Here is a 71,163-nt window from a genome sequence, read left to right on the forward strand (position 1 = left end):
CATTCACTGTGGGGCTAATTTGGTTTAAAATGCAGACAGCCTATTTATGGGACAATTTTTTGTTCCTGCTCTAAATTCTTATGTTCAATCAACAGCCTGTAAACCGGGTCAAGCCAACACATGACCCATTAGCATAGGCAGTTGGGGCTTACAGCCCTAAAGAGCTGTATTTGTGCTGTGCTTCCTCACAAGTGCAATATATCCCCCGCTTAGCTAATGGACCTGGTTGTAAGGGAAAATTATAGAAACCCTTTTCCTGCACTGGAAAGCAATTTCATACAATTGCAGGGTTGAGTTTGACCTCACACTCACCCACTCAATTAGCCACTGCCTTTTGTAACCAATGCTGGCCTTCCAAAATGAAGCAGCACCACTTCCCCTCTGTGTGGGAAGAGCACAAAATGGAGGTAAGAAAAAGAGCTTCATCCTGTTGAGATGAAGACTATCCTCCCACCATTTATGCTGCCAGGAGAGGGATTTCCAGGAACACAGGGAAAGGCTTTACTTCTGGGGAGGCTCCACATGAGCACAGGGCTATTAACAAAGCCCAGGTTCCTTAATAAGCCTAAAAGAAGATTAAGAAGTAGCTTATTCTCAAGTTTTGAAACACAACCTGCAATGTGCAAGACCAGGCAGGGGTTAAGACATGCCCATATCCAGCAAGGAAGCAGGCTGCAAGGCAGATGTCTTAGGTCCTTACACAGGACAAATTCCCTGATTTAAATACCTTTCTTTTTTCTCTAGGGTTATTTTTAAGATTGCTGCCTGACTTCAGCAGCGCTCCTTACCAAAAGCTTTGGTGGGGCAGCCTGATACTGCATGAAGGGAGGGGAAGGGTTGAAACAGAAAAAGAAAGGAGCAAGGTGAGAAATGCTTTTTAGGACAGCTTCCCCGGGTGTGGGGAGCTGTGGCCTTAGGGGCCAGATTTACTTGGACAAGGGAGGCTGTCCTGGAAGAGCTGGTGAAAGGAGTAATAAACACTCCAGGTGGGAAACAAAGGCAGGGCAACCGCCCACCCATAAATATGGGAAGGGCAGACCTACATCTACATTGCCTACAGCTGGGGCCATCTGTCTAGAGGCAGGGATGGGTGTCAGGAGAGGAGGGCCTGCGCCAGGTTAGCAAGGTTAAGTGTGAAGCAGGTGATGCTGACTCTGGGGCAAGTGATAGCCTGTCTGCATTTGCATGCCATATTTTTCCAGTGACACTTTGCACACAGAGTGTGTGTGTTTTCAGCATAGCTCCAAATAAACACCACGCCCCTGAGACATGCACATCTCTTACATGTTTTGAAATAAGTGCCTACAGCTGGACGACAGGAAAGGGGGAAAAGACTTAGGAGACTCATTTCTGCATAGCCCATTTATAGCGGGACCTGTGACAGAGTAAATCTCAAAACTGAGGCTGGTTGGGTTTCCTTCCTCTCTGTCCAGCTGTCTCACCCTTAGGCAACTCGCTTAATTCCTTTGTGTCCCAGTTATCTTGAAGATACAGGATAAATAATACCATCTACCTCACCAAAAATAAATTACAGTTTGTCTCAGGATTTTCCTAAGTTTTTATACTGAACTTTCTCTGCTTGTGCCTTCACCTTAGAAGAACACAGAGGCTTATAGTGCAATCCTGATGGAGACATACAGATGTGTATTTCTCACAAGTACCATATTGCCTGTCTGATTTGTAAATCTCACTCCTTGAGTGCCTAAAATACTTCAAATGCTTTATTTTTGTTTCTTGTCTTCAAGGTTCTTTACAGTCTGCACCTCATGCATACTGGGAGATACAGGGATGTAGAAAAGATTATGATAAACACCATGACTCCAGGAAGTGGTGCTTTAAAAACATTAATCACTTCGGATAAAGTTGCCTAAGAGGGCGATTCCAGCATATAAAAGGAGTATAGGTGAGGAGTGGAAATCGCAGAGCTCAAATTAGGGTCAGGCTGTTGGGCAGTGCTGTCCAGTGCAGAGCTCCACCACGTTCAAGCACAGCCTTTCTGGTGCTAGAGGAATAAAGTCTGAGGTTGTTCTGCCGCTGAGTTTCCCCAAAAGAAGACACGCAGGGGCGCCAAAGACTGAGGAAAAGACATAACAAGGCTGAGCCTTTCGCTGCAGAGCTCCTGTCTGTTCTGGCTCCCACTCCGTGTAGTCAGAGAGCTCTGCTCCGGGGTGGGTGGTGTTAAGGGAGCAGCTTACCAGCCCAGGCCTAATTTCATTTGCAAAAGCGCTGGGGCTTTGCAATCGCTTACACTTGAATGGTGTAAGCGGGGTAGGTGGCTGCTGGTGACCCTGCACCTCTCCCAAGGGGACATCAGAGGAGTGGTCACGGAAGGAGGGAGGGATGGATGGTGTGTGCCCAGGTGTGGGGACCTAACCACTATGGATGCTTTGCTTTGTCCTTTTTATGCCACATTTGCAAGTATGACCTCAAGCTTCCTCTGCACAAATTTCCTAGCTGAAGGTGGAAAAGTGCCATTGCACCAGTATGGTAATACCACCCTTTGGAAAATAGAAAGTTTGCTGTCTGTTGTCTGAGTAACTGTTAGCTTTCCTAGGTGCGATGGCAACAGTCTGGATGTCTGTGTGAGCTGACTTTGGTGTGGAGGTGTCTGCAGCTGAAAACACCCGGCTGAAGATCCCTAGGATGGATGAAATGTGGATGCACATCACCCACAACCTCCATCCTCCAGCCGCACCCTCATTTCCCTTTGACATAGGGAGGAGGCTAGCACAAAAGCGATTGCATCAGCTCTTGACTGCCATCAGATTATACATATAGCGGGCTGGTACCTCTGCAATGGCTACATGGAATGATTATGCTGGATTATCCAGTGCATGGCCTGCTCTTTCACTCACCTCCAGAGGTGTTACTCCATAGCTGTCAGGGAGGCAGGTAAGACACCAAATAAACACAACTGAGCCAAGCAAACCATAGTATAGGCTATCACGGAAAAAAACCCATCCTGTTCACTATTTTGTTTTGGTTTGCTCTCCACTGGGTCATATGTCTTATTCACAAGTTGCTCTAGCCATAATGCATTGCTGTTAATACCGTGAAGTGCTGTGGGGTGTAGGCATGTGCTAGGACAATGGCTAGAGCTGATGTTAAAGGCTAAATGTATTGCAGCTGCGTGCAAGCTGGGCTAGATTAAAGATTACAGAGCTTTGGAAGTTTCTTGTTTAAAAAAAAAAAAAATCACTTAAAGGGGGGTTTTGTGCAGATTAATTTTGTTTTGGACATCAGAGCCTCCAACAGTCATTTTCCAGTAATACGGCTTTTTGTAATTAGTCAACACTTTAAAATATATGCCTTGCAGACAGCAGTTCCAGTGTTAGCCTAGACATATCAAAGTAGATGTTATTTAAACCCTGCTGTGGGTAATACCAGGCTTTGTTTTTTAAACATGTTTGGAATTATTAGGATGGAATCAACACCAAAGTATCATTAGTGCAACAGAGAGTTTCAAATGTGGATGCTGAAGTTTAGGTACCGAAGAGCACAGTTAGGCACCTGATTGGAAATGATCTGTTTTATAGAGATCCTGATCACCTGCTGCTCCTCTTAATATCGCTTTCCTGACTATAGGACATGTTGTCTTCAGCAGTAGGAGGAGCAGATACTGGTCTGGTGGTAAGTTCAGTCACAAAAGGGAAGTTTCCTTTCCTTTCCTTCCCTTGAGCTCCAGCAAGCCAGCTGCAAGACCTTGGAGAAATTCCTTATTTTCACCTTGCATCAGTTTACTTATCTGTAAAGCAGATAAACTAACAACACTGTACCTCTCGAAGGTTTGTTGAAGCTTATTATACAGTAGCGAGTGTTCTAAGAGGGAAGTCATTATAAAAAAGACAACGTTAATATGACATGAAGGTAGCAGGAAGGAGCCCCATTCTGCTCCATGCAAGTCAGTAGAGCTGCTGTTTGCTTTAGCAGAACCAGGGATTTGGCCTATGCTTAAATGACTTGCATTTGTTTTTCTTCTTGAATGTTAATATATAGTTAAGAGATAGCATTACAAGGAAAGCTCATTCCTGCCTATGTGTAAATATTTAGCAGCTGAATAGGCATTATTTAGCAGGGCACAGTTTCTGTTTCTCTACAGTTTCTAAGGATGTTAGTACAGGCTTATTCTAAGCTGCCACAGATCAGAAGATACACCAAATTACCAGATCAAAATCCTTTCCAAAATGTACACATACAGAATTTATTTTGCTGGGCAATTAAACGTGTAAGATAAATATCCCTGGGGGAGGAAGGTTGTTTGAGGTTTTATGGCATATCTTATTATGGGCTCAGTTTCGAAATTTTAATTCAAGCAAAACTCCCCATGTAGAGACTTAATGCCAGAGTGTAAGTTTGTGTTTTGTACTCAGGGTACGTGCTGTTGCATCAGTGTATTTGAGGGCAGGAGATGGAGTGAAGGCAGTGAATCTTTGTCTAAAGAAAAGCAACCTTTCCTAGAACAAATATGCTAGCTCTAATGTTTGATCAGGCAGGTCACGGTGAAGGACCTTAGGCAGCATACTGTTTTCTGGATTTCATCTGACAATGTTATTGATGAAAAAATAATAATAAATGTGAATTTAAACTTATTTGCATTTATTTTTTGGTAGCACAGTAAAACTGCAACCTACTGCAGCTGTGGGATTGTTGGAAAAATACTTGCCAATGTTTCAGATGCAAAAGCTTTTTCATATGACATGTGAGCAGTCAGAATTGCCCAGAAAATACTCCAGTTATATGACTGAGTTGCAAATGCAACTATTTCTTTAAAATTCAGTGGGTTTTTTCTGTTCAGGAAATGAAATGTACAATAGAAAAAGTGGGCAGGTTGTAGTCAACACTCAGATCTTGACATGCTTATAGTGGATAGATTTCTTTTTCTAAATACAATGGTGCTGTGTGGCTTCAGCGTGGGTTTATTGAGCTTTAAAAAAGAATCCTCACAGACATTTGTATTTGAGACCATTCAACTGCTCCCTGAGTAATCCAAAAAAGCTGAAGCACACTTTTACCACACCAATGCTTTATTCATAGGGGTGATCTCAGGAGCTCCAGCAATGACAGTACCTAGCCCTAAAGGCCCTAGATTGAGAGAAGAATCACCTGGTGAAGCAGAATGTACCTGTTCCATTTTCCTAGGTCGTCTACAGCATGGGAACTTGTGCCATATGGTTGCTCATGCAAACACCACCCAGCCCTCAGTGACTTGATTGTGTCGGTACCGCAGTTTTCGCTCAGTTTTAACTCTCAATTACTTCTCGGTTTTGCTCGTTTAGTTGCTTTAGCGGATAAATATTAAAGTTAGTTTAGCAAATTAATGTTAAAGGAGCAGGTGAGACCCGTGTGCTCCTTGGAAAAACTTCTCTTGCCTCTCTAAAACCCAAGTTTTCCTCTCACTTCCAAGAAGCTGCGCTAGGACACTCTCCTACCCCTTCATTCGATATCGGGGGGAAAAAAAGGCTATTTATACGCAAGCTGATTTCCAGAGTGATCAGCCGCTGGCAACACTCCGGGGCTTCAAACGCCGGGCTGGGGCCCGGGGGGTGGGAAGATGGGGGAAGCAGAAGTACCGCGGAGATGTACTCAGGGCACAGCATCCTCATTCTCCTGCCCATCCGCGAACGCTGCCCAGGGGCTCTACGCGTGACACTCCGCAGGCGAGACGCCCGCATCCCCATCCAAAGCGTGTCCTGGGGGGAATGCGAAGGGGAAAAGGACAACGGTTTCATGAGGTCCCGGGAGCGGCTGAAGCAACCTGTTGCTCCCGGTGGGCTTCGCTCCCGCCAGAAAAGGGCGTGAAGGAAAACAAACTCTGCTAAAATGAATGGCCGGGGACAGCACCTTTGGCAGGTGGACATGGGTGAATTTCTTCTCTTATCCTTTCTTTCCTCCACACCATCCCACCTCTCTCGTGGGAAGGGCTTCCCCGGCCCTACCGCCGGGAGGAATATTGCCGCTCCAGCCTGGAGCCAGCTACCCCTCAGCAGGGCACAAAAACGGGACACAAACCCCCAAATCAACCGAGGGAAAACTTGTGCTAACACCCGAGAGGCAGCACATCCTCTTCCCTGGCACCGGCCGCCAGAACCTCATTGAACCGTGTCGGACCGCAAAGTAAGAAGCAAGGAAGGGCGGGGAGTGTCTTTCCTTCCCACCCCCACCACCCCCTTTCTTTTTGTCTTTGTTATGTAAAGTTTGGGGTGTTGGGATTTTTCATGTCCTGCCGGGTTTTGCCTCTTTCCTTCTGCGCAAAGGTGCAGAACGCCACGTCCCCGGGGTGGACTCGACTCTTACATCCCGGGACAGCCGCTGCCCGCAAAGACGAGCCCAGGATCCCACTGGAGCCAGCCCAGCCCACCCTTCCTCAGCCCTATTCATTCAAAAATTAATTTAAAAAAGAGGAAAAAGTGATTTATGTGGCAGGGAGCCGGTGAAAATCAGCAGCTCTGAGCCTCTCCCCAGCGGGCGGCACTGGGGCAGGGAAAAGCAACAGAGTAACCAACCCTAAACTGTGCGCAGAGCTTCGAGAGCCGGCTATATCCCACCGCTCCTGCGAGCTCGCGTCGGGAGCAGGCAGCACAGGCAGGAGGGAGAAGGCAAGAGCTGGTTGGGGTAGGTGGGGATGCACCCGGCTCCGGGGTGCCAGGACCCGTCGGTAACTCTCACTGGCTGGGGATACTCGAAGCCAGGCAGGGGAATGTCCCACGAGAGCATCTCTTCTTCCCCTTTCCCTGGTTTGGAATACGTACGTGGGTCGGTTTAGGAAAAAGGGTGGTGGAACGTATGGAGCAGGCAGGGCTGCGCCCCGTCTGCTGCCCGCGCCGTGACACACGGGGAGGGATGCGGCGCGCCCGTCAGGAATAAGTCAGAGGGGATGGAACACCGCGGTGACTGTCTCCCATCCACCTGCCAAAAATCACAGCCGAGCTGTGACCCAGCCAAGTGTGATACAGAGAGTGGAGGGGGGAAGATGAAGAAGAAGAATAATTAAAAGAAAGAGGTTGCATCTGTCTTTGCTTTAAGAGAGACTGTTTTGTCTGGGAAAAGACGTTTCCTCAGGCTCATCTGCCCTTCGCAAGGGGAGGAGGCAGTGGCAGGGCAGGCAGGACAAGGAAGACACCCGGAGCTGGCACCTCAGGGATGACAGCAGCTCAGGAATTGGTGGCTTCAGTCCCCTGCAACTTTCGGTGACCGATTTGCCTTCAAGGCTGTGGGGGAAAGGAGTCCTCTAAACACCCGGGACAAGCAAGCCGAATTAACCCCCGAAGTGTGGTCACCAAACTCCCCGGGGAGGGGAAAAGTAGCGCCCGACAGCCCCCGGCTCTGCAGCACGCCCAGTCCATGCCCTTCTCCCCGGGCTAGAAAAAGTGGAGGGATGAGCCCGATGGGAGCCAGGGGTGCCCCGTAGCCCTAAAAACCCGACTCCCTCCTCGCAGAACCATAGGGCAGAGCCAGGTCCCGGCCAGGGAGATTTAACCCTGCGTGGGGAGCCATGGAGGCAGGGAGAAAGGAGACATCCCATCGTGAGTACAACAGAAAAATGGCACCCAAGTTTCCCGGGAACGTTTCGTCAAAAACCAACCTGAAATCGGATCAATCCCCCACCCGTACTCGCAAAATAATAACAATTTAAAGTATTTTAAATTATCTTTACGGGGCCAAAATTGCCGTCTCCAGGAGCGGGCTCGGAGGGGGCAGGACTCCCGGAAAGCTGGAACAGGAGGCGCGGCAGAGTCCTAAAGCTACGAAGTCTTCGCGCATCATTCCCATCTCTCTCCCATTTTGCCTTTGCTCCGCTTCTTCCCGGAGCAGCCTCCCCGGGACGATGAAGAGGGGGTACGTGTGGAAGGGGCAGGGCTGGGTAATTAAATTCCGGTACCCGGCTAATTGCTGTAATTTGACGCTAACTGTACACAGCGGCCCGGCGCTGGGAGCAGTAGTGGCAGCGCGCCCCACACGGCCCATTGACAGCGCTCCGCCCCGCCGGTCCCTGCGAAAGGGGCCTGGTCCCGCCAAGCCCTGGTCGTTGGAGCGAGGGGTGGGAATCGGAACCGCGTAGCAATAAAAGGGTTCAACTGCCAGCGGCCCCGGCTTTCCCCCGGGACAGAATGGCTGCGGGTGCCGGCTCCCGCCTCCTGCTTGCCACCTGCCTGGGAACACGGCCTGACCTCCCTCTGTAAGGTCCCTGTCCCCAGACTCTTAGGGTGGGGTGAGGCGTGTACTCCCCTTCCCTCCAATGGGGGCTGCGACCAGCCCAGGACCCCAGAGCCGGCCCAGCACAGGCTAATTGGTGGGGGGCAATGAGCTCCGGCTTTTGGGAAGCCTCAAAGTGACCCACACGTTGGACACAATGCCACATTCCCCTGTCCCTGAAATGCAAAGAGGCAATTTATTACATCCCTCCCCAAAATTCTGCAACTGGAGCGCTGCTTGACACCTCTCCCAATCACTGGAACTGAGGCAGGGGCTGCGCTCAGTCTCTTTTGGGGCGTGAAATCAGAGCTGCGCTGCCCCCTGGCAACTTTCCAGGGCACTTCGGCACCTGAAACCCCGAGGGGGGGAAAAAACACAGGCGGGGACAAGGGGTGCGGACACCGGGAGATCCAACAACGGCCACAGGCTGTCGCAGGCCACTCTTCCCCTGGGGGACTACAGCATCCCTCACTCCGAGCAGGGACCGGCATCCCCCCGGCCGCGGCTGCCAGCCCCCAGCAGAACACCGTCTGCATTTTGGGGGGCTCTTTGTTTCCCCCTGGGCTCCCCCAGCCACTTGCAGTGCCTCCGTCACCCACTTAGTCAAGTTCAGCTCCCCTGCTGCTTTGCCTTTTGGAGCTTACTACTATTATTATTCTTATTATTACTATTATTATTATTGCTCCGAGCACTCATTCGCTGGCAACCTGCCCCTAAGGAAACCTACCACCGCCCGGAGGGAGGAGGGGGGGGGGAGCTCGCCCGTCCCCACCCCGGCCGCAGGCACCAGGGCGAGCAGAGACCCCCCTTCCCCGCCCCGTTTTGGGGGAGCAGCGCAGGGGGCAGGGGACAGAGGAGCAGGCGGCTGCAGCGCGGCCGAGAGATGCCCGGTGGGTCCCGGGGGCCTGGTGGAGATACACCTCAGGGGGCCGCGGGGCCGGGCAGGCGCGGTGGGAGTGCGACGGCGGGGGGCAGCGCGTAAGCAGCGCGGGAGTAGCGCGCAGGCGCGGGTAGGGAGCACCCAGCTCTTTATGGCCAGGTGAGAGAGTCCTAGAGCAGGTAAGGGGAGGATTTACCCACAGGCGTCCCGGGCGGGTGGCTTGACCTCGCAGTCCATGACCAGCAGGGACCTGGGGATCCGGAGCTTGCAGCCAGGATGTCTATCCTTGCCAAAATGGGGGACTGGCAGGTAAGGTGACCCTCCTGCCCTGGGGGTGGTTATTGTTATTTTGGGACGGGAGACAGTGCTGAAGCGGGAAAGGTGACGGGCTAGCAGGAAGCGGGGGCAAACCTGACACCGGAGTTGGCGATTATGCGGCTGCTTGTGCTGGGAGCTGCCACCGGCGGGGCCCGGCCGCAACAGGTAGAGAGCGGCGGGCCGGGACCGAGACCGTGGCCGGAAGGGACGAGAGTTGCTCCACCGTCGTCGCTGGAGCCGGCCTGGCCCGGGTCTGAGCTGTCTGGCAGCGTGGGCCGGGGAAGGGTGGCGTGTGCCCGCCCGTCCTTCCGGCCGGGGCCGGCGGCCGCCGCCGTCCCGCCGCGGGGCCTGGGGCTACCCCCGGAGCGCGGCGGACTTTATCGAGGGGCAGAGCCCGGGGCCCGCGCTGCGGCGATTGAAACATCGCCGTGAGCTCCTACCCGAGCCCTTCCCGTGGATGAAGGACGCTGCCGGGTCCCACCTGGGTGCAGACGCGGCGGGTGCGCCCCTGGAAAGCAGTCCCGCGGGGTGAGCTGGAGGGAAAAGGAGCACCCAGTGGGAAAAACGAGGCCACGGCCCGGCCCTGCCGTGCTGGTCCCGCGGGCGAGTAGACACGCGTGGAGCTACGGCGGCTCCCAAACCCGGAGACATTTGGAAGTCCCTGCAGCGGCTTGGTATCTATTCCTTCGGGCCAGACCACCGCGGTTTGCCGGCTAATACAGGGGAAGAAGGACCGTCCTGTTCAAATACCCGGGCTGAATTATCGAAAACGATTGTTTTTTCCCCTGACATTCCAGCTGAAGGTGGGATCCTAGCTGCTTTTTCTGCTCCCAACCGTTCAGATCTCTCGGCTAAGTCTTTCTTCGCTTTGTCTTATTTAATTTTTGTTTAGAGTAGCAGGAAGTCTGTAGGGGAAAAAAAAAAAAAAAAGGAGGGGGAGTATGCAGTAAAGACAGATTTATTTTTAATTTATTATTTTTTACACTTAGAACTGGCCTCTTTTTATCAGTTTGATGCGGAAAAGTGATCAAAAGAGCGTTTTATTTTTTTTATCTATTTATTATTTTTACTGAAGCCAACTCGCACTTACAGTTTATCTGCCTTGAAATTTATTCCGACTTTTCCTTACACCTCGGCTGTTCGTGCTCCAGCTCCGCTGTACTGCTGCCCCCTCTGACCCACTGCACCCCCCGTGCCCGACGGAGGGTCCCCGCTGGGCAGACACGGTGAGGGGACAGCAGGAACCGCGTCCCAGTGCGGTTCTCCTGGAGGAAGCCGTCCTTTTCCCTATACCCGCGCACCCCGGGGCTGGCGGAGAGAAGGGGCAAGGGCTAGGCCTTTGGCCCAAGGGAGTCCCGAACGGCCGCGGGTGGGAGGCTGTCCCGGGTAGGAGGCTCCTCCGGCTCCGACAGGACGGCGCTAAGGGGCGATGGGCACCTTCGTTATCTGCCGCCCCTCCTCTTATTCCCATCTTCTCCCCCCCCCCGGGGCATTAACTAGGCTTAATCTGCCAGTTCTATTTGAAGCTCACGGGAGTAAAAACAACAATTTACTCTCCTGCCACTTGCAGACAAAAGCGCTAGTGAAAAAGAGCACCAGGGGGGAGGAGGAGGGGGCAAGGGGAAAAAGAATAAAAGAAAAAAACGATCCGTTTGGGGATGTAGATATGTGTGTGTGGAGGAGCAGGCCCGGAGCCTGCAGGCTTTGCCGGCCTTCCCGGTGTTGGAACGCATGTCCCGGCCCCCCAGGCCCAGCCGTGGCTCACCACGGAGCGGAGGAGCTGCTGGAAGCAGTGCATTATTCCCCAGGGTCGGGGCGGAGGGGCCGGCAGGGTCCCGCGGGCCCCCAGGCTGCCAGGTTCTGCGGTTGTCAGAGGGCAGTTTTGAGGAGTAGCAGGGCAGCCAGGTGCCTTGCCTCCCCTTTCCATGAGGATGTCCGACTCTGGGGAGTGCCCGGAGAGCCAGGCCCAGAGAGAGGGGAATGCCTTTGTCCCCGTTAGAAGCTGCGGTGGATCTACGAAAGGGGAAACCGAAGCCTTTTGGTTGGTGGATACAGGCTGGTCACCCCAGGACCTAAAAGAGAATGGTGGAAAAGCAGTCCCCCGGGAGAGCGGGCTGAGCGCCCGTTTAGCAAACGAAGTGCTTCACCTTAGAAAGTACCAAAGTTTTTTTATGGTCATTGTTTTGTCCCTTTGCTCAAGTGCTTGCAATAGACTTTCTGGCTCCTGCTGCATTCACATTACCGCTCGCCCATTTCTATCTGGGACAGTATGTTGGGTTTGTTCGGTTACCTTTTTTTCTTGAAGCCCAATAGCCAACAGATCCGAGAGAAACCAAATAGTTTGCAAATGAAAGAAGTTTTTCAAATAGCCACCAAAAAAGATCACATCCAGAAGGCAACAGGAGCCTTTGCAGACAATAACCTTGTTAGAGCAAGACCCGAGTCTCCTTTCTCCTCGCTTTGGTTTCTTTAAAACCCCTGGGGAAAAGAAAAGTTGGGGGGGGAAGTAAGTCAGAGGATGGCTCATGGCTAGCCCCAAACTCTGCAGATGAAGGGACGGTCGCCTCTTTGGCTGCTTTCCTTCCATCCTCCCTGGCAGGCAGTGGAGCGGGGGGAGCCGAGGCCGGCGAGCCCTGCTCGCCCGCAGGCAGGGATACAGATAGGGCCTGCTGCCCCCTGTGCAGGGGCTCGGCGGTTTGGAGAAAGCATTTTTTAATTATTATTATTATTATTTCTTAAAAAAAAAATCCTTTTTTTTTTTTTCTTTTTATTGTTGGTTTTGGGTGTTTTGTTGGTTTTGTTTTGTCTTTGTCCCCCGCCTCCCCCCTTTTGCTCGTGGGTCCTTGCTACCTGTGTCCATCGCTGCAGGTTGTTGTGCTGGCGAGCAATTGGGCTGTTGTTGATATGCTAATGAGGCGATTAGGTTGTGGGTAAAGAGCTGGAAAAGGGAAAAGTTTCCACCATTAGAGGGAGATCTCCGAGCGCGGACGGGAGCGCTGCGCAGCCTCCGCCAGCCGCGCTCCCCACGCCGCCACCGCAGGGAAAGACAGAACCAAACCCTCTCCCTCTCTCTCACGCCAATCCATGAAAATGCTTTGGAAACTGACGGATAATATCAAGTATGAGGAATGTGAGGTAAGCGCTTCACTTCGGCCGGGGCACAGCCCCGGTACCGCAGCTGTGAGCGGGAGCCTGCAGCATCCCTCCGTCTCCCAATTTCGTTTAGGAAAACTTCTGCTCCTTCGCCAGGCTTCCTTGCGGTCCTGCAGCTGGAGAGAGGCTGGGGTCCTTTCTCAGGAACTTCGGGGCTTGTAGAAAGCCGGCTTTGTCGGAAGTGTATGAGGAAAGGCAAGCAGGATCCAGCATCAGTCTGGGCTATAAGTAGATCCTCTGTAGATAAGGCTCTAGGATGCTACACTCACCCAGATGGATGGATGGATGGATAGGTGGATGGATGGCTGAATGAATGGACTGATGAATGAATGAAAGGGCAGAGACAAAGGGAAGAGAATTATTCCTACATGCCAGGTACCCGAGACATCCCAATAAATCGGCTCAGGATCGACGCTCCAATTCAGTCTTTTGGATGTAGCGGCATGTCGATTATACCGAGCTGCACAAATTTGCAGGGGTCAGCTGCTGAACTGAAATCCCAAGGTTGGGAACGGTGTTCCCCAACCCTCCTATTTTCAGGGCCACACTCCCAAGAGTTTGAGAAATAATATTTTTCAAAGTGGAAAATTAAAAGGAAAAAAAATCAAATCCACCTGATCTGGTTTTGGAGCCGTTCAGCACCGATTGTGTGCACGCATCTCTCAGTGTGTTTGTGTGTGCATTCATATATTTAGAAAGAGGGGAGTGTCTTTTTATCTGACAAAAAGGAGAAGAGGAGGAAAAAGAAGAGCGATGTCCAGGACCCATGCCTAGCCTCAAACCAACGAATATCATTGTCACCCGTTTCGCAAAACTTGCCTGTGCAGCGCGTTTACACCGCCCAATAAAGGACTCCACTTTGCAAATGAACGCAGTTATGTGGTCGTGACCCACGCGGAAAGGTGCCCCTAGCCTCGGCGGAGCCCTGCCGATGGGCACGCCTGGGGCAAATGGGGAGCCGTGATCCCAGCCGACCCTGCCGCTGCTTCGGGCGATGGAGCTTAGGAAAGGGATAGAGGTCCGGCCAGGCTCACCGGCAACTAGAAGGTGTGGTTTAGTCCCGGATCGAGGAGTTTGGGATAAAGCTGTCTCCATGTGAGGAAGCTGAGGTTTTAGATGCACTCGCTGGCGGATGCTTGATTTCTTTGATTTCTAGGAATGAAGTGTCAGGGGTCTGGTTTTATTTATTTATTTAAAACCTGGAGGGAAAAAAAATATATATATGTATGTATATATATTGTTCAGCTGGATTTCGGAAGGAAAGCGTGTTTCTCTCCCCCTTCGTCCCCCAGGCTCGGTGCTCAAGTATGCACACGTGCGAGCTTGTGGTATCATCGCCAATGGTTTTTGTTGCCTTGCGCTAACGGGACTTTGCACCGAGATGCTCCAGAGCGCGGCGGGAGCAGCGGTTGCTCCGCCGGAGCCCGCGGGCTGTTGTGCGGGAGGGCGCGGTACCGCTTGGCGTTCTGTTCGGGAGCGGCTGCGCGCTGACTTGCAGAGGGGATGGAAAAGCGGGTGGCTGTGCCCTGGCGGGGGTAGGACCTGCCTTTAAAAGGGAAAGAAGGGAAAAAAAAAAAGAGGAAGGAAAGCGGTGTGAAGCTCGGCCAGCAGCGCTCAGCCCCGGGGGCCGGAGCAGGCGGGCGGAGCGCGGGGCCGGGCGGCGGCGATGCGGCGACTGCGGTGGGGCAGCAGCGGCGGCGAGGAGGAGCGGTGCCTGTTTGAGGGAGTTGTTTGGGAGTTGCACAGCCAGTCCGACGGGTTGCGCCGGAGCCCCGGCTTGTCTGGGCCGGGAGAAGCGCTCGCCTTGCCTCTTTTCCCGGCTCCCTCTCCCGCTGGCGTCCCTCCCGCCCTCCTTCCCTCCCCGCCTCGCCGCCTCCTGCCTCTTCCCCCCGTCTTTTCCCGGATCCTCCGAGAGGGGGGCCGCGGGGAGCCCGGCGGATGCTCCTTGGGCTCCCCAGCCCCCCCGCCCTGGGCGCCCGCCGGCCTCGGCGCTGGGCTCGAACCGGAGGAAGAAGAGGAGGAGGAGGAGGGCTGACACCCAGAAGGGGAGACACCCAAAAAAGCTTTCCCAGCCGGTTTCTGGGACGCGGGGCACGGAGGCGAGCCGGCTCGGCGGCGTGGGGCGGCCGCCGCGGGGGCAGCGGCGCCGGGAGCCCCTCGGCGGGGCGCCGTCGAAGCATGGACGGGGCGGCGGGGGGCGGCCCCGTGGAGCCCACTCCGCGCAAAGGCGGCGGCGCGGCCGAAAGCGGCAAGAGCCAAGCGGGGAGCCAGCAGCCGCTCTTCTCCCTGGTCTTTGAAGCCGGCTACGCGCAGCAGCCGCAGCCCGAGGTGCGCTTGCGAAGGACAGCGGGGCTCGGGGCACAGGGAGGAAGGCGACGGCGGTGGGGGGAGAGGAATTGAGGGGAGGGGAAGAGAAGCGAAGGGGAGGAAGGGGTTATCCCACGCCCCCTCCCCTCTCTCCTGCTCGCACCCCACCCCCCTGCACCCCCCTCCTGGCTCCCACCCTCTCTCCGGATCTCTTTCTCTTTCACTTTTGCATGCCCTGCAACCTTTTAAAATGTTGCCCCTTCCCTGTGATTCGTCAGACGCAGCAGCATGTGCCCCCTCTCTCTCTCCCGCTCCCTCTCTCTCCCTTTTTGTCTCTCTCTCTCTCTCTCCCTCTCCCCCATCTCTGATTAGATACACTGATTCTTCATTCAATGGACGTCATTTAGAACAGGCTCTGCCTTGAGTTGCCTTCTCGCTTCACGCTCGATTTCCAGCCATTCTTCCCTTATTAAGTGTTCGTGTAATATTAATAGTCATGAATATCTGCTATTAGGAGTCTCCAGGAAGGCAGCAGATCTGTTATTAGGAGCTCAAGTGAAGCAGCAGCCTAAGTCAAAGGAGAAAAAGAAAGAGACAGAGGGGGGAAAAAAAAAAAAAAGAAAAAAAAGAAAAAAAAAAGGATTAAGAAACAAACACACACGCTAAAAACAAACAAAAAAAAAAAAAAAAAGGAAAAAAAAAAGCGCAAAACAAACAAAAAAAAAAAAGGAAAAAAACCAAAACAACCAACTTTGACTCCTCACACCACGCCAGGATAGAGAGCTCGCCTTGGCAACACCCGATGAAGGGCAGCAGAGATCGGTGCAAGTTCTGATGGATTATAGTGGCTCGCCCGCGGTGCAGGAGCAGCCCCGGCGTCCCGGTCCTGCCGCCCGCGCCTAGCGCCGGGCTCCGGCAGCGCTCCCTCCGCTCCCGCGCCGCGCCCGCACCCGCGGGGCTCTGCCGGGGGCTGCGCGCTCCGCCGGTCCCTTTCCTCTGCCTCTTCTGGGGTTTTGGTTTTGGCTTTTTTTCTACCTTGACTTGTAACCCCCGACTCTTCGCAGATGTTAGTGCACAGTTTTTCGGCTATGGTGAGTTGCTTCGCGTTTCTCTCGGAGAGGGTTCGGTGTGTGCTGGGTCTTGCTATTGTTGTCAGCGGTGGCGGTCGGGGTTTCGCACGCAGCTTTCCGGAGAGGGCTTTTTATCCTTCATTCATTTTTCTTCCTTTCATTTACTTCATTTTTATAAATTCGTTGGTTTAGCCCCCCCTCCCTTTTTTTTTATTCTCTCTTTTTTCCGTCCTTTTTTTTTTTTTTTTTTTGTCTGGTTCGAATGAACGGCAAAAAGCTTTCCTTGGACGCTACTGTTTCCATTTCCTCACCTTGCCACCTGAAAACGGGATATTTTCAGTTTTCTCGTTTTCGTTTTTCGGGATCATGGCTTTTTCTCCTTTACCCTCCTCCTCCTCCGAGAAGGAGGCCATGCCTTCTTCCCCGGACATACCTGGGAGCTGTTCTGCCCGGCTGCGGGAGCCGGCAGAGCCATGCCGAAGCGCTCGGGCTCATTTCAGTGATGTTCGCCCGTCGGGGCCCGGGCGGTGGGGCTGGGGGGGCAGCTTCCCCCCCGGCTGCCCGGCGCATTCCTCCGCTGCCCCGGCCACCGCCGCAGTTCTCTCTGCTCCCAAATGGCCCTCTGGCGAGTGGGGAGCTCGGCTGGGCACTGTGGCGGCTCTCCCCGTAGGTGGGGACTCGGAGCCGTACCTTTGCCCTGAAACGTGTAAAACTCGTGGGGGGAACGACCGGTTGGTTTAGAGCCTATTTTGGCGTCTTCTAGTAACAAAATGGCAGTGGGCTTGGATTTTCCAGGGTTTCCCGGGGATGCGTTACTGGTAATCCCAGCGATGGTATTTGTCTCAGTTCTGCCCAGGTCCAGTGGGAGGGTTTCGGGTCGTGGGAGAATTATTATTTTAATAATGCCGGCTTATGAATTATTCTTTCTTATTTGCGGGAAATACCTGCTCTTGAAATGCCGGGGCCCGATCGGGAGTCCACTCTGTATCGCAGCAATATTATGAGCAGTTCTGTTATAATTATTGCTATTACTGCTGCTATCGTTGTTGCCGGTATTATTATTATTATTATTTAAAAAGCGAGACTGCTTCTTAATTGCGTGCAAAGAAAAATCAGAGGCACAGAAACCCCCAGATCTGCTGTTCTCTGCCTCGGAGCGGACGAATTGCCCATCTTTGCCCGATAAGTAAAATTTGCAAGGCGATTTTGGGAAGAAACAGTTGGATATTATCTTTGTTTTTCTTTTCTCCTCCTCCCCCTCCCCCTCCCTTCGTCACCCCCCCTTCTCCCCAGGAGCGCCACGACAGTACCAGCAACGGGACAGCCCGGCTACCCCAGTTGGGGACCGTGGGTCAGTCTCCCTACACCAGCGCCCCGCCGCTCTCCCACACCCCCAACGCCGACTTCCAGCCCCCCTACTTCCCTCCGCCTTACCAGCCCATCTACCCCCAGTCTCAGGACCCCTACTCCCACGTGAACGACCCCTACAGCCTCAACCCCCTCCATGCCCAGCCGCAGCCCCAGCACCCGGGATGGCCGGGACAGAGGCAGAGCCAGGAGACGGGGCTGCTCCACACGCACAGGGGATTGCCCCACCAGCTCTCGGGGCTGGACCCACGCAGGGACTACCGGCGGCACGACGACCTGCTGCACGCCCCGCACGGGCTGGGCTCCGGGCTGGCCGACCTGCCCCTCCACTCCATCCCCCACGCCATCGAGGATGTGCCGGTAAGCAAAGATGCAGCCCCAGTGCCCGCTGCGCCTCTCCCCTGTCCCTCCACCCCGCGGGAACCCAGCTTCGGGGGGAGGGAGGGGGGCCCCCAAAAAAAGAGAAGAGGGAGGGAAGAAGAGACACCCCCCCCCCCCCCCCGGGAAGGGCGAAGCCCCCACCTAGAACAATAGGTTCTCACAGCCTGTCCCTGTGCGATGCCTCCCTGCTAAAGCGCCCGCTAAAATATAAATAAATCAAATTACTGTCATCGTTAACAATATCTTTCCTTCTCAATGACAATAAGCTGTTACGATTGGAAGAATATATAATATCACCACAGGGCCGTGCATTTGGGGATTTCTCACTGCCTTGGGAAAAACATGGATCTGAAACGCGAGATCTCATTAAATGTCCTCCCAGGCAAACGGAAAGGGGGAAGGAAAAAAAGAAAGCAAAAAAAAAAAAAAAAAAAAAAAGGGTGGGTGAAAGTGGACCAAGAAGGGAAAATCGGTGTCCTGTGATTACAGAATTGGCATACAGGATAACGCCATCCTAAGTTGTGAGAGGGTACGGGAGTCCTCTTCTCTAAAGGAATTGACAAATCAGGGACGAGGTATACTAAAATGCTGCTACCTTCTTCTAGCAGCGGTGTGATGGGATGACCTCGTAAATCATTAGCTATAGGTTATCAAATTCGAGCCAGACCTGCTACACCCTATATTAAATTAAACATTGGGAGTCCATTGGAGGATGCATTATTTGGGGGGCCTAATTCTGTTATCGATAAATACAGATTTTAAAAATGATTTCTAATTAAGCATGACATTATCACACAGGCTATTTACAAAGCAAGCCAGGGCTATTGTTCGGTTAGGCAAATGGCTTTCTGCAATATGATGGGTCCCGATCAAAGTTCATCTTTCAGGGTTTCCCCTGAAAATAGAATTAGAATATGGCAATAAATATATCAAAGCCCACAGAGCTCTTGCTGAGGGGCTGAAGCTGCTCGACTTGCAGGAGGAAACAGGGAGGGAGAGAAGTGTGGTATCTGGATGTGATTTTTGCTGAAATGCCATCCCAAATTACAGGATCAAATATTACAATAATATATTTGCTGACAGTTTAATGAGTACAGTTTTGTGTTGCAAGGATAATGTTCAGATGAACTTACCTATTTTGGGGGGTCATTTTGAAATATTCTGTAAATTATACTTGGGGAAAATAGTGAATTTATTACAGCCCTCATCTGGCTAAATTAGCCACAGAAAATTGCTGGTTATGTTTAGCAGTTTTGCAATAAACGCATGCATTTCCCAAAGTGGAGGATTTAGTCAGCAATTTGAATCCGTTAAAAGCGGGTCGATTCACTAAACCTGATATAAAATAACATGGAGGCAATAGTAAGAATAAACTAATTTGTTGACTGCAAACCCCTGATTGCTGTAAGGAGGAACATGGCCTAAAATGTTCTCTTGAATTCTCCCTCTCCTCCGTGGTGCTCCGTGGCAGTGGGCTGACTTGGGAAGCCTCCTCTCTCTGCAGTTCTATGAATTAATAGCATTGCTATACTTCGGGAAAACCAAATGCCATCTGGTTTAAATCCTTAAACCAGCCCAGCCAGTTTTTTTTCCTCTGTAAAACTGAATCAGCAGGCTGCATGAGGGAAGGCATAAAAATAAGAGGATGTATCTTTAAATAGTATTTTGTCTAGTTATTAAAAAAAAAAAAACAAAACACAAAAACAAACAAAAAAACCCTTTACTGAAATCTGGGTCGGGAAAGGGTCGTTTTTGAATTTTTCCATTGCTGCAAAAGTTAACCTTTAATAAAAACGACTACTAAATATTTAAGAAAATCAAGTAGACGTTGAAAATTATTTAATCATAAATATCTCTGTGGGATTTTAAACTTAACAGTCCTCTCTGTATGGAATACGTGTAGAAATAACACAAATAAAAGTATTATGCCACACTACATTTACTTTATGGGTTTAGGGTGCATGCATAAAGGGATCATATTTCCCCATATAGTTAAAACACAAGAACTGCAGCAGTAGTCATTTCTGAACATTTCTCAATTTAATTATACTTAAATCCAGAAGCACTTTAGGCAAGTTACAAATGAGAGCATTGAGTATAATAAAACCTGTAATAAAGCAACTTAGTACCATCCACCCGGAATCATTGAGATCAGGCACAATTAACAGGAGCATAAATCCAAGACAGAATGGAAAATGTTAGAATCAGTATTATTGTTGGACAAAGACTAGAGAAGGAAGTAATAGTTTTTTAAATGGTAATGCCTGGGTTTTGTAACGATTGCGAAATCTTCTATCTCAGCAGCACTGGTGTTAATTTGTAAACACAGCCAGACATTATATTGCCTGTCAGTTTTTGGAATTAGAAAACATGATTTCATTTGACTTTCTAATCACGTCGTGGCTCTGCCACGGGAACCCCAGCTGTAGCCGCCACAGCGGAACCTGCGAGGGGACAATAGTGGGGGAGCCCGGGGGTGTGTGGGACCCCCCTGGCAACCCACCGCTCCCAGCTCCTTTGTGCTTTCCCTCCCGTGGGTGCAGCGGTGGCGGGAAGGGCCGGGACTGCTTCCTAGGAAAGAGAGGAGAAGGAGGGAAGGGAAAAGAGGGGGGAAGAGGGAGCCGGCAGAAGCTGTGGAGGCCACTCGGGTGTCGGCATCGGCTGCTCAAGCCCCGGGGGCATGTGGGCGACTTATCATTTATTTCTATTTCTTGGGGAACTGAGGAAGAGCAGGGCGGGATGCAGGATTCCTCCCGATAAAGGAATTCCCTTCTAAATCCCATCTGCCTCCTGCCACAAGACCTGGTTTTTCCCTCCTTGCACCGTGCCCGGGGTGGGGGAATACAACTTCTACACCCCAGCCCCCCTCCGCCTTTTGTTGTGGTTGTACATTTACATGCTTGCCTGTTCCTTTTGTTACAGCACGTAGAAGACCCCGGTATTAACATCCCAGATCAAACTGTAATTAAGAAAGGTAAGCTGTTTCCTTGTGCATACCAAACATGTCGTCACAAGCTGGGGACTGCTGGCAGGGAGGACTTACCCGGCCTCTCCCCCCCCCCCCCCCCGGCCCCGGGCTCCTTCCTCTGGCACGTACTGTTGGCCAAGGGATTGGAGACAGAAAGAAAACGGGCGATGCTGGTTAAAATCCGCCCTCTTACGCGGCCACGTTTGCCGGGTCTTTTAATTATTGTTGTCGTTAACGAGGAAAAGCGATAGCAGATGATCTAGAAAATCAGAGCCGGTATTTTAGGGCATTAGGGAACAATTCGGTTCCTTGGTTTGCCCCACGCATCTGACTGAGCGGCTGGAGGGGTTTAATCGTTGTTGGTAAACCGGGCTGTGAATAAGAAAACAAAACATTGCTCCTCCTTCGGGTTTTCTTATTTAAATCGCGGCGGTGATGAGGTGGGCTGTTGGAGAGCAAGGGGCTAGTTTCTGGAAACTGGTGTTTGTCTGTCAGGCGGGCCTTTTGCTTTTCGTTGCCTTTGTGTGCTTGCTTCACTTGGAATGGAATTGCTTGGAAGCTGGTCCCCGAATCACGCAAAATATTTCTGGTGTGTTTCCACTCAGTTGTCTTTTCCTGTCTTTCTTCGGGTGACCGCAGCATTGGGGAAGGTGGCACAGGTCGTTTTGCAAAGGAGGGTCTCGGTGGAAAGCGAGTGGTTCGCGTCTGGATCCTGTGCAGGGAGCTGCTGGTGGAGCGGGGCTGGTGGTGTAGGCACTGCCCACTTCGAGGGGTGCCACGGCCGTGCACCCGCCTAGGATTCGGGTGCCCCGGCTGCCACCGGAGTGAGGTGCTGAGCAGAGCCGTTCTCTTCCCTCACCCTAACCGCTGCGCAGACAGCGAGCCTAAAGTTTAATCCCTCCCCTCCCCTCTGCAAAGCCTTTGTCACGTCAAATTAGATGTGCACGGGATAAATCTTAAGAGATGCTCTTTCCAAGTCGACATGATAATTGGCTCTTTTATTAGTAATCTCAAGAGTTCGTTTAACTCCTGTTGTATCTATTAGCCTTCCCAGAGCTATTAATGTCACAAGCGATCTATCCAAAACGGAGAGAGCCCCCCGCTTGGTTGGCCTGAGCCCGCGAAAGAGTACCGGGGTCGAGCGGCGTGGGGGGTTTGTGTGTGTGTGAAACGGGAAGGTGGCCGCACGCCCGGGGCTGGCGGGCACCGCAAACCCGAATGGCAGCACGGCTCGGCGCAGCCCGCCCCGGGGAAGGATCAGGCTTTTATATCTGGGAGAGAACGCGAGCCGGAGCACAAGCGTGCCGGATCCCCGCTGCGTTACGTGTTTTCCCACGTCAAAAGTTGCGCGCCGGGGAGGCGGGCGGGACGGCCCCCGGGGGAGCCAGTTCCGTGCCCATCTCCCGGCACGGGTCGAGGGCAAGGCAGTCGGCGGCTCCCCGCTGCGGGCCGGCCCTGCCCGTGACGTCTAACGCGGCCGGTACTGACGTGCTTTAACAACCAGCACTTGCCCCCCTCGACGGCGTGCCCCGCTCCGGGATTGGGGGGAAACGGGGTAGCGCGGGGCCGCCGCGTTCCTGTCCGATTTCTGTGCTGAGGGACGAGGGCTGCCCCACTCCCCTCCCCCGGCGAGCCGAGAGTGCCGCCGCCGCAGCCCTGCCCTCGCTCTCCCCGTGCGCGCAGGAGGTGCGGGGCCAGGGCTGGCCGCACCGAGCGGCCCCGGCGCCCGGCGGCGGTGTTCCGTCCCTTCCCTTTTCCCCATCTCCTGACCCTCATCTCCCTCCTCCTCCCTCCCTGCAGGCCCCGTGTCCCTCTCCAAGTCTAACAACAACGCCGTCTCCTCCATCCCCATCAACAAGGACACGCTCTTCGGCGGGGTGGTGAACCCCAACGAGGTCTTCTGCTCGGTGCCGGGCCGCCTCTCGCTGCTCAGCTCCACCTCCAAGTACAAGGTCACGGTGGCGGAAGTGCAGAGACGCCTCTCGCCGCCCGAGTGTCTCAACGCCTCCCTGCTGGGCGGAGTGCTACGGAGGTGAGGGGCGGAGGAACAGCGGGAGGCGGGCTGACGGTAGATAACGCCCGCTGCCACCGGGCCTTGCTGTGCCGTGCCGGGCGGGCGGAAGGGATGGAGGAAGGAGGGGGTTGATTGATGATGGTGATGATGATGATGATGATCATCATCATCATCATGATCATGAGGGTCCACACGGGGCGGCAGCGGCCGATTGGGGGGTGGGTTGCGGCGCCCACCGCTAGGGGTCGGGATGTGCGCGGCGTCTAGGGCAGTGCTTCCAGCTGGGGGGAGAGAACAGGGGACTGTAACCATGGCAACGCACAGCCTTCTGGGCCCCCCCCGTGTGTGTGTCCCGGGCACGGTGTGTCCCATCACGGCGATGAGCCCCAGCATCACCCTGTTTCCTTTGAAAGAGGGGGAGGTTGCCAGTGGGCCCCCACCCTGCTGTCCTGGGCCTGTGGCCTCACCTAGGCAATTCTGCAGTTCCCGAGCAGGGAGTAGCATCTAGGATTAACTAAGCCAGCTCCCACCTCCACAGCCTGGGTTGGTTTGGCTTGGCTGAAAAGCCACAAATGGGACATACGTGAATGCAGTGATGCTCCATGGCAGTAGTGGGGGCTGCTGGCGTATAAATCAGACACCTCCTGTGAGCTGCCTGGAGCTGGGGGAGAAGCTACCCCGGGGTCTATGTTACCCTGAAGCTCTGATAGCTGCCTTGGGTCAGGGCTCCCCCATGGCCTGGGGGCTGATCCAGACTTTAGTCAGGGCCCCTGTTCCTTAGACATGGAGCCACCCAAAGCCCCCATCCCTATGTCTGAGACTGCTTCAGCTGAGACTTTTTCAGCTCCCCATGACCATGCTCCTCCATTCCCTCACTTCTCTCCATGGGAAGGTGATGTCAGGGCAATCTGTGACCAGGACCCAAAGTGGGAGTGGGTGGCCCCCTTCAGACCCATTTCTTAATGCCTTTCTGTGCGGAGCAGGGCGAAGTCTAAAAACGGAGGGAGATCTCTGCGAGAGAAACTGGACAAAATAGGATTAAACCTGCCAGCCGGGAGACGTAAAGCTGCTAACGTTACCTTGCTCACGTCACTTGTGGAGGGTAAGTGACTGTGAGGGCTCCTTTGGAAAGTATGCCTGTTGCTTTTGCTTAATGGGAGGAGACTGGGTGTTGGGTTGTGTTTTGTTGTTTTTCGGTTTTTGTTGGGTTTTTCCACCCAGAGTCGGTGCTACTTGTTGGCAGTTGGAAAGGTGTTATTTTCTGTGCCTCAGACAAAAATGTTCATTGTGTGCCTTTCTTTTTGTTTTAACCTGAAGCGGGCTTGTGTGAGTCCTACAGACTCAGTGTTGCACTCTACCATTTATTTGCTTTTAAGTCTCTGAGCTAGATGTTTTCAGGGCCCTATTTTGCTTCCATATTCAAGTGAGTCATCCCTCCCCAAAGCAGAACTCACTGGGAGCAGCATGGGAAGGATCCCTCCCCCTGGGGGTTGTGGCCTCAACCTTGTAAGAGACCCCTGAGTGCTGAGTTGGAAGTTACACGTAGCAGAGCCTTTAATGCTTCGCTGCATTCGTTCTGCCACAGGTGGACAACCAAGCAATTTTAAATGTCAGAAACTGCAGCTACTTTAAGTTTATTCTCCCTCCCTGCCTGCAGCCACATAAAAGTAAATCATTTAAGTTTTCTGACATCTGCATTTGAGAAATGCGTGACCATTACTTCCTGAATTAATTTGGGGATCCTTGACCTCAGCCATGAATTAATGGTGTCCTGAAAGCCTCAAAGTTGCACCACCACCACCAGCCCCCACTCCCTTTTGGTTCTCATTTTCAGAACACGTGTTCCCTTGGCTATATCATTCTCTTCTGCTTTGCTCTGGCAAGAAAAGGTGCAACTTAATGTCTAATGCCTTGGGATATCCTATGCTGTCATAGCCAGGAGGTGGGAAGCTCAAGAGTTTGCAGTTATTTAGTTCTGAAGCAATTGCTGTTGCAGTTGTTGCTGAAGCAGCCTAGCACAAAGTAAGCCCAAGGCCAGCAAATAGATCGTCCTCCTTTCCCCTCACTTATGGATTCAACTGCGTTTTGGACCGGTTCAGTCTGCAAAGCGCTTTTAAGCAGCCCGGTCTGCACAGGTTTGCTGAAGTTTGGTTGTGTAGGAGGGAATTTGTTGCTTTGTTTTGTTGTCGCTTTGCATTCTGCGAGAGATGTTTCATGTTCGAAGGGATGGGGAAATAAGCGCTGTGTGATGCCAGGCTTCAATTTATTTAAACACCAGGATTAGTGGCCCCAATATATTTATGCTGCGTAAAAATTACTGTCTCCATGTTTCTGAAGAGGCTTTGCCATCGCATCCATGCGCTGTAGTGAAAATCACGAATGGAAAACTTTTGTAAAAAGTCTAGATTTGGTAGATGCTTGACGTTATTTGTGATGTTAATGAATATGGAGCAGGTTTTATGGTAATCTATTGTTCTGTTTGGCTTTCAAATACAATGACTTTTAAAGAATGATTTTTTTTTTTTTTTTTTTTTTTTTTTGTAAACCAAACCAAAACCGGAGGCCCATCTCTGGATAATTTAGTGATGGTGGCTAATTTTTGGGGGGATGACAGTATAAACGTTGCTGGGGCTTTGAGTCCTGTAGCTATGAGGCAGTTTCTTGAGTACTGTTATTGTTTATGATCCGCTCCATTTTATGGAAACAAGCTCACTGGACTGAGGCTTTGAAGCTCTAATTGGCGCATGCGTTCTTCCGGAGCTAGAGCTAATGGCAGGAAGCCCTGCAGTAAAAACCAACTGGTTCAGGAAATTAAAACCAAAGATTTGAAAATCAACAAAACAGACAGACTCAGTGGAATGACCCTAAAATTCTCATGGTTAATCGTTTGGGGGTGAACATATAATTATATGCGATCAAGTTAAATTTTAAACACTTAGCTGTTTAATGCATTTTATTTAGAAGGGCTCTAGGAGTAATTATGATCAATATTAATCATTGATGCATTGCAAAAGAGTATAGAGAGGTGGCTGAGGCACACAAACATTTTCAGAGTAAATAGCTGTGAATGAAATGTAGGTAAATGGCTATGTAAAGCTATGGAGATGTAAAGCTGAGCGCACATTCAAGATGGATGGAGCCTCCCTGCCTAAAAGTATCTGTTAGTCAATGTAAACTTTGAAATCTTGCATAAGAATTTTTTTACTTGTAAGGATTGTAATGAAATACATTTGCATTGCCCTGACTGAGGCAAAGAAAACTCCTCCAAGATAAGATGTGATTAGCATTTCTTACCCTATGTTTTTCAAAGGAAAAAAGGGCCAAGCCTTTTAGAAGAAAAGCCCAAGTAGAATGTAGCCCACTTTTCTTTCTAATGGATGTTTGCTTCTGTGCCATGTGTACTGATGAGCTGTGTGTTTCCTTCCCATCCCCGCTCGTGCCTCCCTTTTCAGGAGAAGCAGTACATCTAGCTAGAGACTTTGGGTACGTTTGTGAGACAGAATTTCCTGCCAAAGCAGTAGCTGAATTTCTCAACCGACAACATTCCGATCCAAATGAGCAAGTCACAAGAAAAAACATGCTTCTAGCTACAAAGTAAGACATTTACCTTTTTGGTGTGTTGCTCAGGAGTGAGGGGCGGGCAACAAACCTGGGTTTGGGGCTTTTATTTGTGAGCATTTGACACATAGCCAGTGGCTGATGGTTTTGCAAATGGTGAGGGGGTGTGTTTGCCCTTCTGCTATAGGAAAACTCTATCAGCCGGCTTGGTTTCCATCAAGTCAGTTTGTTCAGATTACCTTGAAAGCAAGCCGTGAAAATAGTGGGTGGATATTTAGTTAAAGAAAAAGCAGTAATTCTTCAGAGAAAAACATTTTCTGGGCCCTTTCACTTAGCTTCTCAATTTAGGTAGAAGGGGAAGGCTTCCTTTCCATTGATGGTAAAATAGAACCGTCACATTAAACTGATCTGAGTTCATTAAAATCGGCAATGGTTCTTTCTGCCTAAGCAGCTCTCTTACTCACTGAATACGGGGATATTAAAGATATATTTTCGACTCCAATCTGCATGCAGTTAAAGTGCTAGCAGACTTTGCCATTGGTGAGGCTGCCTAGGCTTCCAGGTGACATGTAGACAGAAAGTGATAGTTTTGATATGTTTGCTTGAAATGAAAAGGGTTGTTTAGTAGCCCTTAATTACCAATGGAGGTGTCACCAAAGGGCACGGTGCCATAGGAAGCAGGCAGAAGATGGGAGCTGCTTTATGGCTGGAAGACATTAGCGTGGGTTTTTAGAATACAAACTGTTTCAACAAGCCTCTGAGCATTTTTGCTATAAGGTGTGTTATTTCCCCAACCATTTGTGCAGTGAGGGGATGGTTTAACCTAACTTCTGCACCGTGCCCTTGTATCCTCTCTTCCCACCTCCCTGGATGGAAATTTCCAGACCCCAGTTAGCGTCAGCCTTCCCCTGTGTGGGAAGGTCCCTTTGGATTTGGAGATGGAGATGTACATACATAGATGTCTCAGAATACCCTAATTTAAAGCCTCAATTCCCCTCTTTGCCCTCGCTCTTACTTCCTGACACACAGGCATATTTTAGCCTTGTGAAAGAAGAGGCCCTCACCTCTTTCCAGTTCCCCCCCAAAAAGGTGTCTTCCAAGATGCAGATAAATCCCTTTGGATATCGCACCTCATCTACTCCCTTTTGCCATACTGGGGAACTTTAAACCTTGTGCCTGCTCCAAAACCCAGCTGGGCAGGGACATGTATTTGTGGGGAGGATACGGGGGCTGTGATGCCAGAGGTGCATGTATCTGTGTGCCTGTCACTTGCCCGTGTGCTGGCCAGGGTATGATGCATGTGCAAGCTTGTGTGTGCACGCAAGGTGAAGGGGAGAGGTTTGTGTGTGCCAGGGAGGTGTGAGAACTGGGGGGGAAGGATGTGTAGAGAGAAGAGTGAGGGGCGCTCAGGGCCAGTAGCCCCATTGATCCAGGGGCTTGTGTAATCTAGCAGGGAGAATGCACAGGCTTTGCTGCCGCCAGTGATGGTTCATTTCTCTACCTCTCTCTTGCCCTTCCTCCCTCTGTCTCTGCTCCATTTGTGCTACAGACAGATCTGTAAAGAGTTCACCGACCTGCTGGCTCAGGACCGATCTCCCCTGGGGAACTCACGGCCCAACCCCATTTTGGAGCCGGGCATCCAGAGCTGCCTGACCCACTTCAACCTCATCTCGCACGGCTTCGGGAGCCCGGCAGTGTGTGCTGCTGTCACTGCCCTGCAGAACTATCTCACCGAGGCGCTCAAGGCCATGGACAAAATGTACCTCAGCAACAATCCCAACAGCCACACAGAAAACAGTACCAAAAGCGGCGACAAAGAGGAGAAGCACCGAAAGTGAGGAACCCCCCCACTCCTCTCCTCCTCTCCCTTCCCCCTCATAGCCCATCGATCCATTCATCTCCCTCCTTCCTCTCCCCTGCACCCAGCACCCCAGGCTACAGCAACAGAATGAGCGTCCTTCTGCCAATCCTGTTCTCTGACTCTGCAGGACTGCTCTGCCCTCTCCCCACACCCCTTCCCAGCATCCACATTTCCATTTGCTCCCTTTTAACTTCCCTCTCCTCTCTCTGCTGCCACCACCGTTTTAACCCCAGTTTGGAGCCTAAGAGAACAGAACAGGGGGACGGAGCCAGCAAAGGAAAAAAAGTTCTGTCTTGAGTTTGTGAACTTTTTTTTTTTAAATAAAACAAAAGGAGGGAAAAAAAAAAATCACAAAAACAAAACAAAAAAAGACTTTTTTTTTTTTTTCTAAAAATATATTAAAAATTTAAAAAAAATAACAAAAAGAAATAAACAATACTTTAAAAATTCTATGAGCTTCACCGGACTGAATCACCACCTTCCCTTACATAAACTCCAGTTAAGATTGTAGCCATATTAAAAAATAAAAAACATAAAAAAAGAGGTGAAAAAAGTACAACAGCAGCAGCAAACAAAAGGCGAAAAGGACTGATGACATTTTATCAGTATTGTGAATAAACTTGAACACAAAACACAAGCAGTTCCATGTCATATCTTCAGTTGTAGAACTTTTTCCTGTCCAAGGTAAAGCGACCAACTTGAACTTTCTATTGCAACACGATTCACGGTTATTATATAAGGGAATCAGTGTTCATGTATGTATATATTTATTTATGTGTAATTTAATGGGAATTGTAAATATGGTGAGTCTGTTTTAAGCCTTTTTTTATTTATCTGGTGATCTCGTTTACCTCTTGTTTAGTGGGTTTTAAATCTTCCCTTCTTAGTTCATCATGTGGTTCATGGTACTTATTTAGATATCAGAGGTTTTTTGGGGGTTTTTGTCTGGGATTCATCATTTTTAGCCCTGTTGTAGCATGTTAAAGGCGACAATGAAGCAGCTAAACAAATAAAAAACCATGAATTTTTATATATAATTAGTATGACATTTAGTTTCTCATTGAAGATAAAATAAAGTGATGTTGGACCCTGGCAAGGTTTTTAAACATGTTAGTGGTTTTACAACCCTTATGTGTTGTGGAAAATGAAAGAAGTTATTTTCATCCACTGTCCTTTTCCCGAAAGCACCATCAGAGCAATAAATTAATATTGTCTTTTAAAACAAGATTTAGCTTTTCTTTCCTTTCTCCCCTCTTTTTTCTTTTCTTTTTCCTTTTCTTTTGTTTTTAGCTTTTTTTTTCTTTTTTTTTTTTTTTTTTTTTTTTTTTTTCCCAAAGAACTTCAAACATTTGGGACCACCTGGTATCCTGTATTTCCACTGGCCATATTGGAAGCAGTTATAGTTGTATTGTATTCAGTTGTGCCGGCAGTAGTCTCCATGCCTATCAATGTATCATAGTCCTTTGTTGCCCAGATAAATAAATATTTGATACGCTTTATGTCGATTTTTTTTATTCAGTGGCTGTCTTTACCCAGGCGTATTTTTGTTCTTGGCAGTATTTTTTATTCAGTATGGTTACAGTAATTGAGTTTAACTCTCCCTTGACAATTGCTCCTTGCAATAAGCAGCTGAACCCATTGTTTCCCTCAAGTATAATAAAAACTTACTTTCAACTTGGAGTTCAGAGCAGGGTATCATTTAGATATTCCACTGAGTCTGTATTCAGACAAATGACACAATAAAGCACAATGTATTCTTTTGGATAAAAAATTGTCTGTACTACTAACAAAATGACACACTATCTTTTCTTTAACCAAAACATAATTTTATTTAAAAAAAAAATAAAGTTTTATTTTATTTATGTTGACCTCTAGGTTTTTATTTATGTTCATATGTAGCATGCAGAATTACAAGCCTATAATATTTTGTACATATAGTTGTTTGAATGCAGAGCAGAGATTTTAAAAAAAACATTATGAGAAATGTGTTTTAAAAAGAATCATTATCAAACAAATACCAAAAATTAGGTGCTATGAAAAAATTTATATACTGGTGAATCAGAGCTGGGTGCTCCCTCCCCCTCAAGAAAAAAGAAAAGCTCCGTAGCTGATGCCAACAAAATCATCTCATGGTTGTGAACTTTAGTGAAATCTTGCAGGAGACAGATTATTTCTGATTGATGGTTCATGTTTTAGTGGAATGCGCAGATTGACATTTGGAGGTGGTTGTGTCGGTTTATAAGGGCCTGAAATTTTTATCCGGAGTTTCTTCCTGTGGAAACCGGTTGTAAAATAGGAAAGCTTGCTTTGAAAAAAACAAAATAATTGAGTGTTCATCTTGGAGATGGGCTGTAAAAACATGAGAATGCAGACTTCAAATCTGTTTTCCTTGGCCCAGGGAATAAGTGAAGTCAGGATCGGGCTGGATTATATTATATCATAGGAAGAAAGAGTGACTTATGTGGTTCAGAATGTGAAGGCATTTTAAAGAGATGGTCTCCTTTAAGTGTTGATGATGTTTTGGTGGTGGTGGCTGATTTTTCTCTCTCTTTCTTTCCTTCCCTCGCTCTTCCCCCCCCCTCCCCTTTTTTTTTTCTCTTTTGCTCAGGCAGGAATTGAGGCGGTTAAGAGGGAGGTGTTTACAGTAAAGCCGCAAAGAGAATTAACATTTGCTCATATATTTTGACGTTTGCTAGGGTTGGTGAAGCAAAGTATTAGATAAAGACCAAGATGTTTCATTTTGCTTTGGTAATCTACTTATGGAAGGCAGTGTAAAATCAATCTTGCCAAGCAGAAAGAGAGTTGGTGGAGTCTAAATTCTATTTTCTAGAGCCAGCCAGTTTATAAAAATGGTGAATATTTTTTTCCTATAAATTGAAACTGGATCTTTTGAATGCAAAGCTGCAATTGTTTTAAAAACAGTTATTTATTATTTCCAAGAGAGACTGGTTAACCGTAAAGTAGATGTAACAAAATAATGAGGTGAATGAACCCTAACTGTACATATTCTTGACATAAATGAAATGCACAGTACTGTAGCAGGTGAAGTGAAGCATTGTCTATCAGGGCTGTTTTTCTTGGCTGCATCTCAGATTGTGTGTGGGATCCTAACCTCAGGCACAATAGCATTCATAAACAGCAATACATTGCTGCTCTTTCTACAGCAACACATAAATACTCATTTTTAAACGAAAACAATCTTATTAAATACCATTCATTCATATCTGGATTTACAGATGCTTGTTACTTTTTGAAACCTGTACCCAATATAATAGTTTTCTACTGGGCACTGTATAAAGCAGTCTTATTCTTGAAAATTATAAGGTCATAATAAATAATGTTTTAAAGATATAATTAGCTACTTTATGCTAGGAGAGCGCATTTTGGGTATCCTGCTGCTGCATTAGCAAGCTACCAGAAAACAGAAATGAAATGACCTTGCATGGATTTCTTTATTACTGTTATTTCTAAGGAAGGATTTTACAGGCAATAATGGAAATCAGACTAGCTTCGGTTCAGCCTTTTCTGCTGTGACCAATATGCAGTTACTAAAATGTGCTAATTACTTTAGCATTCTTTGGATGCGTTTTTAACGTTGTGGTCAAGGCACAGCAGTGAAATTCTAGGTCATACTTTTATATACCAAACAAAAATCTGCTGTTATTTTCCACTCCCCCCGCCCTCCCCAAAGATTCGCTGCGAGGAGGGTGAGCGGTAGCTGAATGTTAGACCATCACTGCCACACTAAGATAATTCCTACATGTGAACCAAAATACAGCTCGGTGCTCTTTCACTGTGAACAGGGACAGCCCTCTCCTTTGTACCGTAACTTACCCCACCCTCCAAAAATCAAATATTAATATAATTTGAGATTTAACTGGTGGAACAGTCATCAGGACAGCAATGCCCCGCAGCTGAAATAATATTTAAAATAGAAGGGATTTGACATTTGAGAAGTCAGTGGCTTGAAATACCCAGTTGTACTTAGCTAATTCAGTCCTTAACCTCTGGTTTCAAATAAATCAATTACAGTCGATTCCACTTCAGTTCAGAAGTGCACAAGGTTTTTAGTTAATTGAATACATTTTATTCACTTGCTAGGAGTATTCATTTATCCAAACCCTTACGTTTAAAGGCGATTTCTTTATTGTCCATGATAAATTCGACTGCGTAATCAGATCAGCTCCTTGTTTGTTTACCCGTCTTCTGCCTCGCATGTAAATTCCTGAATGTGCACTTCCCTTTCCCTCCTTGGTATGTGCCTGTCTCAGCCCAGACCAGATTCCCAGAGCGTCAGCTCTGGCGCTTGCAAAGTGTAGCTAAAATAACAAGCGCCCTTCCAATGGGAAGCAATGCAAAGCCCATCCCAGCTAGTGAGGGCAGAATGATTTAAACCAGCTCAATAATGCGACACGCAGGGTCATGAGTGTAAAAAATAAATGACGCCTCTGATTCTGTCTCATGTACTTTTTCTGAATGTTTCTGCTTCCTGCCCTGCATGTGGTGGGAGCTGTTAGGTCTTAAAACGGATTTGGAGCCAGTTCGATGTTGGCAGGAGAGGATTTTTGTTGTGTACTGGGCAGTGAAGTTGTGTCACTTATCCACTTTGAATGGATATTGATATATGCTGTACTTTGAGTGTGTTGTTTGCTGAGTCCTGCTGGCATTGGTTTGCTGTTTTGGAAAGCAAAGGGGTTAATTAGCATCATTATCAATCACTAATGCTTGTCTAACGTGTCCAAAGAATAATCAAGTTAGGGGACTGCATGAAGCTAACATCTGCTTCATTCCAGCTAAAGATTTTTCCTTATATCGTTCAATTATTGGAACTCCACACCAGTTTCAGGCTTTGTCAGGGCCATAAAGCAGAGTCAGATCATTAGAAATCTAGAATGGAGGGGAAAGTGCAATATAAATAACAAATGGCTTCATTATTTGAGTTACAGGTGCAAGAATGGCCGTGAAAATGAGCAGGGATTACTAGAACGTGTTCCTTCTTTTTATCTCCAGTATGGAGGAAAAAAAAAATCATCCAGCCCAGTTCTTAAATAATTTATTCTGCATAGGTTGCAGCCTCTTTATTTGCAATATTTAGTTAAGTAACCCTAACCTGCCAAAATAAGTAGTTTAAAGTAAGCAATTGGAAACAGAGAAAAAGTAAGTCTTTCATGACCCATTACTAGTGCAGCCTTATCGGCTTCAGAATAGCAAAATATCCTTGTTTCTCTTCTTCTAGTTGAAGTTTCAAAGCTTTCTTGGGTGGCTGAAATAGCTGATATTTCAGGCAGGGTAAATAGAAATATAGCTTATGATGGTGATGAAGGTTTGTGTCCTTGAACTGTTACTGGTGCCTGGTGCTGTAGATACAAAGGTGACAGATCTGTGGTTTTTTATTCCCTCTTACAACCACTGTAGTCATGTCTCTCTAATGTTGAGTTCAGCTTTGGTAGCCCAAAGGGCCAAAATTTCTTATCTAACCAACAGAGTGGTTAGAGCACTGTCACTGAGTGAACGCAGTGTGGAAATCAGATCAAGGCTGACGAGAGCTCTCTAGTAGGGTAGGAGGCAGCTGTTGATTCCCAGCAGCACTTGTCTTCTAGGCCCTGATTTTGCAAGGCAAGTGCCAGCATCCAAAGCCTGTGGTTTTCCCATGCAAGTATGAGTCCTCCCTCTCCAAACCAGGGCCTGGAAGTTACTCCAAGCTCCATGGTTGTCCTGTTCATAGTCACAGAGCTCATTTGTGCAGACATCTTCCAACCAGGAAGGTTTTCCAGGAGGAAAAGCACAGCCTAAGTGAGGAAGAAATACCTTTCCATTTGGAGCAAGAAGGTGGAGGACTGCTAGTTGTGAAGTGTGAGCCATTTCACTGTGTCATTCCTTGAGTGTGCTGCTTACACACGAATCCTAGTTTCTATAGGAGATCTGCAGAGTCAACAGGAAGACCTTCCATGTCCAGAGATGCTCTTGAGCCCCACTGCTGCTGTTGCTTGTGGTATAGTTAATTCCCTTTGTAATACTCTATTGAAAGCAGATGCAGGGGCTCTGAATAGAGTTGCTTTCTAGCAGGAGTGTGTGCTGTGCCGTCACACTTGCAGGCTGAGGGATGTGTGTTCCTTCTACGCGAAGTTTTTAGTTATGTTCCTACCCGCTTGTTCATCCTGCAAAACTTCCTGCCTCGGCGCTGCTTCAGGCACGGCCTCCTCCTCTCTGTGTATGATCCACCCTGATCCCCAAAGCTGAGGATAAAGAAGCAGAGGTGTGAAATATTTGGGGCACATTTCTGGTTGTAGAGCAGAGCATTTTTTGGAGCTCCCAGGAGAAAGGGAGCTGTGTTCTCTTTCCTTCTCTTTCTCTCCCTCCCTCCCTTTTAAGCATGTTGGCAGGCTTTCCTCCCTCCAGCACATCCTCAGTGCCTTCTGCTTTGCTAATGGGTGCTGCTCCCTGTGCTTGTCCTGTTTCTCTTCTTGCGCTGTGGCCATTTCTCTCCTGTGATGGAGGTTATCCCTCTGCTCTGCAAGCAGGGCAGCTTGGACGATAGCTAGGGAGATGCCCCATGCTGCAGCACATGCTGGTGTACCCTAGCAGGGAAGGGCTGTACTGGGGTGTGATGGCAGGGTCTGTGCCTTGCCTTAGAACTCCTTTCCTCATTAGGCCTAATGAGGTGCACTATAATAGTGCTTAAAAAGGTGCTCCTGCCATCCCTACCCCTGTTTTGGAGCCTATGGCTCTTAGTATGGGTGTAGATGACCCAGACCAGAAGCTAATGGGTGTCACTTTGCCACAGGGCTTGGATTCCGGCTGCTCCTTGAGATATAGGTGTTTGGGGTGGGGATGGGCTTCTTCCCATCCCTGTACCCTTGTGAGAGCTTGTTTCTATCCTGCTGGAAAAGGTGGGGATTTGCAGGGAGCTGGAGAAAAGGAGCAAAAGCAGGATGGTGGATGTAGCTTACTGAAAAATCAGGTGGAAAGGGAGCAATTGAGGTTTTTGCCTTGTGTCTCCAGGAAAGCCTGGACAGGCCCCTGGTAGGGGGGATAGAGATCATCCTGGCCCTCACTGCAGCTGCTTTTGGAAAGTTTCCTGAGAAAGATTTGGGGAAGCTGGAGCCTCCAGCAGAATTGGCTGCTGCTACGACCCTCTTGGAGGCTGGCTGTTTATTTGTTCTCATTGTCATACCCAGGGAGGTTTTCCACCTAGGGTGCTTCTTTCTCTCTGCCTATCTGTGTGCTGGTGTGTAGAGCTGTGCATGAGTGTGGCTGTATGCAGAGGTGTGCGTGCATCTATGGGTGTTTGTGTGCATGTGCGTACTATCTATTTATCTTTATGGGTGTGTGTATTTATCTCTTCATCCCTGAGACTTTTGGAGAGGCTGGGAGAAGAGGGGGTGGGGTGGGCTGTCTCCCGGATAGTTGATATTCCAGGTTCAGCCTCTTTCTCCGCTCTCATTCTCTAAACCCAGCCAGGGGGAGTGTCGCCCCAGGCCGAACATATGCTTCTTTCCATTGCACTAATCCACCTTCAGCGTGGAGGAATAATTGCTCGAGTGTCCATGGCTTCTCGGCGCTTTGTCCCTCGCTGGCTCCCATCAGCTTGGCACACGCCATTTCAATCAAATCCTTTCAGACCCCTGTCTTCTTTTATCACGTCCCCGCTCCGTCGAGAGGAGGGAGGAGAGGACCGGGCTCCCCGCAGCCGCGGTGGAGCTGAGCCCCTTGTCCCCCAGCCGGGAACAAAAGGGGCCACCGAGCAGCAGCACCGGGCTGAGTTTGGTCCGGCTGCAAAGGCGTTTGAGTATGTTGTTGTTGATGATGCTGGAAAAAGAAAAAGGGAAAAAGAAAAAATAAAAGCCACCCGCCGGGTGGTTGAGCTCTTTTCCCTGGTGCGTGGAAGAGGGACAGCTCCTGTAGTCAGCTCAGCCACCCCAGAAATGCCGTCGGGGCAGGGAGAAAGGCTGTGGGCTGTGTGCGTGAAACCTCCACCTCTCGGTAGCTGTGCTGCTGATGACGGGGCAAGAGCTGGGAATTAGCGGCTGGAAAGCTCCCGCGATTCTCCGTGGCCTGGGGAAAGGGGTTCTGAAGGAATCTGCCCTCTCCCCGGCCTCCACCCTCCTACGACGGGACAGAGTCGCTGGGCTAGGGCGACAGGCAGAGATACTCCCTCCCCGTTCCGGCCGGCTTCGAGGCCCCAGGAGGGGCGGCTTGGGGCTGGTGCTCTGTCCGGCGGCACGGACGGGCTCCGTCTCTTATTCGTTCGTTCGTTTGTTTGTTTATTTTTCCCCGCTTTGCTTTCAGGCTAGGGGATCGTTAATGTTGTGAAGAGGGTAAAAATTGCTCCTTGGAGCCCCGAGCTGGGGGAGTGAAGGGAGAGGAAAGTAGGATGTTTAACAGAGGGAGATTTAAAATTAGCGAGGGGGATGGACAGAAAAAGTTGTGCGGATCTTTATATCCTTCCGGAACTGTTCAGCCCTTTCTCACCTCTTGTTTTGGCTCAGCTGCCTGGGACAGATGATGGGGGCAGCCCCCACCTCAGGCTGGCTCAGCCACCGGTCCCTGGGGGGTCCTTTGCCCTTCCTGGGGTGAGGGCTGCCAGCCAACCTGCCAGCCTTGCTATGCTGGGGCTACCGGGAGTGGGGATCCTGCCTCTCCCATCAGCCCTTTGGGATCCCTGCAGGTGGGGACGGAGGTTTTCTTAAGCGAGCGGGGTGCCCGGCAGTGTCGAGGTGCCCCCTTTTCACCCCTCACCGCCCCTCTACCCTCCCGGCTGCGAGGGGCTTTGCAGGGACACACCGGGAAGAGCTGCCCGGCGTTTTATCCTCGCAACATTTGCTCCGTGAGTCCGTGAATAGTTGTTTTACTATAGCGTGGGTCTTCCCTGCTGCTCAGAAAAATCGCCCTAAAAAAAAAAAAAAAGAAAAAAAAATTTCCCCTTTCCACTAGGTTTGGATTTAACAGCAACATCCACAGAAACTGCCTTATGAAAACCAGACTTTTCTATGAAAAGACTCTTCTGGCAGCAATTAGTCTGGCCTTCTTTAACAAAATTCTTTGTAATGTCATTCAGCGGGGGAAAAAAAAAAACCAAAAAACCCACACACACAAAACAGGGAAAATTTTGATTACCAAGTTAAAAAGAAAAGAGTAAAATAAAATAATTAAAAATCAGCATAATCGGGTTTGTCCTGAACAACAATTATAATAAAAGAAATTTAATTTCCCATTGATCGAAAAAACTCGCTGAAGTCTAGCGAGGGTGGGCTTTCAAGGGAAAAGGGCTCTTTCAGTTCCTGTCTGATGGGCGTCAAAGGCATTAATACACACACTCGTTACCGACGTACTGCAGGGGCTTTGCCCCAGCCCCACCTGAGCTGGGGAGCGGCAGGCGGGCAGGAGAGCCGCTGCCTGCAGTGGGAGGCTCTGGTCGGGCCCCCGGCAGCTGCGCCCGCCCCCCGGCAGGTAGCGCTCGGCTGAAAATCGCACGGCTCCTCGGCGCGCAGGCAGAAGCGCTTCCTTATCCCCACTCCCCCCACGGGACCTGCTCGTCCCCGCGTGGGTCCAGCTCCCAGCACGGCAGCGGTACCCACCCCGACTCCCGGGGGGGCACTAGCCTTGCTCTCTGCCTGTCACCCCCTGCCCACCGGAGGAGGATGAGAAAGGGGAAAAGAGGAATCTTGTCTCAGGAGGCGGGATAGGGTGGGGGTAGCTGCCTACCTGCGAGCTTGTCTCGGATGCTCGGGAAAAGCCAGTCCCTCCGCCTCATGCGCAGGTTTTTTGCTACTTCCCCCCCCCCCCCCCCCGTCTCTCCCTCCCTCTGTGCTCTGGTGAAAGGTTGCATCTTCCAGCCCAGAGATTCAAACGTTAAATTGCTAAAGCGGAATAGGAAAGGAGGAGGGAGAGAAGAAGAAGAAGAAAAAAAAAAAAAAAAGAAAAAAAAAAAAGAAAGGAAGCAAAAAAGCATGTTTGTATTTCAAATCTTTTAAAATTTAAAAGGTCGGCTTTAATTAGGTTAAGTACGAGTACTATCGGCCCAGAAACACAGACTACAATAAGCTCCTTACAAGCCCAATTGCAAAGGGAAAAAAAAAGGGGAAAAGTGCGTTGGGAGCGAGAAGAGCCTCACTCTTTCAGCACAATCCACCTCCCACAGTGCATGTGCGGGGTTGCACTCACCCCTATGCCCGGGCAGGCTGCACAGTGCGCATCTCACCCCCTGCTGCCCCGGCCTCCTTCCGCAGTGCTTGCCCGGAGTGGGGGGGCTACTTTTGGGGCTGAGCAAGGTGTGAGATGTCTGTGTATGAAGCTGCTGTGAACTTGCTATGGAAGCCGGTGCCGCTCGAATCTCTAAAATACCTCTCTCCCCAGCTGGTCCTGCTCTGTCAACCCCTTGGCAGCACAACTTGGGGGTGGGAGGGGGAAGGGGGAACCATTTGCCCTGAATCACAAATTTTCATGGCTTGGAAAGAAAAAGGTAACCTTCGTGTCTAGCTCAATTAATAAACATGGTGATTTCACACCCAAAAGCAGGACATTATTTCACGGGAGCGCTATCGGCTCCATCACAAAGGGTCACAGCGCAGCTGTGGCGAGCCCGGGGTTATTATGCAGCCTGATGATAGGATCCCGCTTACCATCCCGGCTTCTTCCTCGGGGCAATCAATAGCCCCCGGCAGGGCTTGTGCCGCCTCATGATAAAGGACTTACTCGACGTGTGAGGAAATGGAGCAGCTTTCAGATGAGAGGTAATCAGCTTGCAGCCGCAGCCCCAGACCCTCTCTTTATGCACCGCCCCCCCCCCCCCCCCCGGCTTCTGCCTTTCCATTTACTTCCACCCCCGTCCTCCCCCCAGACAAAACCTATTTATTTATTTATCTATCTATCTATCTATTTATTTGACTATCTCCTCTTCTGGCCCCCTCAGGGAGCAGAGGCGGGAGCCCCCTCATCAGCCTCCGGCCACCCCTTACGGCTGCTGGTGTCAGAGGAAGCTTTCCTCCCCTCGCGGAGGGACAGTTGTGGCAGACAGATTTCTCGTGTCAGGAATTGGGTCCAGAAGCTGTGAGGCAACATATTAACTGCGATCCCATAATCTCTTAATCACATTACATTTTAAGTGAGCATGTGTAATTTCACCCATCAATGATTTATTTAAGCAAGGGAGCACAATTACTTGTCTCCCACACAAGCACTGGCCGGGGGAGCATTGTTTGCCAGAAACAAAATCCGCGGTTTCAGGGACTATGTGACTGTCTGCGCTGAGGAACCCCAGACCCACGCTCCTGAGGACAGGAGTTACCGCGGCTGATCCTTCCCCCAGCCAGGCAAGGCGAGGGCGAGAACTCTTCCCACCCTTTCCACCCCTTTCCGAAGTCAGCCTGGCAGCACTATCTGGCGCTGGGGCGGTGGGAAGCGCCGCCATCTGCCCCGGATCCCTCTTGGCTCCGTGGGGAGGTTTGCTAGCATGCGAAGGACTTGACCCTTCTGAACCGATTTGACTTAAAGCAGGTATAATTTATGGGGAGAGCTGGCTTTACAAGGTTTCACACTTCCCGGATCCTACATTAAAAAAGAGGGAAAAGAGGGTATAACCACCTCTGCCGGGTTTTGTACTCCTCCGACTCTCACCAGGACGTCTTGGGCGCTGCGAGGGCAGAAGGCCGCTCCGTATGCTCCACCACCTCCCCCCCCCGCCCCCTCCGCCGGGCCGACCCTTTCAAGCTGCTCCGAGAAGAGCAACGCGACGTTTCGGCAGAGGGTCAGCATCCTCCATCCTCCCTTCTCCTCGGCCCCGGAGCCAAACTCGCGGCCGGTGCCCGGGGCTGGAACCCGATTTCCTGGCTGCTAGGCGGCATCCCCTGCCCATCCCCGCCGCCTCCTGCCTGGGGACCATGGCACCCTCCATGTGGCAATGGCGAAGGAAGGCGGGTGAGCAGGGGACCCCCCGCCCCGGAGGACCCGGTCTCGCCGTTCAGCCCGGCCCCAGCTCAAGAGCTTCATTGTTATTATAGGTATTATGGGTGTTATTACAGTTAACCCCTTTCAGATTGCTCCCCGTGGAGCCGCCGGGCCCTCGGCGAGGTGGAAAACCCACCCGGGACACGAGTGGGGCTGCCCGGGAGCCGGTGTCGTCCCCAGCCCGGGCCGGGCACTACTAACGATTTTGTTCTACACTTGCGGTATTTTTATTAAATCGTCGATGCAAGAAGGTGCCTGGGAGAGAAAATCTTTGGCTGAAGACAGAGAGATACCTCCCTCCCTTTCATTAGCTTTAGGGTTTTTTTCCCCCTCTTTTTATTTTCTGGAGCTGCCTTAGTCAGGCATTTGGCAGATTTAACGTTGCAAAGGAAACAAAGAGGGGAAAAAAAAAAAAGTAATTACATTTTTGGAAAACGAACAATAATTACACGATACAATCGGTGTAACAGTAAGCGAAACACAGCAGCGGGAGTTAGAAACAATATTCTAGCCATGGAGATGGGCTCCGCCGCTGACTCAGCGCTTTTGAAGACTCCAAATTATCCTTACATCGGATTTCTGCAGCATAGTTCCGCTGCAGTCTATTGGCTTTTAAATTAAAAGATATTTCGCTGATTAGGCGCGTATTAGCGCCTAACAAAAAAAATTAAATAAATTAAAAAAAAAAAAGAAATAAAAAAGGAAGGAAAAATAAGATAGAAAAAGAAGGAAGCGGGTTTCCCGAGGTAAAGATAATCCCGGTGGACCAGGAATATTTCCTGGAGAGGCAGCCCCGCTCCCGGTTCGGCTGCCTCCGGCGAGATGTGAGAGGGGCGGGAGCGGCCCCCCCCGCATCCGAATTGCTGCAGCACCTGTCACCTGGAGGAGCTGGGACTTCACATGCCCAGCGGCTGGGTCTGCACGTTTGGGAGAGCTATTCCATCACTGAGCCGTGTTGACATAAACACACCACCCCCTACCCCCGACCTTCTACCCCACCCTCCCGGTTTGCCCGACGTTCACACGAATATTTGGGATGATCTCTACGGTGGCAAAAAAGTTGTGCTTACATATGTGTATATTTTTTCCCCTAATTAATTACTTTCCCCTCATTTTTTTCAAATTGACTCAATTTTATTTTAATCAAGAGCCCTTAGGATTCACTGTAATGATATGAACGGTTAAGGTGGGAAGGGCTCAAGGCTGGAAAATGCTGTCTCCCAGTAGAGAAAATAAGAGACTATCAGACATCCCTAAGAAACAACCACGCAGAGCATGGGTCTTATGTAAATGGAAAGAAATCACACGGCTGTTGGTGTCATATGAGGCATATGTGAAATTTATGATTTGTTCAATCAAACCTCTGTTTTGCTTCCCATTAACTGCCAAATAAAAAGGGGGAAAAAAGAGACAAGGACAAGACCAGAAAGAATTAAAAAAGAAACAAACAGACAAACAAAACCTTTGATTACCCAAAATACTGATTCCCACCATTAAACCATGAGTATCTCAGAGAAAAGTTTTGGACTGTGCCACCGCTCAGTACTGGTTCTGCTGTCGGGACTTCCCAGGGAACAGGCACAGGAGGGACCACCACTACAACAAGGGCAGCAAATACGAGGCTCCTCATCCCCTGCTCCTTTGAAAACAAACCCGCTCTATTTTTTGTCAGGCAACCCCAGACAGAAGTGGCAACTAAAGCTTTAAAGCCTTTGGAAATTCCTTTCTGATTTAAGAGAGCCAGGGGGCTTTCGTTCTCTCCCTGCCGTTGGTTGTGAGGAAGGGCAACAAAAGAGGTAAAATGCCTTCTCCAACTAACTGGCTCAGCGTTTCATATGCATCAAAGAGAAAGCAAGAGCTAATCCGAAAATGACCACTTTAATGTACGCAAACCCATGGCTACAGCAGCAGAACCGAGGGGGATTTTGAACTCCCTACCACAACAAAACCCTACACTTAATGTCATAATAACAGATATTAAACAAAGGGGAATGAAAGGATCTCACGCTGGTTTTTCTGCATTCTTGAGTCTAATTAAAAATATACAGAAAGAAGACATAGTTTGGGTCAAAATGGCATGAGAGCCTCCTTGTGCCAGTGAAGGGGCTGCAATTATCAGCTTAGCAGACAGATTTGAGAGGTCTTCTTCACTCTTCAACTCTAGGGGAGCCGAAAGCTGGTGCAGGAGTGAGGGTGCAATGGATGCGCGCTTGGCCCCGGCTGGGAGAAGGAGGCTGGAAGGCCTTGTCCTCTCCTGTTCTTTTCCTCAAGACCACAAAGGGAGACTAAATTAAATACAGCAGAGCCCTGCAAGTCTCCTTTTCTTTCCCCCCCCCTTTTTCTTTCTTTTGGAGGCCATTTGGACAGCCTTTCCATTCAGATGGAGCTGGGATATTTACTTAGTGTCAGCTTGTGACTGGGCTTCCGCCTTTGGAGCTGGTGCTGCTGCTGACTGAGACACAAAACCTGTGATGAGCAACAGGTGCCCTGCATGACAATGTCTCCCCAGGCAAAAAATACTTCACACAGAAGGGACCTTCTCCAAAACTGGAGGTCTCAAGCTGGAGCCAGACAAATTCAAACGCAAGATAAGGTACATGCAAGCCATTAATCACTTAAACAAGCTGCTGAGGGCAGTAGTGGTCCCCTTCCTTGCTATATTTTGGCAGAGGTGTGGATATCCACACAGAAGATGTGTCTAATCCAAATGACTAGGCTTAATATAGAGTTAATGTGGTAAAACATGACAGATTGCGGTATGAGAGTGGTAAGATGAAGCCCTTGCAGCCATGACTGAAGAAGGACTTCAAGACTGTGATTTATGTCCTTATATATACATGGTGGTGTTTTGCTGGTGTTGGTGTTTGGCTGGTGTAACTTATGTTTAACTGTAGGTGAACTGCTTTTTTCTTGGCTCATGTGGAAGACAGCATCTTCTGATGCTTGTTTATTTTATTTCTAGAGGAGCAAGACTTGGCCAGGTGTCAAGAAGATGGGTCTTCTATGAAGAGTCACCAGCATTGCTGGTCTCCGTAGGCCCTTTTCCATCTCTGCAGGAAACTTTCTCAGGCATCTTGGACTGTACCCAAGGTATTCCCATCTGCCAGTGTGGCAAGCAATGGGAAGGAGTTCCTTCAGCCAAAGCAGTTGAGGAGACCTATGGATGGTACTCCCACTCCAGAGAAGGATCATGCTTATGGTGGAAGTCAAATCAGAGAGAAAAGGGAGCAGTGCTTCTCTCATACCATGGCAATCACAGGGAGCAAAATACACCTGAACTCAATGTCCCATTTATCCCCTCTCAACTGGTCTGAGGGACCAACACAGAGTGCCTCAAGGTGTTAAATATATGCTTCAGTGTATAACAACATAGCAGAGAGTACACCCCACTCTTGCTACCCGCAGGATGGCTTGGCGGATGCTTCTTTCTTAAGTCCTATCTGAGCCTTGCCATCAGAGGCTTCAGATGTTCAGGCCACCCTGACCTTAGAGTTTGCCTTGCAAGGAGAAGGGTCTTTCCAGCTTGCCTGTTAAGAACTTCCTGACTGGAGGGCCTTTTGCCAGAGGTCCAGGAAACCTTCCCCCATAATTGTAGGGTGCTGAGCTCAGGGCTGTGGGTACAGTACAATTATCATTTACTAACACAGTGACTCCTACCAACCCTGCAGCACAGCTGCCTCACTGGTGCTAAAAGTTAGGTATTAATTACTGCCCATAAATCCAAGAAGTCTTCTCCAGGCAACATCACTAACACTTCTGAGGCTGGTTTCATGCTGAGTTTCTGAGGAAAGGTTGTCAAACAGAGGTTTCAGCTAACATCACTCCTCAGCCTGTAAAATCATATGGAGGGAGAAGAATATCTGATATTTGAGGGCTTGAGCTGGGGATCTCCACCTTCCATTTTTTTTATGGCTTTCGAGTGACACCTATGCAGCAGCGTTTGAAACATTTATGTGCTGTTTTCAGCGAACACCTGCAGAGTGATCCCAGTGCCCTTTGCAGGGAGCACTGGCAGGACTGGGGAAGGAGGGATGCTGTAGCTAATTTTCCTGCTTGCAGGTGTAGGTTTACACTACTTAATTCAACAGTGGTCTTTGGCTAGCGCACCCAGGGGAGCCGAACCCCAATATTTTGTATTACAAGGATGATCAACACACACTCCCTGGAATGAACGCTGCTTTGCATCTCTCCAGATCATGCAGGCTCACACACTGGGCTGACTGAAGTTCTGCTATCAGGTCTCACAAGGGGAGAAGCCCTGCTTCAGACAAGGCTTCAAACATCCCATGTGCTTTGTGGTAGGGTGCCCAAGAAATTTAAGAGCTGAATGGGAAAGTATGAGGGTGCCCACAGTGCCCTGCCTGTCTCCTGAAGACAGGCTTTAAGTGAAGCTCACAGCCTAGAACACTGATTTTGGAGAAGCTGAGGTGTGTTTCCTTTTGCATGAGACATGGTATTGCAGTGTGTGTGCAGTTCTCATCAGGATGAGTACAGCAAAAATATCAATGGACAGATGGATTTGAAATTAAAGTGATCCAGTGCATCATCAGCAGCATCAGTGCAGCACAATTAATTCTTTGAGAGAGTGACTTAAGTAACTACCCTATCGTAAAGTCAGTTGGACTTTTGAGATAAAAACAATAGGAAGAATTTAATTCTAATAACAAAATTAAAGTCATCATCACCTTAAAGGAAGTAGTAAATGAGAGTGGAAGGAGCTTGACTATCTTTCCCAGGCTAATAAAATAATCTTCTGGTTCATTTTCCTTGTATCTGATTAACATTGGGTTTAATTGCCATGCTGGTTGCACTTCCATTGCCAATATAATTTTGAAGAATTTTACTGTTGTGGTTGTTCGGTTTTTTTAAAAATGTCCTCATGTGAGTATTGGAAGTGTAAATTTTCTCACCCAACATTGTACTCAGTATTAGTTAAGCAATAAGAATAAATGCTGACATATTTAGGGACCAAACTTGTCAACATTTCGCTTTTATTAGTATGAACAGTCACGCCATCTTCTGCATGGGAACAGTTTTAGTTGAACTGCTCATTCACCTCTTGGCCAGCTTGCTGGCTTATTTTGTTCTGGGATGGGGATGGAGGTGATGGCTGTGGGGAAACTGGGAACCAGACCAGGACCTGGGAGACCTACACTACCTTCTGTTACTTCCATCATAAGAAATAGGTCAGAAGAGATGGGATCATAACACGGTAAGCAAGTGCCATGCTTTTGTTGTCTGTTTAAAGAATATGATTTTTTATAACTGATTAACATAGGCTGCTGTACTAAGATTGCCCCAAACACACATGGCTGGCTGATGTGGATTACATTGCAAAACATGACTTACAAGATGTTGACACTTCAGAGAAATAAAAGGCACCATGTCCTTCCTGTAATCGGCAGTTTGTTCTCCACATTTTTCCAATATAGAGCTACTGGGATTAAAATCACTAGTCTGTGCCCAGTTCCTTTGCACTGAGAGCAATGGGAAACAGCTAGGTGTCTCTCTGCACTTTCAGGTACTTCAGTGCTTTAAAAATCTGATCGCTGTGTGTCTATGATCTGAAGCTCAGCCTGGCTGACTTACAAGCAGGTGAAACTTTCACCAAAACCACTGTGTGGCCTGTTTCTAAGTTGGAAAATAAAAAAAGGATACTTTGAGTCGTTGCTATTCAAGCTTGAATTTGCCAAGGGAGCATCTAATAGTGCCAGATGGACAGCTGGATCCTGCAGGTGATGATAGGTGGAACAGTCTGCACTTGCTGAGTTTGAGGGGACTCCTTACTTTGGGAAAGCTGCTCCCAGGCCTTGGCATTTGGAGATCTGGACAAAGAGGCTGAGCTGCTGAGGCATTGTGTCATCCCTCATACCCTTACCTACAGATCTTTCTCTTCTGGTTTTATTGATAGAATTCATGAGAAGGAAAATTCTCAAGGAAAGGAAGAAAACGCCAAAACCGTGTTTATAAATAGTGCCAAGGTCTGAACACACAGTGATGAGGAATTCACATTTTAAGCTGTGCTTGTGTCCTGGATTGACCTAATTGAGCAAGAAAGCGGTACTGTCACTTCATATTCCCTCCTTGCTGTTGCCCTGGCAGTGTCCAGGGTAGAAATGGTTACATACATCTACTGCTGTGTTTCTTCCGTGGCTATGTCACATTTCCCTGGCTGCTCCTCAAAGGGGTTGTCTGCCCCTAAACTCAATGGCCTCCCCCATACCCAGTGTCTGATACTCAACATGAATCTTGCTGGCAGAGCATATCCTGGCAGCCTTTTCTGTAGGGTCCTCTGCGTGATGGACAGACCTGTGGCTCCTCCACCATTGCCCTTCATCCTGTCCCTAAGCGCCTCCTGTGAACTTCCACAAAAGGACTCTGAACAGAGCTGAGCAGCGTGATATGTCTTGGCATCCCTGCCTAGGCCTCTTCAAAATGTGCTTTCCCTTGTTCATAGCAATCAGGCCATTTCCGATGATGGTTCAGCAATGCCTCCCAGGCAAGTGAGGGCATGATCAGTTCTTCTCCAAATTTTGTTCTGAGTGAGTCAGATAAGTCAGCTGGGCAAGGAGAGGCTGTGCAAGTCAGGGGACAGCACTGGCTTGCAGTGCTTACGTGCCCCCCGCAGCCCTGCTTGGAGAGAGAAGATTGCTTCTGGAGCCATTCACCCAGGAGTCTCTGTGCTGCTGGGGTGCAAGAGGGTATTGCCAACACCCTGGCACCAGAGGCCATAACTTGTGGAGCATATGGTGATCAAACTGCATAATTGCACATGTTTCCTTTCCGGTGTGTCTACCAGGAAATCAGCGGGAAGGCTCCGCTAATGTCAGGGCAGTCTTGCTATCGGTAGACTTTACTATTGTTTAGTTTTACCTAAAACTAGTTGCAGAGCGGGTGATACAGATATCTCTCCCCTTCTAAATGTGTCTATCTATATTTCTTTGTGTAGGGTTATATTCTGGTTCTCCTGGCCCCTGACATCTTGGGGCTAGAAGATTGGCAGGCTCTGAATTTAGTGATTTTCCTGGGTCCCTTTGACTATAAAAATAGAGCTGTCCTTGCATCTATATGTACCTTCTGCAACAGTGTTGGTATCTGGACATGCAGCCATATGTTAGTAACAGTATGATAAAATCCAGAAGTGGCTCCTCTGCCAGTTATCATGAAGTGGCCACCAAGGTAGGAAGGAATTTATGTTCTAAAAATAAAAAAGTATTTTCTCTTCCCGTTGTTACTTGGTGTTTCAGTCAATCCATTCAATTTTCAACAGGAATCCGGCTAAGATTGGGCTTTATTTTATCCACTGTTAAGCACAGGACAGGATACTGCAGGAAATGAAGACAGGGATAAAAGGATGTTTTTCTTTTCATAATTGTTTACTTTTAAGGCATCAGAAAGCACACATATCTTCTCCTAAAAAAAAAAAAAAAAAGATCCTTTAGCTAGGCATTTTGTGTAGTGATTGGGCAGACGTTTTAAGTGGTTAAGTTTCCACCAAGATGCTTGATTAACTTCAACCACAGCTGAGTATGCTACTTCTCTTCCTCCTTCTCCCATTGTAATAATACATCTCACACAGAAGAGCTGATAAACTTTCCCAGTGCTGGGGCTTACAAAGACAGAAGTAATTTCCCTGGGAAATGTATAGCCTGCAGACCCTACTCAGACAGCTTGCACCTAAATTACCCTCTATTTGGGCAGTTCTTGTTAGCAGGAAAAGGCCTTAGGATCAGGCCGCCTGGGATCAGGGTTGAGGAGCAGCCTTGAACAGAGGAAGCAGGAGCTTTTGCTGTTTCGCTCATCAGTGGAGCAGTTCCAGCAGGAGCGAAAGTCTTGCATATGAGCACTGTGCATTTACAGTGCATGACACTTCTGTCTCAGACTTACAGACAGTGCTGGTGATAGTCCTTTAGCGAGAAGGGAATAGAAACACTGAGCTGTCAAAGGTGGTGTTCAAGGCCAAACATCCCATCCCACACAGAGCTGAAAAGAAATGCCAGCCTCTTGCCTTTCAAACTCTAGTGTAAACCTCTTTTCTCTGCACTCCCTCCAGTACAGTGAAGTTGGATTTCCAGTGCATTGGGGAAAATAAGCATGATACAGATGAACAGGATAAAAGGAAGATATGAAGGAATGCACTAGGGTGTGAATTTTCAGGAAGCAAACTCCAAGAGCCTTGTAAATTATTTATTTATTTAATATTATTGGGTGAGAAGAAGGATTTGGGTGGAATCATGAATAAAATTTGCTTTATTTAAATCCCACTAACATGCCAGTCTTTTGTGCTTGTATTGCTGCTATCAGGAGGTACACTATAGTTATACACTCACTGCTTGTGACATGCAGAAGTTAAATATAAGCATATTGCAAATGCAAAAGGTAAGATTAGAGGTTTCCCATTCAACTTTAATTGCTGCTTGATGTGTGAATTTGTATTTCTAAATGGTGGTGATGGATGTTTCTTTAGCACTGTTTGCTTTTTGAAGTTGCAATTGAAACGGTATCATCAAATCTCCCATGTTTTATCGCAAATTTACTTAGCAGCAAAAGAAAGTAAGAATACACATGGAAACACGTATCACCTGTGAGGCTTGTGTTAGCTGAAGAGTATGAAGCACTGGTCACTCATGTTGCAGAAAAAGCACAGCCCCAGCCCTGCACCCCTGCATGCCAAAGTGCTGCTCCTTTTGCAAGGGGCTGGCATGGTGTTGGGCAGCCTCAGCCTCCTTCTGCGAGCCACAGATTAGGTTGTCTGTGATGGTCTCCTACATCTCTATATCGTTCAAATTAAACTCTTTGCTGAGCACATGAAACCTTCAATTTACACAGCCTGGGCCAGCTCTTTCTGTCTACAGCAGCTGCCACTGCTGTTCCCCAGCCCTGTCTGTTGCCTGGCCTACAGTAAATGCTTTATTAGCTCAAGAATAAATTAAAATGCTGTCAGAACCCAGCAGAAAGCCTGCCTATATTTAGCCTTGCCTCTGCTCTGCCCTGCTGATGGGGTGACATCCCGTCTGCCCCAGTGCAGGAGCCCAGGGCTTGAAGCCAAACCTGGCTGAAGGTATGACCCCATCACTGCAAGTGAACCTGGTAGGGCTCAAGGGGGAAAAAAAGAGCCCAAGACTTAACTCCACAGCATTATCATAAAAAGTATACTTGCACAAGGGGCAATTCTCTGCTGTGTTTATGTAGCTCTCCTGTTCGTGATAATAGCAGTGATGTTTGTATGTCCCGCTGTGGGAACAAACCTCTTAGTGAATAATGTAGTGTTAAATTCTGAGTAAGACATCAAAATGCCGGTAAAATCAGTGCTATAAGAGCACCTCGGGCAGCTCCATCTTGTGACCAAGCTATTTTTAATATCACAAAATCTGTTTCTCCCCTCCCATGAATAGGCATACTGTATTTTGCTCTTTCAAGTCAGAACATGATGTTGTGAATTTCTTTCTCTTCTGCTTTCTTTTTTTTTTCTGGATATCTTGATACTCTTCCCTGTCTTCTCAGGAGGATAGTAAAATTGAGAGTTTGAGGTTTCAGGGAAATTAAAACACTTATATTTTAATTCACAATAAAGACCATACTACTATTCTTTGAGGGCAGACTGGGTGTTTGATGTAAACCAAGAGAAACTGTATGCCTAGGTATGCTTGTACATATGGTACTTATAGATAACCACAGGTTTATTGATCTGGGGTTTCAACAATACCTAAGCATACAGACAGTATAAGAACCATAAGAAAAGGCCATGGGAACAGGAAAGGTCCTTTTAATTCCACCTTCCTGCTTTTCCATCCTCCTCCCCCATCCTCTCCTTCTCCAGCAACAAACCTAGGTGTCTGTGGAACTCATTTACATGCTTTGCTTCCATTGCCTACTCCCCTAATTTATCCCATATGTTTATTGCCCTTTGTGTGCAATGCTTGTGCCTGTGTTACCTATTTGCTTACAATTTCCTAATTTTTCATGTTCTACCTCCTGGTTTTGGTTGTTTGGTGGTTTTTTTGGGTTTGGTTTGTTGGTTTTTTTGAACCTGTTCATCCACGTGCGATCTCTGAGAAATTTCTGCTTAAAGCAAAGTTAGCTCCAGTGCTACTTAGCGCCTCAGCAGAGAGGGGCTCTTAAAGCAGTGCCTTGTTCAGAGGTACTACACTGACACGGCAGACAGGGTGAGACCTGCTGGGAGATCCAATTATTACAAGCCCTGCTTCAGCGAGTCAATGGTCCTCTTCTCTGCTGTTTTGGGAGCCATGGCTTTCTAGAATGGGTCCATAAGGAGAGGAAATACCAAGGCACCTCCCAGTACGTGGCTTGGATTAACAAAATGCTGAGCTGTGTTCAGCAGCTCCAACTCAACAGAAAAACGCTCTGAGTCTGAGAGCATAATTTTGAGCCTGAGATTTGTTTTTGAAAGTATTAACTGTGCCGTTTGCAAGAAAGCTTAATACTTGCCACTGCTTCAATTCTTTTATGTCCCGATGCTCACCAGTGAGTTTTTTTTTATAGGCAGGAGCTGGGCAACATCTATGCTACATCTTGTGGATCCCCCTCAAAACAGATGCATTGACAGACACCCTGCAAACATGATCCCAGCCACAAGACTTTCAAACATCTGAGCATCTAGATGTCGCACGAGAGTGTCGCCTGAGCAGAACTCTTTTGATTTGCAAAGAAACTGTCAGCTTTTTGTCCCTGTGCAAAATCTGGTGAATCCAGAAGTCCTAGACAGAAGCATGGGAATGCAATCCGTGGTAGTGGGCACTCTGCAGCAAATGAGTGAGTGGACTGCAGGGTGTGATACACTTCTGTGGTTCTCACACCTGCCTTGAGCTGCTGAGCCGTCCCAAGTCTGTGACATGTCTCAGCAGCCACAGAGTTCAGGAGGCAAAGAGCTGCTGCTGAGTTTAGTTAACAAAGCCTGTAACTTGTGGCTGGTAAAAGAACATTATTTTTCTGACTATGGTAAAACAAGCTATGACTTTGATGTGTGTGCACACATGTATGGGAGAATGTTAGCAAATTACTAGTTAGTTTCTTAGATATAAGCCTTAGTTTTCTTCCCAATGATGCAAGAGCACAAGTCTTTGTTTGCTTGATTGCTTTTCTTATCATTTGCAGTGACTCTGTTTCCAAAGAGATGGAGATGATTGCCTCAATGGTGGCTGAATTCTGCAGGCAGAAACACTTAAATTTGACCTTAGCTTTAAACTTGGGAGTTATCTGTTTGACTGTGGGATCAGCCCCGTGGATTCTGGATGTGCACACATGCCATCACTTGTCACAGTCACCTCTTCATAGATGTCTCATATCTGTATCTGCATCTCTATCAAGATTTAGATCTGTTCAGTGTATTATTCCCAAAAATGCAGTATTATACACAAATAGATAAATGAATAGGCATAGACACACATATATAAAACCAAAGCATACACATGTAATTTGTTGGAGAATTCTGACTGCAAAATTTCCCCAAATACAGATTCCCCTTGAAATATTAACTAAAGTCATTATTGGCACATTTATACCCAAACCAAGATGTTGATTTCTGAGATTACATCTATTCCATCTGTTTGATTCTGTAAAGAAACTATGAGGCTTCTATTGAGAATAGTCTCTATGTCATTACTGTGGGTTTTGGTTCAGGGACTGTATCTTTGTAATACTCCCATTGCCTCTGAGCTTAAATCCGTGTGAGGAGAAGGAAGGTATTTTATGCTCACCTTGTTGTCAAGCTTTGCCTTCCAGTACACAACAGCAGCTCCCATCTGGGGTATCCTATGTGCCTGAGAACTCATTGTTTGGGCTTGCCTTTTATTAAAAGGGGCCCAAGCAGTGCATGCATGTAAAAGCAAATACCATGGGTGTGTAAGACACAGTGAGAACCATGCCATCCTGTACAGTGGAAAGGAAGAGGTGTGTATGTGGGGCACATCCCTTCCCCTAAAGAGCAAGGCCCCTCCTCATGCCATCCCACCATTCTCCTGGGCAGGGGGTGCTGCCTGAGCTGTGTTGGGGCATGGGACATGTCCTGGGTTCAGCAGCAGCTGGGAACAATGGACACTATTGCCCAGGTTATTCATGAGTGTGAAACATGTGCTGCAATTAAACAAGCCAAGCGGTTAAAGCCTCTTTGGTATGGAGGACGATGGCTGAAGTATAAATATGGGGAGGCCTGGCAAATTGACTATATCACACTCCCACCAACCCGCCACGGCAAGCGCCATGTGCTTACCATGGTGGAAGCAACCACTGGATGGCTGGAAACATACGCTGTGCCCCACGCCACTGCCCGGAACACTATCCTGGGCCTTGAGAACCAGATTTTGTGGCGACATGGCACCCCAGAGAGAACTGAGTCAGACAATGGGACTCATTTCTGGAATAACCTTATAGACACTTGGGCCAAAGAGCATGGCATTGAGTGGGTATATCACATCCCCTACCATGCACCAGCCTCTGGGAAAATTGAACGGTACAATGGGCTGTTAAAAACTACACTGAGAGCAATGGGTGGGGGAACTTTCAAGCATTGGGATACACACTTACCAAAGGCCACCTGGTTGGTCAACACCAGAGGATCTGCCAACAGGGCTGGCCCAGCGCAGTCAGAACTTTTACATATTGTAGAGGGGGACAAAGTTCCTGTGGTGCACATGAAGAATTTGCTGGGGAAGACAGTCTGGGTTATTCCTGCTTCAGGTAAAGGCAAACCCACTCGTGGGATTGCTTTTGCTCAGGGACCTGGATATACTTGGTGGGTAATGCGGGAAGATGGAAGCAGGGCACCAGCGACTGGCCCTGACTTCCCTCCGACCATCATCTCAACAGAGAATGAACTTTGATAGAACCGGACGAGTTCTACAGTAAAGGAATGATCAGCATCAGCAGGCAACGATCCAACACTGCACACAGCCTCTCCTGCCCTGAAAGACTGTTACAAGAGATGGAGCCCAACATCATGGACCGAATGGACTCAGCAGCTTTATAGGAATTGGTCCGTGCACTAAGATAACAGTGCACTGAGATGAGAGTGGGGGTATATGGAAAACGTGGGATCTGAGCATGACGTGAATGGTATGGAATAAAGGGTGGATACTGTCCTGGGTTTAGCAGCAGCAGTCAGTTTTTCTCCTTCTTAGTAGCTGGTGCAGTGCTGTGGTTTTGACTTTCGGCCTGGGGATAATACTGATAAAGCCGATGTTTTCAGTTGCTGGTCAGAATGTTTACCCTGACCAAGGACTTTGTGAGTCTCATGCTCTGCCAGGGAGGAGGGGAAGCCGGGAGGAAGCAGAGACAGGACACCTGACCCAAACTAACCAAAGAGGTATTCCATACCACAGCACGTCATGCCGGGGGATGTAACTGGGAGTTCCCCGGAAGGGCACGTTCTCTTCTCTGTCGGGGGCATTTCCGGCGGGCAGTATTGTATTCTCTTCCCTTGTTATTTCTCTTATCATTGTTATTATTGGTGGCAGCAGTAGTGATTTGTGTTATACCTTAGTTACTGGACTGTTTCTATCTCAACCCGTGGGAGTTACATTCTTTCGATTCTCCTCCCCATCCCTTGGCAGGGGGGAGTAGAAACTGCGTGGCTGACTTGCCGACTGGCTTAAACCACAACAAGGCATCACCCTCTGGGGGACAGCCTGCTCTGACCAACTCTCCTGCCCCTGGCTCTGCTCCCCAAGTCTGCTCAGCAGAAATTCCCATGTGCTAGAGTCACCTAAGCTGCAGGGAGCAACCAGACCGAGCCTGTCCTCCCTCCTTACCCTCCTTGGTGGGACAATGAAACCCACTGTTATGTTCTTTTGTTTCCCTGCAGAGTTTTGCTGATCTATGCAGGGGAAAATCCGATGTGCTGTTCAGATACTTGCCTGCAAACCCACCTTGGTATTTCTTTCTTCTGTTTTATTTAACACATCAAATTGAAGCTCAGGTTTTCACTCTTCTGTTGGTTTGTTTTTTTTTAAGCAGTTACTGATTTTACCGTGTTTGGTTTGGCAGTTAAAAAAAAAAAAAGAAATCAACAGAAGGATTACATTTCAATGGCACAACACCCTAATCCTCAGGCAAATGATTTGTCCAAGCTTAATATGAAGTACTTAGGATGTATTGTTTGATGTAAACACTAGTTCTAATAAAATGGTGCCTGAGGTACAGTTCTTCAACTTGTAATACCCTATTTGTGTTGGCCTGTACACATTGGATTCGAAACCATTATGATAAAATATATCCTCTTTAGCCTGATAAAAAAAAAAAAAGGAAAAATCATAGCATAGGGCCTATACCTCATGGAAGGACACTGAGTGTAGAGAGGAGTCCCTTGTGTGCACTGCAAGTGATGTCAGGGTTGACCAGAATTGTGCCCCATCCGTCAGGGGTTGCATCTAGGGCAGAAATTGGTGCTCTCTGGCCAGTGCATCAGTCCTGGTCTGCTCTCAAGCATCTTGGGGAAAGCAGCTTCCCTGCTCCGCAGCTCCATACTGGTGTTTTGGAGTCCATTTGAAGTTTTTCCCAGCTTTTTCCCAATCCACCACATCTATTTGCAATTATTTCTGCTTGTCAATATAAGTATGCTCGAGGTGTGACCAAGGGTCTTACTAAATGCCAGATATTAATGAATCTGCTAGAGGGGCTGGATAACTACCTAGAGAAGGGGTGAGGGCATGGGGACAGAAACACATCACAGAAGGCATCCCTGTGCAAGCTGAGCCCCATTGAAGAGCAGACACTTTAACACCAGCAGGAAAAGGATGGTTGGTGTGTCAAGATGTTACATTTGTCTTATCACTCAATTAATAAACAAATGACAGAAAGTCACTTCCAGCGACCTCCCGTGCTGCTTGAGCTACTTGGGTTTCTGTGAAAGGTTTTCACAGAAATAAGAGGAAACCCATGATTCTGGCAGTGTTATGGCAGGGTGGGCTCCACTGCTACCTGAGTGTCTTTTGCAAAGAGGTAAATAGCAACATTTTGGATAGGTTTTGTCGATCTTACCCAGCTATCACTTGTTCAATATAATGCCATCTTCATGTCAACTTTTTATGTCCTTTTGCAAAATTGGCAGGTTAACAAGGGTAATGATAACAGGGTGAGGATGCCCCTTCCATGGGCATGGAAATTCTCTGTAGCAGAAATGAAGATTGAGAGAGAAGTGTTATAAAGGAGGTGAGGAAATGCCCAGAGACTTGTCCATGTGCAAGAAGGAGGATGCTAGAGACTAAGCACAGCTATTATCAGCTTGTACAACCTGTTGAGTTGCTCCCTATCGAACAGCACAAGTGAAGGACGCTTTACTCAGGAAATATGGAAGTGGGCTTCACATGGCTCTGTGGTAAAAAATCCCAAATTGTTAGAAAAAGATCCTTCTGCAAACTCTGTGCTTTCTTCCCCTTTCCTTGAGAGAAGCTCTACTCAGCTGTGGGGTCTCTCCTGCTGCTGCCTGTGTCTTGCTCCCATCCCTGCACCCACTCCCCTTGGGTTGTCCATCACCAGAGCTAGCCTGGTAAGCTTTCCATCTGCAAAACAGTTCGTTTAAGGATAGAGGTGTTGCTTTTTGTTTTAATAATGGTAACCCCTCAACTTGTGTTTCTAGTATTGCACAGTGAGCTATGTGGGACCCACATTTCTCCTTATTAGAGAGTGCCTTGCACCTTTCAGCCCCTTGGAAAGTGAAGCTGGGAGTTATTCCAACTTGCTTTGCAGTCTGTATTAGGCACCACTGGTGAGGCACAGAGGGACCTTGCTTGACACAGAGTTCTGGGTTTGACAGGAGAGGAGTGGTACCACACACCTTTGTAACATTTCTGTTTTCCCAAAGGAGATACAGAAGCATTAGATGTGTAATGAGAAAACATTTGGCTTTGTTGCTCAATGCCTTGAGTTGGCTTGTGGACACTCTCATGTAATTGGAGCACCATCAGGTATTTCAGTTGCTTGGGCTAGGCATCTGCTGTCGCACACAGCAGGCCATGAGAGGCTGGGTAACTTAGCTTAGACTTTGTAGAGGGCACAATAGGAAAAGCCATCCGATGCTTCTGGGTATCCCTGCACCTGATAACATGTTAAAAGAAATCTGACTTGTCCCAGCTAAAATGGGACTGGCACGGTTGAAAAAAGTGAAAACCTAACCTTTCTCCCCACTTTAGGCTTACCCTTGTGGAAGGTGAACAGATTTCTGTCAGGGAGAGGCTGGTGAGCTGAAAATCACAAAGAGCATCTCTTCATCCTCCCCTTTTTGGAGCTTGGTTTCACAATCAGCTTTCCAGTGGAAACAGAAAAATGTCTGTGTGAAAATTCAAGAAGCAGCAACAACAGAAGATGGGTTTGTAACCTTTCTCCAGAAGATACCACTCAAGTAGTGACTGGTCACCAATGCTCTCTCAGCTTTCAATTTTGTCTGTTGTAGCTACTCAAAAGCAAGCCTTTTTGGAGTTCCCTTTTTCATTCATGGGGTGTGACCAACTATTTCCTGGTTTTGAGGGGAATTAGGCAGAGTGTTTTGGGAAGGTGACCAGGCATCAGGATTTCGTAAGCTGTCTGGAGACACTCTGTCCTGTCTCCAGCAGGGTGACAAGAAGCCATTATTGCTGCTGGTCAGGACCACCATGCCCTCAGAGGCTGGGCATTCCCGGAGTGACCCTGTGCAATGCCACAAAGCTTAGCTCTAAAGTCCTGCCTAGGTAGCATGGGGAAACACTGGCGGCCATGCAGCCACCACCACCACTTTTTACTCCAGCAACCACATGCCCATGGCCAGAGGTTCCAAGCCTATTGGCAGCTAGCTGTGACCTGGGGCAGGTTGCAATCTCTGTGTATCTGCTTAGTCAGTTTTAAAACCAGCACAGCAATGCTTAGCCCCAAACCCAGCAGGGAATTACACACAGAGGCTGATCAGGTAAAAACTGTGCCTTCCACTCTAGGAGCAGGGGCTGAAATTACACCCTCTAATTATAATGTAGTTAACCTGTGACTGAGCTTTATATATTTTTTTCCCCTTCAAGCCAATTATTGCTAAAAACGTAAACTCAGTATCACTGAGTTGTTTATCACTGCCCTGAGAGGAAATCATCACTTGGCTTTACACTCCTCAGAAGCCAGGTACACTACATACCTTATATTTACACTGCCATTAAGATAACATTGTTATTAAAACTGCTATTTTTCCTGTGTTAGTGCAATATTGTTGCTATTAATAATGCTTAATTCAGGCCCTCAGTTCCTAAGGAGGAATCACAGCCCATGGTTATTATTAAGCTTGCAACTGGGTAATAAGCAGTTTGTCCCAGCAAAATTACGGTCTTTACAGAGAGGTGGCAACAGACCATGGGAACCTTGCCTGCTTGCCCAAGCCAATTGAAAAGTACTCCCCTGGGCTCAATGAGCATTGGATCTGGCTCCCTGCAACTGAAAAGACCTGTGAGGGAGCACAGGATCACCAGAGTTTCAGCAGCCCCAGGTAGGACTGTAGGTGTCTCCTGTGATGGTGGCCAATGTGCCATGGCAAAGCTGGGTCCTATCAAGGGGCTGACAATGAGGAGGGGAGAGACTTTGCTCTGGTTAACTCCTGGGGTTGCAGGTGCGAAAGGCAAAAGCAAAGTGCACTGCTGGGGCTTGCAGTTGCTCCTGAAAGGGCATCAGAGCAGCACATCTGAGAGACCACAAGGAGAGGTTGATGGATGGGTTCCTATCAAATGCAGCTCCTGTGCTTGTTCACGTGAACCAGCAGACTCTGGGAAAAGAGTAAGGTTTGGTACTGGGAATAAAAAGTTTGGTTTGATCCCTCAGAATACTTCTCATGGGTTATCCTTTGTATCTGCTCTTTGACAGATTATCTTATCTGCAGAGGTGTAAACCTTACTCTGGTCCTGCAGGAGTTTCTGTGGATTACTTTTCTCCTGGCTGACTTTAGAAACAACAGCAAATTACTGGAGGTGCTCTAAGTTCCCAAGCAAGGAGACCAGGATATCTTCAACTGGGCTGCACTGGGAGGTATGGCTGTACAGTCAACAATCTTACATTACAATTTATCCCCTAGGTGACCTGAGAAAAGGGGCCTACTCCATTCCAATTTTTTTTAGCACCTTAGTCTGCAGACAAAAGGGTCTGCTCCCACTAAATAATCTATGTGATAGAAGTTTATGAGAACATTAATTTTTGCTCATTCTTGGTTTTTTTATCCTTTTTAACTGTAACACTTTTTTTTTTCCCAAACAACTCTGCTTGACATCTTTTGTAATAAACGAGAGATACCCTTCCCTCTGTGCCATTAAGTACAAAACCACATTTTTGTCTTCCATGCTGTTAAAAGCCTGTCTGCTTTGCTCTCACTAGCTACTTGCTTGCCCATTCTTCCTTGTACAGAAACCAGTTTTGGCTTCACTGCTATTTTCACTGCAAAATGCCCAGGCTGAGAGCAGGGTTTATTGATAAAATGCTCCTCTCCTGCCACTGTGCTGACTCCTTGCAAACCCAGCAGTGGGCAGAATGTGATCAAGGAAGATTGCATCGATACATGCATCTTACCAGAAAGCTTCCACATAATTAACAACATTTGTAGCCTTAAGTTGGAGTGCACTTTAGAGGCAGTGTGCGTCTTTCAGTTTCTGGATAGAAACTGATCTTGGCTGGGCTGACTTTCAGTATTACAAACTTCATCAATGATAAAAAAGAAGTAAATATAGTTTTTTAAATAAGAAATGCATTTTTTTTAACGTGTGGAGAAAGAACATAGTGTCATGCTGTTATCAGCCAAATTGCCCCATTTCTTTGTTCATGGAGTAGCTTCTGCGTGCCTAAACCTCTGGCAGCACAAGAAACAGAGGTCAAATCACTGTCCTCTGGCTCAGGTTGGCAAGCTGTGACTTCCACAAGTAGCTGTCTTGCAGCCAAAAGGATTTACTCAGCTGAGTAGCTGCTCTTTGTGGTGTAGGAGGCGGAGGCACAAGTGACCTGGCCTACTGCAAATGTCATGGACTAGCCTTGTTGCTATCGGAGCTGGAGAGATCCATCAGCTGGCTGGCTCAGCCTCTCTGCTAGCATCCACTGGTTACATTGAGCTCATTAAGAAAATATTGATAGCACTGAAGTTCATGCAATGTTTGATCCAGCTTGCTTCCTTTGAAGCTGCACAGATCCCGAACAGCTTGCTAGAGAAGAAGAGGGGAGCATGCGCATACATATGAGAGGGAGAGAGAGGGAAAACAAACGCTCTGAATTAAGAAATCTTGCCAAAAATCTGTGGGCCGGGTTTGGGCTGAGAATGCAAGCGTCAGATAAAAATAACAAGTCACACGGTATAGGACAGAGCGCAGGGCTCCTCTCTTGCCTGGGGCCGCGCATGAGCAGCCCTGGCGAGGGGAGCCCAGCAGCCTCCTCCAGCAGAAGGCTGGAGTAAAGAAGGTCTGTGTTTGATGTATGAGCTTTGGCTTGCCATTGTGAGTCACCCCAGAACTAGCTGTAGGCAAAACAAAAATCTTTTGTGATTAATTAGAAAAACTGGACAATTATGAATTGACTGCACACAGCCAGTGTACGGTAATATAAATAGTAATGAAGCTGGCTGGACGTGATGAACACACTGTGTTTATGTGAGATCACAGAAGAAAGGATCCGATTTAGGTGGTGTCACTTTAAATAACATAATTTCTGCTCTCTGACTCTTTGTTTGGTCTTTACCCAGGATTAGATCTGAAACTTTAAAACTGAGTTTTAGTTGCCTTATCTAAATGCCTGGTTGTTCTTTTGATGTCTGCCCGAAACATATGCTTCTCTTCAGCAACCATCTAAAATTATTATGTTACGATGAATGAATAAGTCTAGCAGTGCTGTAAGTGGTGTGCAGTTATTGTTGCTCCTTTGTGTTTGTCAGTAGCCTTTGCACAGGGTCTGACAGGCTCCATCCACGCACAGGGATCGGAAGATTATTTGAATTCCCCAGGTTCTCGATAGTTTTCAGAGGCGGGGGCGGGGGGGGGGGGGGGGGGGGAAGATCTATAAGCTGCTCTCTGCAGCACAATGGATAATTATATTCACAATGTTCTACATCACTCTTCATTTAGCTGCCACCTAATTAAAAAAATATATTGGAGAAAAAATGACGTCAGTCCTAAAATTTGCCTCCCATTTGGGGGGAGCGTCACGCTTCGCTGGAATACGGGCTTTTCAGTAACAGGATAACCCACTATGTTTAATTCGGGGCGATCTGCCCTCTTATCCCCTTCGGCCGGCCGTGCGTGCTTTCACCGTGAGAAAACAAGTGAATTCTTCCTTGCCCGTAGGTGGATGCGCAGGTGTCAATCGCGACAGAGGATTAAATCGCATTCCCTTCCCTCGTCCTCCCAACCCCGGCAAGGGTTGCCTCTCTCAAGGTGATGCCCCCGGTGCCGGTCCCCGCGCTCACCGCCTTCCTCCCCCCGTCCCTGCTTTGTTCTCCGCTGCCACCGGCGGGGGCCGCCAGCGCCGCCGCCCGCCCTGGGGGGTCGATCCCGGACGCGACATGCTCCCGAACCCTCGCCGCCGTGCGGGAGCAGCCCCGGGGCTGCCGCAGCGCGGCTCGGCCCCCCCGCCGGCATGGGAACCCCTCCGCGCAGCTCAATGCTCGCAGAGCCGCGCAGCGTGCGCGCAGGGAGCAACCTGCAAAACGTGGCGTGTTGGCGAGCGCGCCTTAACCGCTCCCTGAAGAGAGAAATGCGCGAGGCTGAAACGGTCCCAGTACACCTCTCCTCACGCCCCCATCTGCCACCTTTGCACCTGAAATTTTCTGGTCCTTTTGTTTCACGGGGAAGATTTTAATCCTAGTGTTTCATACTTGCAAATACATCCAGGCTAAAAGCACACCTGGCGTGGTTTGTGTTCCATCTCTATCAAGGGTGCGCGAGTACTATGGATGCATTTCTACAGAGAGCTCCTGGAGGAGGAACACCCCACTTTTCCAAGAGGAGAGATCGTGGTGATGTACACACGGTCTTTAACTAGCAGTGTAATCCGGCAACAAAAAATACACCACTGTAAGATGAAGGCATGCCTCTGCTGTAGTTAGCTGCACTTTTACTGCCTCGGAGACAAAGAGCAAAGGTAGAATGGGGCAGGTGTGAGAGGCAAGGCAATAATAAACATTTCTTTAAGATTGCTATCGATCTTTCAGTAGATGTTGTTGACAGAAGATGAAGATAACATCAAGCAAAACAGAGTGAATGGCTCATGATGGTATTAAGTGTTCTCAGATACTGTTCACTTTGGGGAAAGGGTGGCTTTTTTCACACTTTGCACCCTGCCTGTATTAATGGAGCACTGATTAAAGGCTTTGAGTAGAGCTGCAAACTGCTGCAACTAATAGCACAAGAACTGTGGGCCTTATGCAGTGAGGTGTCCCACATACATGTGGGGATATGCAGGGTGACACTGAGCTATACTTTTTTGCCGATACATTAGCTCTAATGTTAAATTTAATGAAGCTGTGCAGTGGCCCAGACCATTAGTGTAATGTTCCAGTCTCACAAGGTCTTAATCATGCACATCTTTGAACGCATACAGAGCAGCAGCCTAAAACTTTGGCTGAAGAATCACCCTGGGATGCCATCAGGCCATACTCCTTTTGAATTCCATCTGGAAGCGTAGGGGAACAAGGACAGCAATATTAACCACAGTATCTTTTCTTGCATGTCTACCAACTTATCTATCCTGAAAGAAAACCTGGGTCTTTTTCCTGCAAATCCTCCATGCACGAAATTTTCATTGCAATCAATGGTATCTGACTTAACAATTGATTTTCTCATTATTGTTCCCATGTCAATTATTTTCCCAGTCTGAGTCAGAGTATACCTGCTTTGCAACTAGGAGTCTGACCTCAGCACAAGCACTGTGTGTTAGTTTTTAATCTAGTGACCTGGAGTGTCCCTAACCGCTAAGGCATGGCAACAGCAAGGACATCAACCCCCCAGCCATGTGCCCTGCACCTTCTGGGTTTTTCATTTCTCTTTGCATGCTGTATTCTGGTCACAGCACAGGCAACCCCATACAGCTCACTCTTCATGATGTGTCAGTTTTCTGGTGTGCTCCCCTGCCTGGAGGACTCAGAAAGCTGGCCCCTGTGATGCTCTGTGGCTGCTCTTCCTGCAGGACTCTGGGCTAATCGTGTGCCTGTCTGCTCTTCCTTCCTTGAGTAGCTCAGTCCTTCAGAAATCTCCAGGCAGATAATTCAAAGTGGTTTACAATGTACTTGGTATTTTTGTGGGTGCATCTGTGCAGACCTTGCTTCAGCCCATGTGTCTCATGTCCGTTACATGGCCAATAGTAAGAGCACTGTTCACAGTCTGTGCCTGGGATGTGCTTGCCCAACGGTGGGCAAGATTCAATTGGCTGCCATAACGTTTCCTTCTCAGGGTCCTTTTTCTAAAAAAAAAAACCCTTATGTTTCGCTTTTCATTATATCATATGTCATATTATGTCTTTTAAAATAGTAAAACCAGTTGAGAGCTAAGTTCTCTGACTGTTCCCTTCCCCCCCGCCAGTAGCAATAGATGATTGCTATTGCTGTCGCTTTCGTCTGGGAATAATGTAAGCTCTTTTTCACACCTTGAACGGTCACACTGCCACTTCTGCCACCAGAGCTGATGCCTTTCACCAGCCTTTGGAGGACGCCACTCTTTATCTCTTTGACAGAGAGGAGCTCTGCTAAGCTTCTGCCCTGAACTCCTGCACTGGGTCATGGAGAGAAGGGCTGACCTTGACGCAAGGCAGGGGTCAGTGTCTGTTCACTCCAGTGACTGCTGGTAAACCATACCTCTGGAAAGAACAGAACATGTGCTCAAATGAACGCACATATTATGCATGTGGGTATGGGATAGGACAGAAGATCAGAAACCTCTTGATGCTGAGAGGCTGTTCAGCTTCACAGGGCTCAGCTTAGCAACTACATTGTAAACACCTCCGGGAGTTTCCCATCATGTGCTCTGTTCCTCATATCCAGCATCTGTTCAGCAGCACCTGGCATCTGTGTCGCCTTCACATGTCGTTTTTTGTCGTCAGTAGCGAGGTGGGCATGTGTTGTTCCTGCCAGCACAGGAGCCATGCCAACCTCTTTTGGATGTCCTCAAGACACAGTCAGCAGCTCCAGGTCCTCCTGCAGCCCTTCCTGTAATTCAGGCTTCTCATATTTGACTTTGACACAACCAGAATAATCATAAGTACGACAGGTTCCCAAATACTTACTCGTTGAAACCTCTCCTATTTAGATAGTAGCTATTTGGCAACTTTGGATGTTGCTTTTATCCTGACATAACCTTCTTCTGTAACTGTACCTCAGGATTGATTGTATTTTCTCAAGAAGTTGGCAGGATTCTGATTTGCCTTCTGCCTACTTGCCCCAAACTGATGAGCCCAATAAAGTGTTGTGAGGTGTGTTATGACATTTTAGAGATGACAAATATCAACCATTTTAATCAATCAAGACTTTTTGCTATCAAGTTCTTATCATTTGCCATCTGCCAGGCTGTCTGATGTTGCATAGTGTAGGTTTGGCACGGTGTTTCTGACTGATAAATTAAAGAGAATTGGTCAGGTTAGCTGCTTATAATGTATGCTAGCTCTTTCTAATTTAACTGGAAATGCATGTGGGACAAGCTAAGATTTATAAACCATTGGTATGTGCTGTGCAACACCTTAACAAAGCACCCAAAACTGAGCCAGAAGAAAACAGAGGCAGCTTACTCAGTGACCTTTCTGGTTTAACTTACATAAGTATCCATCACTCATGTACCCAAAACTTTCAGCAATATCTTCTTGTTTCACCAATTCTGTTGTATGTTTCTCCTGCTATTTATTACAGAATTGCTCATTTGGTTATCTTATCTCTGGTGAGTGTACTGCTATCTACAAAGGAACATCTCTAGCCCTGTTTTTATGCCTCAGCTGAACACTGTAGGCTATGACTAACATTTCTGACTGGTTAAGGATGACATGCTATTCAGTGGCTTTATCTCCTGCTAGCCAAGGAAGATGTTTATCTGGAGGTACCTAGACCCTGTCTTTTGGCTGCTCCTCTGGAGCCATGCTTTCAAAATCCAGTCAGGTTGGGTCAAGTTCTGAGTTTTCCGCCGCACATATGCAAGTTGATTTTGGTTCAAATAGGACATGAGGAAATGCAGGGCAAACATTTGCTTCATATTAGGCTTTTGAAATTACTTCCTCTCTTTATATTGGGCATGAGCTCATTTTGCAATTTTCTGGAGAGATTTGTGCAATTTGGGCAGAATATGACAAATGATGTCCTTAATGTGATTTCCAGTGTTTTATCGACTTATTCATTTTCACCATGGTTTATTTCTGCCCATATTCATGAATCCAAGAGTTTCATCAGCAAGCTCTTTTTCGTGTGTTTTTTTTTTTCTTTTTCTTTTTTCTTTTGCTTCTTCTTTTTCTTTTTCTTTTTCTTTTTCTTTTCCTTTTCCTTTTTCTTTTTTCTTTTTCTTTTTTCTTTTTCTTTTTCTTTTTCTTTTTTTCTTTTTCTTTGTCCTTTCCTTTTCCTTTTTTTCTTTTTCTTCTTCTTTTTCTTTTTCTTTTTCTTTTTCTTTTCTTTTTCTTTTTCTTTTTCTTTTTCTTTTTCTTTTTTTCTTTTTCTTTGTCCTTTCCTTTTCCTTTTTTTCTTTTTCTTCTTCTTTTTCTTTTTCTTTTTCTTTTTCTTTTTTTTTCTTTTTCTTTTTCTTTTCTTTTTTCTTTTTCTTTTTCTTTTTCTTTTTCTTTTTCTTTTTCTTTTTCTTTTTTTCTTTTCTTTTTCTTTTTCTTTTTCTTTTTATTTTTCTTTTTCTTTTTCCTTTTTCCTTTTTCCTTTTTCTTTTTCTTTTTCTTTCCTTTTTTCTTTTTCTTTTTCTTTTTCTTTTTCTTTTTCTTTTTCTTTTTCTTTTTCTTTTTCTTTTTCTTTTTCTTTCATTTTCTCCTCAATTTTCAAGTTAAGTGCAGTCCTATTGTGCCTTGCTGACAAGCAGACTTCAAAGCCAGGTGAAGGTATCATGTTCTTTGCTACTGTCCAGATGTTTCATTAGGGATGTTTCTGTGAGACTTTTGCTTAATTCCCAAAAGCTTTTCACTTGCCAGGCATCCTAGTGGCACTCTGAATTATCTCAGAGAAGCTCTGAATAGAGCACTTAGCTGAAGCCAATTACAGGATGAATTTGCTTAGGTATGTTAACTTGCCAGTGGATGTATAGAAGACTGTCTTGTTTTGGTATCTTTCCTTTATATAATCTACAGTTTGCTCAGATCCTGCCAAATTGCTTTTCCACTCAATATCTGCTTTATAAGTTAAAGATCTAGTTTAGCTTTTCATCTTCTTATGTTTTCAGTTCCATACTCATGCTCATTCTTTTTTCTACGTCTTGTGATCATCCAAAATCGTGTCAGCTTATCTGAAACTTCCATGACCTGAAACATTGTGTTTCTATACTTAGACTGAAAATCCTTTACATTGGCCGTGTAGATCATTTGATGTATAGATTAGAACAGTAGAAATCTAGTCACTAGGTATTACCTCATGCAAATGATCGTAATTACCAGTTTGCCGTCTCCAAAGGAAGCCACTTGCCTACATACCATACCTACCATTAAGGGAAGAAACAATGACATATTTTTCCTGTAGCAAATCAGATTGGTTATAGGCATTTGCTGGTTTCCAATAGTGGAAATACTCCTTTTTTTTTAGTGCAGCTTGGGCATGGGTTCTTCTGGTCTTCTTTACCAGTTCTAAGTAGATGGATGCAAATGGTTTAATTTGGTCCTTTTTTGTCAACCAGTTTATTGTGGGCACAAGGCAGTAAGAAAGTGTCACACTGGAGAAAGATGAGGAACTAATCATGCCTCCAATCTCCTGGTATGGGGCAGGGTTGGAGATTACATTTTATTACATGACAGGGGTGAGGAACCCACAGCAGCAAGGACTAATGTTATGGGAGGGAGACAGTTAGTTCTGATCAACACTCTTTCTGGCTGATGTCGGTAACTAGATCATCCAAACTTCTTGCTGTTGACTCCAGCCAGAAGGAGGGAAGTAGACCCCTAACTTTTTCAATGGTAGATCTTGATATCCACTGCTCACAATATTAATGGCTAAGGTTTGGTGTTGAGACTTAGAGTTAGGGAGGATAAAGTGAAGAGTGGTAGGGAGCAGTGAGCTTCAAGTTAGAGATGCTGTATGCCTTGGTTCAGCTCATCCTAAGGGTAAGCTTGAGATTAAGATCTCATTGACTTCAGTAGGATCTAAAGTATTTGTGTATAATCTGAAATCAAGACGGGCAGGAGTACACATGGAGCCAAAAGCATCATTATTCAGTCTGGGTCTGTATTACCAGGGCTGGGACCATTTCCCAGTCCCTTGTCTGAGTGAACTCCCTTGCCCTGTTTTGCTCTTTAATCAGTGCGCTAATAGAAATAACTCCATAAAAACACTTTTCCGAATTTGGTGGTATAGCACTCACAGGTAGCATCAGGACTGTGTTTTGCCAGCACCTTCACAGTGCAAAGGGCAATTGAGCACATTCTCTGGGAGTTCCCTTGGGAAGGAGGTTGTCACACCAGTGGAGGTGAAGTTCATGCAATTCTTGCATCCAGTAAGCACAGAATAAATATGAGAAGGAAACACATTTTGTTTTCTGTCCGTTCTGTGGTTATGAAGAAGCAACCGCAACCCATACTGTATAAAGTTGAAAAGCAGAAAAAGGAAAACAAGTCCAAAGCAGTGATGTACAATGACTGGATTTTAAAAAGGATGTTCCTCCCACAGTCCGGTGCCTTTCCTTCCCACATCACCTCTGATATAGCCTCCAGGAGTAAGGAGTGTCATGGTTGAGAGACTGTAAAGATTTCTCTGCTTTAGAAGACAAGTTTATGAATTAGGGCACTTATTCTGGGCCTTGAAGAAGCTGATACTTCCTCTCTGCTCCACCCCAGGCTCCTTGTATGCCTGCAGACATTTTTGGTGAGGAGGACATGCAGAACTCCCATTACTTGCAAGATTTATGTTCTCAAACATCTCACTGAGCTGCTTGGAGACAACTGAAATTTGAAAGCACCCAAGGATGTATTTAGTACAACTGCTGCAGGCTAGACACCTCAGTGCATGCAAGGTAGCAGTAGTGTGTTATAGGAGTGTGGGGCTCATAACAGCCCTGGACTCAGCCAAACAACAGCTGTGCAACCCACCTCAGGCCACTGCAGCTGTGCAACCAGCAGCCTCCACAGGGAGAGCTGAGTAACCCTGTGTGAGCCTGCTGTGCTCAAAGCTTTGATTTTGGTAGTTAAGACCCTTATACACCAAGAAGCTAGCTTCTGGGTGCCCTTCCAACTCATACGCCTGGAGGAACAACTTGAACCCCTGACTGTCTGACCAGCTAAGTGTGCTGTTATTAAGGATGACAGTTAGTGGCTGTTTTGGGGCAGAGTATAGGAAAAGAGGTGAATCTGGAGTCATCCTTTGCCTGTTCTGCTCTTCCCTAACTGTTGCTGTTCCTGTCCTTTAAGGCATCAGGTGGACACCTTGAAGCAGGGCCATGGAGCTACATCCCTTGCAGTGTGATGACTTCTGAGTCTTTCCACTGACTGGTCTGGTTGTTTACACTATTCTGCCAGCAGTGCCAGTGCCATCTCTGAGGGGCTCTGCCTTTGCATCTGCCTTGCATTGATCAGCGGAAAGTCCTGGAACTCTTGCCTTTGGGGTGCCTAATTTCATTTGTGAGTCTTGCCAGTAGTCCTCCATGCTGCCTTCTCCCTCTGCAAGATGAGATCACGGTACTACGCTGGTATGAGTGTCAAACAAACAAAAGATTGCAAAATGTAAATATTAGAGCAATGGAAAGCATTTAGATACCTCAAAGAGATGGTATGTGTACTCTGTTATGTCATGCTATACTTCCCCTGGAAAAAAGGGAGGACTCAAACCATTGTTTACAAATCAGCAGTCAGATCACTCGCTTGCATGGTGCTGTTAAATCTGAAAGTTACACCACAAATGGGTCTGGCTCAGTATTCTCTAACAAATTTATTAATAATGCCTGACAGGCTGTCTATATTTGAGGATGTTCAGTTATTGGTCAGAAAATTAAACTTACAGCTGTGTCACCCGTGTGAAAAGAATACAGGAAAGTACATCTAAAAAGAACCATAAGGAACACAAAAATCAATATTGCAGGGGTAATGGCATGTTTGCTAATACTCAGTTGCTGGGAAAAGTTGGCTGTTTTTTTGAAAACTAATTTCTATTGTTTATCAGCTTAACTAAACCCAGTTGAGCTGCCTTTGGTTCAGCGTAAGAATAAAATCCATCAGAAAAAACCATGTACTGCTTTCATGTTATTGGCCAATTTGTTTCTCCTCTTGTTCCTGAGGAATATTGTAACTCCACGAGTCCCATCTTTCCCCCAAGGAAGGCAATAGTAATTCTGCCCTGGGGCAGCCTCCAGCCTAGTGAAGCCACCAGCCATAGCTGCATCAGCTCCTTCCACCCCTAGTGTTCAGGTGGTACCAGCTTTGATGAGAATGAGAGGATTTCAGTGCCCCTAAAGAACTATGCCCCGGTTTCCAAAAAGCTGAAAAATGCAGACAGTGAGAAGTGGATGATGCAGAGGATGTTATCATCTGCATGTTTGCCATCTGAGGGTAGATGCTTACACTTTACCTTATGCCATAGAAATCTGCTGGAGTGGATTTCTAAAGCAGTGGGCAAAGCACTCTTGCTTCTGGTAAAACAGAAGAGGCCAATGTGTAGGGCTTTTACTGCCTCAATTTCCCAAGGAATTTCTAATGAGTCAGAGTGTTTAAAAGTAAAATATGGTTATGGCTCTCAAATGCAAGCTAAATTTAACAACCATATATTGATTTTTTTCCCTTGTAATTTTATTTCTGTGAACATTTCTGTTTTCTTAATTAGTAGCCTTTTAAAGAGAGATTTAACATCTTCATTATCAGAGGGTAACTTATGAAACAGCTGTATGGAGAGAGAGGGAGACACAGAGAGGGTGGGATTAAAAAAGGGCATCAGTGAAAGACTTTCTATATGTACTTGAAGGGGAAATGTGAGTGCACGTGCATGTGCGTGCACTCGCATACAGACAAGCTGACCCTGACATTACAATTAAGACAAAACAGCAGAGGAGAAGCTGGTGACAAAACTCAGCAATTTCCAATTGCACAGTCACCCTGTAACGGGAAGAACTGTTTACCCCATGTTCCTTATTAAACTGAAGTATTTTATTTAATGAGCATGACTCATGCAAGGTGTTCCCATAAATCATCAGCTGGTTTACAAACTCAATAACTAGGCTTCCTGCTATAACTAGGCTGTGCACACCTTAAATTATTAACACGCCAGGGCCTTAAGGCAGATCTTTGATGATGATGATATAAACACTGTGAGGACAAGGTGCTCTCTCAGCAAAAGATTATTGACTCTAATTACCATTTACCACAGGAAAAAGAAAAGAAAAGACAATAAAATATGAGGGAGAATTTAAATCTCAGATTTAATTTTATGAGGAGTTTTAAACTCCCAAACTTTTTGTTGTTGTTTTTGCCACTGCTGCTGTCAGCTGCGGCTGTTGCATGATACTCTATAGTTGGCTGGTCTTGAAAGCATGACAGTTGTTAAGGAGAAAAGAAACAGAAAATAAAACATGAGAGAATGTTCAGTTGATGCTATGTACATTCTTTGAAATGGATGGAAAAAGGCCAGAGGGAATAAAAAATGATAATACATTGGAAAGAATCCCAGCCTTAATTGTTTTCATGTATGTAATGTAATAAAAAGGTTAAAACACTAATATGCCTGACTACAGTCATTTGGTTTGTAAACCTGAACTGCAGGTCAGCCTTTAAAAAAGGAATAGTATACTCTTATTATAGGCTTCAATTTCACCCAGCCCTCATTATAAGGATGCTGGCAGTAATGGTATAGGGGTTGAAATACAGTTAATGGGAGAGCTTTATTTTTATTTCTGTCCAGGTAAAAGAGCAGGGACAATCCTATGTGCAATGCACCGCTCATTTCTGTGAGTGCAAACCCTATCAGAGAGTGGCACTGTGAGGATCAGAAGCCAGATTTGGTATAGTCACATCCTAACAGATGAAAATAAACCATGCCTTTCACTACAAGAGGAAATGGCTTTTGTTTTAAATGCATGTTTACAATGTTGTTGCTTTTCAACCTAATTTTGGAGCCTGTGTTTTTATTAATGTAAACAGCAACTTCTTACATTTTTAATGATCCTTCCGTGCTGTCAGATCCCAAAGGTACTTTGCAGATGGTATGAGGAGGGCTCACTTTATGCCACTGATGAAATAAACCATTTGGGTTTGGAATAAGGTTATCATCCTGCCTTATTATGATAATAGGACCATGTCTGCAACTTTATTGGGAAGAATATTCTCTTTCGCAACTCAAGGGCATTAAAATGCTCCAATTCCTTAACTTCTGTTCTATCTGTCAGTCAATTATGGGTGGAAACAATGGTGTCCCAAAGTTTACCTCTTATCTGACAGTATTTTGCAGCTACTTTGCAAAAAAGCTGACTTTTTGTGCACCAGTTCTGTGACTTACACATGGCAAGGCTGAACCATGTGCAAAAATGGAGGCAATATGTTAACATTTCCATTCAGAAAGGTTTGGAGCCTTGATTTTATTTTTCTCTCGAAAACTAGCACTTCCATCAGCACCAGTGGGTCACAGCTGGTGTGCTGGTTCTATATTAAGCACTAGGGATATGCACCACATAGTGAGACACTAATACCATGTTCTGCCATATTGAAGCTTTCCTTGGAGGTCCTCTTTCAAAGCTCTGATCAGTCCCACTTCTATTTAGTATGTAATATATAGCACAATCAGAGCCAAAGGTTGTAAACTACAGGCACTCATTGGGTGTTTAAGTGTGGAAAGCTTTTAAGTACTGATGCTGCTTCCATCTTCCTTGCAAGAGATGTTGCTATGGGAAATACAGACGTATTTTGTTAAGAATGTTCTCCCTCAGTGTTGCATAAGACAGAAAGATAAGTGCATGATGCATAATATCCAGCAATAGAGGGTCCCTAGGTTTGTGTGCCATTCCATCTGGATGTTAGTATCCTGTATTTGAATCAGTACTGAGAAAAATGAGTTTAATGTGGTGCTTT

The 71,163-nt window shown here is 47.4% G+C and overlaps 1 protein-coding gene across 3 annotated transcripts; it reads left to right on the forward strand.

Moving 5' to 3' along the window:
* Positions 1-9,349: 9,349 nt before the first annotated feature.
* TFAP2A (transcription factor AP-2 alpha) lies at positions 9,350-29,795 on the forward strand (the record flags this gene model as incomplete). 3 transcript variants are annotated; one of them, XM_080611504.1, is made up of 8 exons in its annotated part: positions 12,473-12,526; positions 15,916-15,942; positions 17,215-17,649; positions 20,593-20,644; positions 22,439-22,670; positions 23,636-23,754; positions 26,105-26,246; positions 27,760-29,795. In XM_080611504.1, 8 exons carry the CDS (start codon positions 12,476-12,478, stop codon positions 28,046-28,048), a joined length of 1,347 nt encoding a protein of 448 aa, XP_080467630.1. In that variant the 3' UTR covers positions 28,049-29,795. The 3 variants fall into 3 exon arrangements, with proteins under 3 accessions (XP_080467629.1, XP_080467630.1, XP_080467628.1); XM_080611503.1 differs by lacking the exons at positions 12,473-12,526; positions 15,916-15,942 and adding an exon at positions 9,350-9,382; XM_080611502.1 differs by lacking the exon at positions 15,916-15,942 and having other exon boundaries at positions 12,476-12,526.
* Positions 29,796-71,163: the final 41,368 nt, after the last annotated feature.

The sequence above is a fragment of the Psittacula echo genome (genome assembly GCF_963264785.1).
Source record: "Psittacula echo genome assembly, chromosome: 2".
Taxonomy (NCBI): Eukaryota; Metazoa; Chordata; class Aves; order Psittaciformes; family Psittacidae; genus Psittacula; species Psittacula echo.